General features: G+C 43.0%; 2 protein-coding genes and 1 long non-coding RNA gene across 5 annotated transcripts in view; 2 read left to right on the plus strand and 1 right to left on the minus strand.

The window, feature by feature from the left end:
* Positions 1-6,157: 6,157 nt before the first annotated feature.
* LOC111869468 lies at positions 6,158-22,930 on the plus strand. Its single transcript, XM_023861036.2, has 5 exons — positions 6,158-6,213; positions 8,066-8,325; positions 12,318-12,408; positions 17,899-18,114; positions 21,303-22,930. The coding sequence occupies exons 1-5, from the start codon at positions 6,174-6,176 to the stop codon at positions 21,413-21,415; spliced, it is 720 nt and encodes a 239-aa protein (XP_023716804.1). The 5' UTR covers positions 6,158-6,173; the 3' UTR covers positions 21,416-22,930.
* Positions 22,931-45,111: 22,181 nt separating this feature from the next.
* LOC111869471 overlaps positions 45,112-72,089 on the minus strand; it is a 72,093-nt gene continuing 45,115 nt past the window's right edge. For both annotated transcript variants that reach the window (XR_002843671.2, XR_004513556.1), the window contains exon 3: positions 45,112-45,150. This is a non-coding gene — a long non-coding RNA (uncharacterized LOC111869471). The remainder of the gene's footprint in view (positions 45,151-72,089) is intronic.
* LOC111869469 (solute carrier organic anion transporter family member 4A1) overlaps positions 62,064-72,089 on the plus strand; it is a 90,805-nt gene continuing 80,779 nt past the window's right edge. For both annotated transcript variants that reach the window (XM_023861037.2, XM_023861038.2), the window contains exon 1: positions 62,064-62,198. The gene's annotated coding sequence lies outside the window, so the exon portion shown is untranslated. The remainder of the gene's footprint in view (positions 62,199-72,089) is intronic.

Genomic DNA, 72,089 nt, shown 5'->3' on the forward strand with positions numbered 1-72,089 from the left:
GGACAGCAAGGTTACCACAGCAATGGATATTAGAGGTACTTTCCTAACTGAAAACGCTGACCTAACAGAATGCTCAAGGACTGTTTGTAAAGGTGTCCAAAAGGCAGCTGCAGCTGGAATTTTAAGTCTTTAAAAACTCAGAACCAGAGTCAAAGTTACTTTACGAGTGGCTGTTTACCGCCAATCAGCTCGTTTTGGCGACAAGACCCTTGAGACTCACGACCAGCAATTAGTTTTCAACTCAACACGTGTGGGTGTAGTCCTCATGTAACATCTGACGAGAAGATTGGTCAGTCGTTTACAATTGCTGCTAGCCCTCGCCAGCGCAGTCATTCTCAGGTCCGAGTCACGCGGGGCTCAGCCTCACATTTTACTGCCTCAAATTCGAGTTTCTCCCAACTTGGAGGGCAAGATCCCCGTATTCATATCCACCAGACTGACATTCATCCACATTTACATGTTCTCTTCCTACCTCATAGAAAACACATCGCGTCTGTGTTACGATGAATCAACCGGTTAAGCTGCTTAGGGAAAGAGTAAACCCTCGCTAATCCGGAGTAGCTGGGGAAGGTAATACGGATTAGTGAAGCAAAAGGTAGTCCTGAAACACAAAAAAAAACTTATAATACAAATAAATGGTAAATTTGATGATATAAGCAGTGCTGATGAAAATAAACTATATAACCGAATAACTTTTATTTAAATATTATAGAAAGACTCAGAAGCTGTACTTGTTTTTGATCCTAACGATGCAGGTTTGATAAAACTGTCAAATTTTGTCTGAACAGACAAGTGAGTCATATACCTTCCTAAATGCCACGCGTCTTTTAAAGTATGTACTCAACTGTGAGCAGCATTTTTCATTTTTCGATCCGGATTAACTGTAACCGGATTAGCTAGGCTTTAAAATTTAATCGCTTTTTACTGTGAGAACAGTAAGATTCACATAAATTAATTGTGTGAAAAGAGATTCTGTACGATAAGGCTGGTTGAATACTTATTATTAGTACAGTGGTACTACAATAAGACACAGCACACAAACACACACATCACACAAAATAACACACCACGCTCAAACAAAACACAGAACACAAAACTATACAAACAACAAAGGACACACTAGCACACAGTATATACAATGAAAATATATATATTAAAGACTCAATTTTCAAGCGAGAATGAACTTTACGGTTTGTGTTCTGGTTGCTCTTTGCTTATTCGAACAAAAAGTACTTTTTAAATTATAAATATATATCACACAAGTTTGTGGGGGAAAAACAGGAGTACTTTACTAGAACGGATAGTAAGTTCCACCCACACGGTCCTGAATCTCTGCGCATCGTTTTATAATATTATGTCATCCAACGAAAGAAGTACAGTATGTAACGAGATAGGGACGGCCTTATACCTTGAACTTCATAAGAAATTATTATAAAATTTGTGCTCAAGGTCACGCACAGATAGATGTGAGAGAAGAACAAGAAGAAGAAGAAAAATGAGCTCGTAAAGAGTAAAAGAGTCATCTCCAAATTCAGTTGCAGTGAAGTAATAGATGCCCATCCTTTCGTGCTTCAGACTAGTTCTTGGGCACGGGCAATTCGTTCTTCCGTCTGTCCACTTCTTATTGACCGTCTCTGGCCGCTCCATAGCTCAAGCGGTTAGTCGCTGGCTTCCCATCGCGGCGGCCCGGGTTAGATCCCGGGTCTGGTCAAGGGGAATTTGTGGTGGACAAAGTGGCGCTGGGGCAGGTTTTCTCCGAGTACTTCGGTTTCCCCTGTCAATCTTCATTCCACCAATTGCTCCACAATCACCCTCACCTATCATCTGGGGCTGGTACAATAAGCCAGAAGTGGCCGCAGTAAAAGGGACTTAGTCCCATTTGTGTTAAAATATTAAAATTCACGTTTTTATAAAAGATTATCAACTCCGTTAGTGTGACTGAGTCTTTTAACCATTTTAATCTTTCATCCTTATTATGTTTCGGCCTCAGAGATCATCTTCAGGACAGGACCAGGACGAATCAAATCAAATTCACGTTTATTTTTATTTAAAAATTATTTTCTCACGTTTCTGGCGCACTACATTTTTCGGCCGGTATGGTCATTATCAAGTACTTTCAAAATTACTGTTAAGAACTGCTGCAAACGACACGTTAAGATGAATCATCCAGCATCCCAGACGCACATATAAGGGCGAATAAACGAGGGTATACTTTGACATTATATGCGCTGACGAAGGTGCGGCAGCTTTGAACAACAATTTTGCAAGCACCTCATGATGACCATATTGATCGAAACACGTAGTGTGACAGTGACGTTAACAAAAACAACAATTTTAAAATTAAAAAAAAAATACACGAATTTGAAGATTTGAACACAAGTTTGCTGTAGCGTAGTTGGTCGAGGCATTATGCTACAAGCCGGAATGTTGAGGTTTCGAATCCCGATGTGGTCGTTTGATTTTTCAGCTGACCTAATATTTCCAGCCGTACTATGGTCCTGGGTTTGACTCAGCCTCTAACAGAAATAAGTACCAGGTTTCTTTCTGGGGGGTAAAGGGAGGCCGGCGCGTAAGGCTGACAACCTCACCACCATCTGTCGAGAAAAACGTGGGAGCTTCGACGTCTCACAACCCCCTGTGGGCCTCCAAAGTCTGCTACAGAGTGCAGCAAGATTGTGCAGCTCAGAATTATGGAAAATTCAACCTGTAATATTACTGGACTGAATACCTAATGGTGTCTGTTTGCACGGTTCCTATGTTTAGAAGTCGGGCTGCCTTGTAAACACTCCGGCCGACCACACACAAAGGAAATGAATGAAACTAACCACTAACTCCATGAAGTTCGGTCGTTGTTGAGAAACTGAAAATCTAAGAGTTACTCAAGAATTTCACATTTTTTGGAACCGAAAACTTCGTTACCGTGTCCACAAAAGCCTCCACTAAAGTGGTCGTGGTGTAATTTTAAGTACCATTGTGACATTTTGCCTGAAGAGGCTTAGGGAAGTCACGATAACAACTCAAGGTTGCCGGTATGTAGGCAGGATTTAAATTCGGTTCTTCCCGGACACGACGAAGAAAACCTGTCCAATGGAGCGTAACCTTCGGTGATTCCCCTTTCTTTTCGCTAATGAGGAAAAGGCGAAGCCAGATAATGAAGCGTTTATCGGCGAGTGTGTCGCAATTAATCGAGGGCTAATAGTCTTGTTTGCTGCTGCTACTTACCAAGACCATGAACCCCTATGTCGGGCAGCTGCGCGCGCGTATTTCCATTTACATTAGGCACAGCGCTTTTTCACATACACTGATTAGGTACGGATCCGACATAGCTCGGTCAATATAGTGACGGTTTACGGGATGTATGGCCCTGTTCTTATTTCCGACAAAGGGCAAGACATCCTTTTATCTACAACGTCTAGACCTGTTGTGGGGCCCACATAACCTCCTATCCAATGGGTACCGAGGACGATTTCCCCCGGGCGTAAAACGGCCGGAGCGTGAAGCTGATTACTAACCTCCAGCCAGTGCCGAGTTCAAGAATGGTGGAGCTCTGCTTCCACTTACCCATACGTCTTCATGGCACAGTGCTTGAATTATAAGCACAGGGAGAATTTCACCTTACGCCCCATATGATACCAGCTGCATAATGAGGAGCTTCATAACTTGCACTCGCCGAACATAATTAGAGTGATCAAGTCACGAAGGATGTGATGAGCAGGCCATTTAGCACAAATGGGGAGAAGAGGAATGCATATAGGGTATGGGTGGGAAAGCCAGAAGGAAAGAGACCATTGGGAAGATCAAGATGTAGGTAGGGGTAAAGGTAAAGCTATCCCTATAACGGGCTGTGGAGGCCCATAGGGTTGTGAGACGTCGAGGCCCACACATTTTCTAGACAATCGGCTCACAGATGGCGGTACGGTTGCCAGCGCCGGCAGCTCTTTGCCCCTCAGGAAGATTCCTAGTACTCATTTCTGTTAGAGGCTGAGTCGACCCCAGGGCCATAGTGCGGCTGGAAGGATTAGGTAATTTGAAAAAAAAATCCACCTCATCGGGAATCAAGCCCGTTACCTTCTGGCTTGTAGCATAGTGCCTCGATCAACTACGCTACCGCGGTGGATAATATTAAAATGGATCTTAGAGAGACAGGATGGGATGGTATGGACTGGATTGTTGTGGCTCAGGGTAGCGACCAGTGGAGGGCTGTTGTGAACACAGTAATGAACATTCGGCTTCCATAGAATGTTAGGAAACTTCTTGGATATCTTCACAAGTGGCGTCGTCTCAAGAAGGGCTCAGCTCCATGAAGTTAGTTTAGTCATGCGGTACCATCATCATAGAACGTTACTGCCGTAAGAATGGATATAGGAAGGGTCAGGATGCAAAAGAATCAGTATGCAGAATCGACCATATTAACAGTGCAATGGTGTCCATAATTAGTGATTACTTAATGGAATCGTATATTCCTCAAGGATGAACCGAGCCAGGAACTAAAATTACGTAACGCGAAGAGAGCCGTGAGCTTTAGGAAATGTAGCCTTAACATCTGGGACTGCGAAACGTAAATAATTCCATAAACCTACACATTTTGTGCAAATACAGGCAACCGGTCTATACTTGCGTTCAAGGTCAGCCATGCTGTTAGCTGATATTAGGCTCAGCGGCGTATGCAAAGAATAACTCACAATGAAACCGAGCCCAAGTACCAGTCCTTTTTAAGTTCTACATCTAAACCCATGGATATATTGGGGTCGTGGTTTCGAATTCTGATCACACATGGGTCTTATTATTATTATTATTATTATTAGAGGGGGTGGCTTTCCCCCATGAACTTAGACCAGTTATTGGTCCATTGTGCGTCCCCCTTTAATTTCTACTGTCGCCATACCCGTTCAGCCAACGAGGTCGGCCGTCGGTACCTGATATTTCCCCCATCTACCAGAGGCATTGGAAACTACTGGGGCGGGAAACTTCCCCTAATTTTGCTCAGAGGTCTCCTAGAGACATGAGGATCTTTTACGTGCCGTAAATCTACGACACGGGACTCACGGAGGCCGCTTAGAAGCTTAGTAGATACTAAAGGGTTCTGACGATGGTGTATAACACACATATATACTGGGTTTTGGGGCTTTGTCTATCGTCCGGATTCTAAATAACCAAAATAAAGCACCTTTCGGAAACTGGATCTGTTTCCGTCCTCAGGTGTAGGAAGACACTACCAAATATTAAGTCTATAAACACCTGAGACCAGGCTAAGTCCATGAGAGCTAACAGGAAAAATTTACACTAAAAATTGTTCCAAGCACTCACATGCGTGGAACCAGGATAGATACGGAGGTAGAAATTTATGCCACTAAACCAAACTAATAATGAAGTCCCTGAACCATGAACACATGGGTGTTTATCATGATTCTATCCGGCTCCTAACTAACAATTATCTGTTTTTCTATTGGAATTTGGGGCTGAGTGATGCACCAATCACATATACTGAGACCCTGAAACAAAGTAAAGGCGGAAAGTGGAAGCAAGGAAACATATAATGCACATTGCTGTGAACTGTAACGTTATGAAACCTTGGCTTTTAGTGAATTTGAACTGGGTTGTTATATGTATTTGCACTCAACTCAGCCACGAGATTATGGATTAATAATAATCATATATATATACATACACAAACACTTTCCAACGTTCAACAATGGAAGATGTGTCTTGGTGGACGAATATTATAGCGCGTTGCTAGGCAACAGACAGCGTGCCAATGAACTCGCAGGCTAGGAATCGCGTGACTTGTATTTTCTGTGTTGTCCGTGCGTAGCCTATATAACGAAGAAATCTAGCTTAGATTACTGTAGAGTGCAGTGTAGTGCCGTGCCGTGTAGTTAAGCGTCAGTTGCAAGAGTCCTGTTGTGAAGAGAAGACATTCCATATAATATCTGAAGTGTGTAATTCAGTGAGACTGTTACAGTTCCCGTGTTTTATTTGCGTTACCAGGAGACTTCTAGTGTGAGTGTAACAGTGAATTATAAAGTGTAGAATAGCGATTGCGCTATAATTACGTGTAATTGCTGGTGGTATGTATAAGGAGTGTATAAACTCGTTCATTCAATTGAGAACCCGCATTATTAAACAGCTGAAAGCTTCACTGCATAAATCAGATTAATAAATATTGACAGTAAATGAAAGGAAGGAAAAAAGGAAATTTGATAACTTGTGAAGGTGAGTGTACAGGTTTATAGGGTTATATAGTATGAATTTATAACTTGTAATGTAGGTCATAAAAATAAATAAGGACTTTATGTAATGTATGCTCTTTTTATATTGAAATTAAGTACATGTGTTAAGCCATAAACTTTCTGAAACGAAAAAATTGTCCAAGTCACTCAGAATTCCATTATAAATTATTTTTACTCTATAACCATTTCTTGGTAAAGACGAATCGACAATGACACATTGATCTTATAATAAGTTATCTCAAGTCTTCACTTTTAGAACTTGGAACAAAGATTTTAAATCCAGTCTACCTATTGACCACTCACGGATGCTGTGATTTAACTCTTTCAATGAGAAGACTTAAATGGACCACCCTGAAGCCGTACAGTCTAATTTAAAGAGGAATGTATTGAAGCCTTCAATAGGTGTTCCGTGAAGTTGCAAACAAATATCACTTGAAAAGTAACCGGTTTCTTTAAAACAGATTTACCAGAATGCAGCTCTATCGGAGGATAGCCCCATCTCCTATTTTTTTTCTGAAAGGGCGATGTACCCAGAAACCTTGAAATGAGGTTGATTTTTTCTCAATTTGTATTTAATCGAATTGTGCTTAGCAGGATCTCCACTCATTTTTAATTAAAATAATTTGTCTTAAAGATGACTCCGCCGGTCACGGTAGCCGAGCGGTCTAAGGCATGAACTGTCTTCGCTCGCTCGGAAGCCGGGATCGTGGGTTCGGATCTGTTTCCTGTGAGGTACGGACTGAATTCTTATATATTATTCTTATACACTGCCGGTCACAGTAGCCGAGCGGTCTAAGGCATGAATTGTCTTCGGTCGCTCGGAAGCCGGGATCGTGGGTTCGGATCTGTTTCCTGTGAGGTACGGACTGAATTCTTATATATTATTCTTATACACTGCCTGTCACAGTAGCCGCGCGGTCTAAGACATGTACTGTCTTTGCTCGCTCGGAAGCCGGGATCGTGGGTTCGAATCCCACTCAGGGCATAGATGTTTAGTTTGTGTGTGTGCGGTTTTCTGTGTTTGTGTACAGGTAGAGGCCATGCGACGAGCTGATCACCCGCCCAAGGAGTCCTACCGAATGTGTAAGATCTAGAAAAACCAAAGTGAACGGAGAAGTTCATGGAGGTAGGCCTAGGCCCACTGGGGCTGTAGTGGCAAGGAAACAAAAAAAAAAAGATGACTCCATGTGTATTTCGATCAGTGAAGGTGAAGATATTTCCAAGGCCTTTCCCACGCATATTACATTCCATTTGGAATGCGTTAAGTATTTTTATATTTGTGTTTCTTTGTTCCGGAAATCCATCTTGTTTTCGACACAAATTTAACTGTCTTGTCCTGCGTAATAAACAAGAACAAACTCTGTGGCCTGTAGTCTGCAAGCGAACTATACCGATCGAGCGACCGCCGCTTGTCGGCGAAGTTGGTGCCAAATTTTGCGGATAGAGGGTGTCGCATGGTCAGCGCAACGGATCCCAACGGCCGTTAATTTCGGTTTTCTATACTGGAGCCGCTATTTCCTTGAAACAGCTCCTAAATTACCATCACAAGGCTGAGTGAACCCCATTCCAGAGCCACTACTTCTCAGAAAATCTGGTAGCGCTGGGAATCGAACCCGGGACCTCTGAATCTGTAGCCAGAAACTCTGACCACTAGACCACAGAGGTGGTCCTTGTCCTGTAATAGAGAATGTTATTCCCGCTCGACAGTTTGGCTTAATTAGCGTACAATTTACACTTCCGTCAACAAGAACTTCAAGAAAACAAGAATCTCAAGGACGTGTACTTTTCTTCTGTCAATGAAAGATTCCAACAGTGTTATTTTTCTTCTGTTGCAGTCAAGCGCGCCGTCGATATTCGCAACAGACCTCGTATTCCTATACCAGACGAAGATCCTTACAGTGTCGCCGGTAGCGGAGGGTCATCGGGAAGTTCTGGAGTTGGAACTGGTACCACTGGCACAGGAAACGGAACTGGTATGGTTGCCGCGGCCAGGGAACAACTACTGCAGCAACAGCAACAACTACTGCAGCGCCGCAGTGACAAACCACCAAAACTACCACCACGAGACAACACTTACCCACACGATATTCCAAAGGTCAGTGAAAGTAGAAGACTGAAACAAAATGTTTAACTACTCTCACCGCAGTGGTAATTATGTGTACCACTTATGTTACTGGTCAGTAACCTGATATGAAGTATGTTTTGGCTTACAAAACAAGGATCTGTTATTTCGTGGCGTCTATCTTCAAACAAATCAATGCCAGTAATGTGACAGGAGTGGCTGAATATAAACATGAGGTTCTCATGATACTGTCTTAAGTGATGTGACACCATGTATAGGGATGGATAGCGGTCTGGACAGCCCGGGATTGATTCCCGGCATGGTAAGAATGTTCTCTTTTTCACAGAGTACAGACCCATTCTGGGGCCCATTCAGCCTCCTATACAATGGGTACCGGAAGTGAAGTGGCCGGAAGGTGAAGCTGACCACTCACATGTATAATGCCGAGATCAAGTATGGTGGAGCTAAACTCCACTCACCCATGTCTTCATGACATAGTTCTCAATTAATTAAGCACAGGGAAAGCTTTTATTTTTTTTTAACTAGAACTTCCGGGGAGAACTAATCACCTACTTTCCTTTGATGTGACTCAGACCGCATAGCACACAAAAATAAATTAAGGCGGTACACAGCCAGACAGCAAGATGATCTCATAAACCCACTCATGTTTCATTAATAAGGAAAGTAGGCTAAAAATGAATGCAAATTTACCTCCATTCCCCCTAGTAGTAGTAGTAGTAGTAGGTGGAGGGGGAGGTAGCGTCTTTATTACCGAGTGTCACTGTAGAATTCCTGGTTCGCGTTAGTGGAATCACGTGTTCAAATATCAGTTTGTAGACTAGCCGATTTGATTAAGATTTTCATGGTTTTCCTTAGTTCCTCGAGGTATATGCCGCAACAGGACCTCAAATTAAACCAATGTCGTTTACTTTCATATTTTTCCAATTCATTTAAGCCTAATCATCCTACTATTCGACACTGCATTGACCGACCTACATACACCGCTGTTAACTGAAAAACAGAAACATTAGAAAAGGTAAAAGGTATTCCTGTAACAGGCCGTGGAGGCCCGTAGGGTTGTGAGACGTCGAGGTTCCCACATTTTCTCTAGACAATCTGCTCACAGATAGCGATGAATTTGTCAGCCTTACACGCCGGTCATCCTTTACCTCCAGGAAGATTCGTGGTACTCATTTCTGTTAGGTCATTAGGTCAACTGAAAAATGCAATGACCTCATTGAACCCGCGATCTTCCGGCTTGTAGCACAGTGACTCAATAAACTACGCTAACGCGTGATAAAAGGATAAATATTTGTGTTAATATAAATAGTGATATATTCCATAAGACAATTTGAAGATCTGTGCCGTAAATTCGTGCAGACAAGAATTCTTCATGAGGGATACGAAATATAAGATGAACAGCACAGCGGTCTCTCGAATCATATTACGACTGACCTTTACCCTCCTTCCTTTCCCTGTAGTCATGGGTTCGTGTTTTACTTGCGGCGCTACGGAAACAACGTCAATTATGTCAACCAGATCAAACAATCACTGTGACCTCTAGACTTAATCCAGTTACTGAACACAACCGCGCCCGGCTTTTCTTTCTCTTGTGCAACACACGAAGACCTGGCCATGCAATTGTCACAAGCCACGCAGTAATCATACCACCGTACGTTCCCTTTCACCAGGCAAGGAACAGCAAGTCACCTGCATCGGCTTTTCAGTCATGCCTTCAGGAAATAAACCCCTGGATGCTAATAGAATTTCTGCGTAAGATGAAAAGCAAAAGATGAAAGCCCCGTTGCGGAAATAATAATTATAATACTTACTTACCCATGGAGCTGAGCCCTTCTTGAGGAGCCGCTAATTCTGAAACTACTCAGGAATTTCCCAATATTTTATGGAACCCAAAGGTTCATTACCGTGTTCACAAGAGCCTTCCACTGATCCCTATCCTGAGCCAGACCAATCCAATCCATACCATCCCATCCTATGTCTCTAAGATCCATTTTAACATTGTCCATCCACTTACGTCTTGGTCTTCCTGATGGTCTCTTTCGTTCTGGCTTTCCCACCAATACCCTATATACATTCGTCGTCTCCCCTATTCGTGCTACACGCCCTGCCCACCTCATCCTCCTTGACTTGATCATTCTAATTATACCTAATAATAATAATAATAATAATAATAATAATAATAATAATAATAGATTAAAATCTGAGCTTGGAGACCAAGTATCGTGGCTGCGGATTTATGCGGTTTTCCTCAGTTCGTCCAAAGGAATACAGGAATTGAACATTAAATTCTGATAGGATTACATCCTTCCACGTCCCTTTCAATTCATTATGCGCTTATCGTCTCATCTTACTATGCTCATGGAGGTAGGCCTAGGCCCACTGGGGCTGTAGTGCCAAGGGGGAAAAATAAAAGCGAAATAACAGCCCGGAGGCCAATTACAAAGTAAGAATGAATATGTAGAAAGAACAAAAAGACTTACAAATAAAATAAAAATAAGGCAGTTTATATAATAACAATAACATCCTTACTGATTTTTTTTAATTCGTTTAGTGGGGGGTGGAGTCCAACTGGGTCCACTCGGCACGGCGGCCACTGATTGGCCTATTGTAGCCTGCCTCGGGTGATTATTATGATGATGGAGAATTTGGTGGAATGAAGATTGGCAGGGGAAACCGAAGTACTTGGAGAAAACCCGCCCCAGCGCCGCTTTGTCCACTACAAATCCCACTTGACCGTACCTAGAATCGAACCCGGGCCGCCGCGGTGGGAAGTTAGCGACTAACCGCTTGAGCTATGGCGCGGCCCTCACGTTCACTATAACTGTGCAATGTTGCTATCATTCTCAGTAAATTTCCAGCGGAACTTTAGCAATGTTGCTGGCACACTCGTTGGTACGGACTGCCCTAACAGTCTCGAGCGGTCTCGAGGCTGGGAACCAGCCGGTGCGGGTTACGCAGGCTGCAGGCATGAGTCTGTTGCAAAACCGAGGTCTTTCTGGCGCTGTAAACTGTAAACTGTCCGTCTGAAGGTTTTCAAGAAAATGTTTGTAGTTTTGGAGCAATGCATTTAAACCTTCATGTAAAAGGTAAAGATAAAGTTGTCCCATGCTACAAGCCGGAAGGTCGCGGGTTCAAGTCCCGATGAGGTCATTGGATTTTTTTTTGTCAATGTACCTAATCCTTCCAGCCGCACTATGGTCCTGGGGTCGACTCAGTCTCTAACAAAAATGAGCACCAGGAATTAATTAAATAATTTTCCTGGGGAGCAAAGCGCGGCCGCTGCATAAGGCTGACAACCTCACCGCCATCTTTGAGCTGATTTTCTAGATAATGTGGGAGCCTCAACGTCTCACAACCCTATGGGCCTTCACGGCCTGTTACAGGGATAGCTTTACTTTTTTTTTTTACTATTCGTAATTAAGCACTAGTATATGAAGGCGTACGGGAGAGTGGCACTAGCTGGAGATGAGTGGGCAGCTCCAAGCCCCGGCCGCTTTACCCCAGGGAAAAGAGGGCCCCGATGCCAATTTGATAGGAGTCTGAGTGGACCCCAGAGCCGATGGGGCTCAGGAGATGAATCATGCGAATGATGAAGCTCGACGTCACAATAACCACTTCATGTATGAAATTAGAATAACCGAAGGTCACAGCGTTTTGAATACACCGGTTGTTCTACGATCAAGGAAGTAAAGCAACATTGGGCGTGGTCAGTAATTGGATGGGTGACCGCGGGTGAACACTGCGTCATGTTGGCATTCATTTTGGCCGCGCCGTGTAAGGCGTGAACTGTCTTCGCCCGCTCAAACACTGGGATCTTTGGTTTGAACCCCACTGGAAACATGGATGTTTGTGTGTGTTTATTTATTGTTTGTGCTGTACTGTGTGCAGGTAGCGCGGCCTTCCTATGGGCCGATCCCCCACCCAAGGAGTCCTACCGACTATACAAAAATTAAGAAACTGACCCATTTAGTTATGCCTTTCTAATGTTTCTCCTCTATTTTCAGCCGGACTACGATGACATAGAGGAAGAAAACAGACTGAAACCTTTCCCGTCTTCAAGGGGAAGAGATAAAGCGAAAGATAATAAGAAATATGGTGAGTGAAATATCTGTCCATATAATTAATATTATTAATATTAATAATTAATTTTTTTACATCATAAAGTCTTACAGCTCTATCAAAGAATAATATTCACCCTTGTTCCAGAAACGTATCTGTGAGTAATGTGAAAATAAACCTTTAATGTATACAACTACAAGACCCGGAAAATGAGAGCCAGTTTCCCCATCAATAATTTGATTTGGATACGAGAAATATTAATAATTTATAAAGAGTTCTGAGAGTGGTGTGTACTGCTGCGATTCTTTGCTTTAGCCATCTTATGATATTTGAAAAATACGACGTTTCGGAAACTGGATCTGTTTCCGCCTTCAGGTAATGGGATTGGAAACACCTAATCCTTTGGTTCCGTCAGGGATAACATCAAATTCAGTGAATGAGGCTAGCTTTTTCTAACGGACCCAACAGAGTAGGTGTCTGTCCCCTGCATTTTATGGAACCCCAAGGTTCATTACCGTGTTCACAAGAGCCCTCCACTGGTCCCTATCTAGAGCCAGATCAATCCAATCCATACCATCACGTCCTGTCTCTCTAAGATCCATTTTAATGTTGTCCACCCGCCTACGTCTTGGTCTTCTTGATGGTCTCTTTCCTTCTGGCTTTTATATGCATTCTTCTTCCCCATTCGTGCTACATGCCCTGCCCACCTCATCCTCGACTTGATTATTCTAATTATACTTGGAGAAGAGTAAAAATTACGAAGGTCCTCATTTTAGGCGCCTCTGGTAGTTCCGGTTCCGACACACAGAGAGCAGTTAAAGCCGCTCTCTTCAAACTACGTCATAAGAGGAAAATGTTTTTGTGTACTTATACTTCATTCGTAATGTCTAGGGAGTGCGCGTAAACAAAGTCGAAGCACGTAGCGGGACAGATGAAAAGCGCACTTGAGAGCGCGCCTACCATTCCGCAATGTTCAGTGTGTCATAACGCATTACGGTTGCATCACGTGAACCTCTCGAACGGTACTTCCCCGGTCCCTTATCCAGCAAGACACGAACACGCCTGTCGTCCATGTTTTGTTTACGTGCATTCCCCAGACATTTCCAATGGAGTATACTCATAGTGGCCGGTCACGGTAGCTGAGCGGTGTGAGACATGCACTGTATTCGCTCGCTCAGAAGCCGGGATCGTGGGTTCGAAATCCACTGAGGGCATGGATATTTCGTGTTTGTGTGTGTGAGTACGTATTTCTGTATTTGTGTACAAGTAGCGGCCTTGCGACGAGCTGATCACCCGCCCAAGGAGTCCTACCGAATGTCTAAGATCTAGTAAACTGAAGTGAAACGGAGAGTTTCATGGGGGTAATCCAACGCCCAAATTGGGGCTATAGCGCCAAAGAAAAAATACTCATAGTGACGTGAATAATGAGAAGCATCATAACTTGTACCCTTCGCCAAGAATAATTATAGTCAAAGAAGATGAGATGGGGAGGGTATGTAGCACGAAGGGTGATAAGTGGAATGCATATAGAATTTTGGTGGGAAAGACAGAAGGAAAGAGATCAGTCGGAAGAATACCGCGTAGATGTGTTGATAATATTAAAATGGTTCTTAGAAAGATAGTTTTGGGTGATATGGATTGAATTGATCTGGCTCAGGATAGGAACAAATGGTAGGCTCTTGTGAACACGGTAATGAACGTTCGGGTTCCATAAAGTGTTGGGAAATTCTTGAGTCGCTGCGCAAGTGGCAGCTTCTCAAGAAGGTTTCAGCTCCATGTAATTATCATACTCATGGTTATTTGCAACTGATCACTGCTAACCTTAATGACCATATAAATTCCATGCTCTCTGATGCTGTGTATTACATGCTTCAGTATTTGTGTAGTAGTTTCGTAATAAACAATTAGAACATCTATATCAAGAAGGAATTTATGGCGAGACATGTAGAAAGCTCCTGGGAAACAGCTAATTAAAATATGATTTAGTGTAGGCTCTGAACTAGAAATTTAACCGAAATGCAATTTATAGTTTCGTAGATAAAATATGCTGCGAGACCGACATGTTCTACACGTTATGCTTTTATATTATGATCTTTCTGAAAATAACGTATAAAAATCACGATCTAGTTAAGTCTACGAATAACATATTGTTACGTGTTAGAGTAATTATAGACAGGGTTTTGATTGGATATTGGATTTATTGACCGCTTACAGGTCGTGACTACAAATAACTATAACACAACCGCTATAAAATCACGCTAAACCTTTTCGAACTCGCAGTGTCTTCATTAGTAGTTGCCTGGTAACGGCTTCTAACAATGGCTAGTCCTCTGCTTCCGGTCTCATGTCTTGTCTGAATGGCGGCTCCCTTCTCTCAGACTCCCGCACAGAACTGACTCGTTTGCCCAAATTGTCTTCCTTATGATCCATTTGCACGGACCGATCAGAAAACACCGTTTACAACATTACCTCTATTATTGCATGCGTATCCGTTGCCGAGAGACCGTGCAACGGCTCTACACGCTACAATATTGTTCTGTGAGAGAGAGATGCCCAGAAACAATTTCTGACTATGTAGGATTTCAATTTTTCATGGCTGTGACTGTGATAACAACCATCTTATAAGAAGCGATGCCATTATCTGGTACGTATTCACCGACGTTCCTCCGAAACGTCTTTTGAAATCTATCAAACTACAAGACGGGACTGTGGTTACGTTAATACGAACTAGCAAACGTATTAGAACCGAGAACAATGGAACAGCGATAATGCTCTAGACTTATACTCGAGAGGTGCTGGGTTCGAATCTTGGCCGAAACGCTGCCATCCTCACTGTAATTTATGGTGGATTTTCTCCACGGGAATTTCGAAATATCTCAACGAGACAACGACCACTTCGTTCATTATTCTTTCCAACATTCTGAAAAAATTTAAAGGAGTCCAATAGGGTCACTGTGTCTGTGTCCCCACCAAATCAACTTTTGAATGCCTGAACGAAAATTTATGAAACTTGGTATGTATAACATGGCACCGGAGCCCATCTCAAAGTCGTACTTCATAAATCTTTTCAATCAATCTGTGTCTGTATCGGTATGCTTTATCATTGCTAGGCAACGGCTCGGTAAAAATCATTATGTCCTTGAGAGTTAACGGTTAAATAAAAACGTTAGCAACGAATGCACTAGCAACAATAAAAGGATTGTTCGACGCGTTTTCTTCTATGAGGTCCGTGTCGTATCAAGGAATTCAGGCGTTTAGTTCTTCCCAGAACTTCTTGTTCGCTCATCATTTTTCCATTCTACTTTACATAGCTTGAAGTACTGACTGCATCATGAAATAAACCAGAGATCCTTAAGTAATTTTCACGAACTCTTATACCCCTCTCAGGCCACGGTCTGTAAAGTGACCTTGTTTTTTGTACTCTGGTCGCTGTAGGGAATCAGTGCCAAAGTGAAACTGGTTTCTTTATGAAAATATTTACTGCTCTTACTTTGAAGTCCCTGCCACGTACAAGCATTCCTTTCACTTCTGCTAGTGAGAATGTGTTTTGTTTTAATTATATTCCTCTGGCAAATTTCATAAAACTTAACTGTTCTCCTTCTTGGGCGTCCCAGTAACCAACTCTCTCGTCGCTATATAATAAGGACAACTTTAATACAATGAAGCAAGCAGTCTTCTGGGATGTGGCATCGTGTAGATGTGGTGTTAACCGACGTTTCGGAGGAGCGTATCGCAAACTTGTACCGGTTCTCACGGTCTCTTCGCTTGGGGATTTATTTTTCCTTCTACCCTGAAGATGGAGGCGATACGTTCCTCCGAAACGTCTGTTAACACCACATCTACACGGTGCCACATCCCAGAAGACTGCTTTCTTCATAGTCACCGCCGTGAAAACCTCAAGTCTTACAACTTTAATACAGTCTGCTGAGTACGGATAGCTCAGTCAGTATAGTGACGAGCTATAGGCCGGATAACCCGTGTTCAATTCCCAAAACGGATATGGGGCCCACCCCGCCTCTCATCTAATGGTTACAGTGGGACGATCTTCCCGGATGACAGCGGTCGAGGTCAAGAATAATGGAGCTATATCTCCACTCCCTCATACGTCTTCATGACGTAGTACTTAATTAATAAAACACAGGAAAATCTATCTATAGCTCTACAGCCCTTTTGTTGGACCTCGGCCGAATTTTTAGAGGTAGGAGTCCTTGGACGGGGGATCAGCCCGTCGCAAGGCCGTTATCTACACACAGAACAATACAAATACAGAATAAACGCACACAGACAAATATGTCTTGAGTGGGATTCGAACCAACTATCCCAGCATTCGAGAGAGCGAAGACAGTTCATGTCTCAGACCGCGCGGCCACTGTGATCAACAAAAGCAGGAACATATTTAAATTTGTTACCTTTATGCAGTACGATATATATAGTACATCTCTTTATAATTAACTGTAAGCATGTAATTTATATGGGTATCTCGTAATTCTCGAAAGGAAAGAAAGGTGGGTGGAAGAATTACGAACAAAGAAACAAACAGAGTAACAAAAGGAGAACGGATAAATGAAGAATAAATTTTCTTCATTTTTACTCTACGTGAATGGCATAAATCATATTTTATGAATATTATGTCGAAATAAGACTTTGTTATACAAATCAGTTTATGTCGAGAGTTGAGTCAAGCCTTATGTGTGTGACGATGCTATAGAATTTTATGGCCCTTTCTCTGTGCGTGTCTCAGTAACTCACAATGAACATTTACTGTGAGCTAAGACCTCTCTTGGCCGCGCCATAGTTCAAGCGGTTAGTCGCTAGCTTCCCACCGCAGCGGCCTGGGTTCGATCCCGGGTTTGGTCAAGTGGGATTTATGATGGACAAAGTGGCGCTGGGGCAGGTTTTCTCCTAGTACTTTGGTTTCCCCTGCCAATTTTCATTCCACCAATTGCTCCACAATCACCCTCACCTATCATCTGGAGCTGGCACAATAGGCCAGAAGTGGCCGCAGTACAAGGGACTTAGTCCCACCCCACTAGCAATAAAAAAAATAATAAGACCCCTCTTCGTTCGATTCTGATTCCGTTAACAATTCCATGGAGCAGACTCATTTTTTTAAATATTTTACTGCCTACAATGACTCAGCAGTCAGAGTGGAAAGTAAAATAAAACATATCGGATGTTTCAGATTTGTGCTGGTAAAAAAAGTTTAAAGCTATCCCTGTAACAGGCCGTGAAGGCCCATAGGGTTGTGAGACGTCGAGGCTCCCACATTCTCTAGACAGTCGGCTCATAGATGGCGGTGAGGTTGTCAGCCTTACGCACGGGCCGCGCTTTACTCCCCTGGAAGATTCGTTGTACTCATTTCTGTTAGAGGCTGAGTCGACTCCAGGGCCATAGTGCCGCTAGAAGGATTAGGTCCATTAAAAACAAATCCAATGACTTCATGGGGAATCGAACCCGTGACCTTCCGGGTTGTATCACAGTGACAGAAACTGAACAGATTTATGATGAATGCACAAATGTTTACAGATGACCCGTACTACTGCGGTCTGCGGGCAAGAGTTCCCAACTTCGTCAAGACTGGCAAGTCAAAGGACACCGCGGGTCGGTACCCTGCCAGCACTCTCAGCGGTGGGGCGCCCCAGCCTTCCAGCATGGTGCACCAGTTCCATCAGTACCAGGCTATCCACCATCCGCAACAACATCCGGTCATGTGGCATGCGAGGAGTTTCGACAGCGGCATGGGTGTGTATGGTCACTTGACCACGCTCTTATACCCACGTTGAGCACGGAGCACACGTCTGAATGGGGTACTTGGCAGTCACTATAACAACTAACAATTCTCTCTTCATTTAACAACAAACTCCGTGGTTTTAGTCCACAAGCGAACTATATCGACCGAGCGACCGCCGCTTGTCGGCGAATTTAGTGCCAACTTTAGCGGATAAATGGTGTCACGTGGTCACGGCCGTTAATCTCGGTTTTCTAGACCAGAGCCGCTATTTTTTTAAATGGCTCCTCAGTTATCCTCAAGTGGCTGAGTGGACCCCGTTCCAGCCTCACTACATCTCAGAAAATCTGGTAGCGCCGGGAATCGAACCCGGACCTCTGGATATGTAGCCACGAACTCTGAACACTAGTCCACAGACAGAATTTAATATGTTGGGAGTTATAACATGTAAAATGTAAAGTTGGCCCTGTGCTTAACTACGTAATTAAGAACTGAGCCATGAAGGTGTATGGGGGAGTGGATGTATAGATCCCCATTTTTCTTGACCTCGGCACTAGCTGGAGGGGAGCGGTCAGCTTCACGCCCCGGCCGCTTTACCCCCGGGGAAAGACCCTCCGGTACCCATTGGATAGAAGACTGGGTGGACCGCAGAGCCGGTCTGGACGACATGAAGAAAAAATTCTTGCACCTACCGGGACTCGAAAATGTACGAAATCGGGTACACCACTCCCCAAAATGGGGGTCAGAATCGTTTAGTGCGTTCAGGTTTCGTTATTACCCCTAATTTTAATGCAAGAGACATGGACGTACAAAACCAATTATTACTTAATTGAAATTAATAACATATTTTCAATGCAAATATTTTGTTTTTTCACTAAGACATCAATTTGAGTCGGGATACGTCATTTGACAGCGGCAGGTTATGGCCTGCACGGCCGAGGTTCGATTCCAGGCAGGGAGAAGATTGTTCTCTTCTCCACAGAGTCCAGAATTGTTCTGGGGCCCACCCAGGGGACAGGGACAACTGTACAATAAGATATCTCTTTTAAGATCTGAGGTTTCCAAGGCGGTGACTAAGGATTCCGTCTTCTGCGATGTGGCGCCGGCGTTTCGAAGCCGATTTTCATTTTTCTTTAACAGAACTTTGTATGAATCTCATTTGCCCCTGCATGCTATATGTCTCGCGAGTTCAATCCTTTATTTTATTATCTTTATAATTAATCACTTCTTGCACAAATTAAACAAATGAACACGCAACGGGATTTTAGGGTGTTTTTTTTTTGTATTTCTCACGTTGTTATGTAAGGTAAAATTCAACTGCATGGATATTGAGCCTCGAATGTTCAACTCTCTAATTCTAAATACTACTAAGGCGCGTCCGCATTACTCGTGCTCGTGTGACTCGCTATGATCGCGAGTAATGTGGACGATATGACAAGTCACGAGACAAGCAAATTTTAAATTCTTAAATTAAGAACTATAGCCAATAAATTAAAATACGACTACAGCCTATACACACTACGAGTAAATATACGGATCCTCACGCGCCGAAGCCCGGCGAGCAACTGAAGTAGTGTGGACGAAGATTTACGGGCACAAGTAAAAGCCAGACGGGTCTCCAGACGAGCAAGAGCACGAATAATGTGGACGCGCCGTTAGATTTATTGAAATGCATGCCTGTAGTACTTTGTTCTCAAAATGGCCTACACAGGGTTTTGTTGTAAACAATTTCTTCTCTGTCTTTTGTTACAATCATGAGCAAGAATATTTATTTATATTCTTTCGTCTTACTCTTTTTTTTTTTGGCTGAGTTATGTATTTTCTTTCGCTTTCTTAAATGTCTTGTAACTTTCTAGCACCATGTCTGCGTGTGTGTCTGATGTACAAATCTTCGCATGACAACTTATCATTGCTAGAAAACAGTAATTATTTTAAATGTTTAATTGCGCCATGTACATGCAAAACGTGAAGACATAAATTATATGATAAAAGCCCATTATATTTTGGGGCCGATCACAGTGGCTGCACGGTCTAAGGCATGAACCGTCTTCACCCGCTTCAACACTGGGATCGTGTGTTCGAATCCTACTTGAGGCATGGATGTCTGTGTGCGTTTTTTCTGTGTTTATGTTGTTCTGTGCAGTAAAGATGGCAGTAGAAACAGTAGCAGTAGCAGAAGAAGTAGTAGTAGTCGTTAGTAACAGTTTTAGTAGTATTGTAAGCAGTAGCAGTGACGGAAGTGGTATATATCAGTAGAAAGGTCACGATCACAACTCTCAAATCCTTATGAACGCATTTTTCGTTGTAATTTCCCCTTACTATTTGACGCTAGCTAACCTTAGCACTCGAAAGAGCATTAATATTTCAAGAATCAATCCCAGTAAGTTAAGTAGATTCTAAAGTGTTCCGGTGACAGAGTCTAACCCTAGGGATTAATCGGTTCTTGGTTTCTCCATCATCCGTTATTCTAAAAGTTCGAAAACTGGATCAGTTTCCTTCCTCAGGTAATATGGTGGGAGACACCTACTCTGTTGGGACCGTCAGAGCTAACGTCAAGTCCAGTGATTGAGGTTCGCTCTTTCTAAGGGACCCAACAGAGTAGATGTCTCCCTCTCACATGAAGACCTGGCCCTGTGATTGAGGTTAGCTCTTTGTAAGGGACCCAACAGAGTAGGTGTCTCCCTCTCACATGAGGACCTGGCCCAGTGATTGAGGTTAGCTCTTTCTAAGGGACCCAACAGAGTAGGTGTCTTTTCCCCTCTCACATGAGGACCTGGCCCTGTGATTAAGGTTAGCTCTTTCTAAGGGACCCAACAGAGTAGGTGTCTTTTCCCCTCTCACATGAGGACCTGGCCCTGTGATTAAGGTTAGCTCTTTCTAAGGGACCCAATAGAGCGGGTGTCTCCCTCTCACATGAGGACCTGACCCTGTGATTGAGGTTAGCTCTTTCTAAGGGACCCAACAGAGTAGGTGTCTCCCTCTCACCTGAAGAGTGAAACAGATTCAGTTTCCGAAGTTTTGTGCTCTCTAGGCCACTGGACGATGGACAATGTTAAAAATTCCAGAAAACCCGAGACTGAAAATATAAGATTTCCTGAGAGCTTGAGTGTGAAACGGAACCTAATTATCAGAATACTTTTTCTGACTCTGTAACCCAATAAATTGAGACATTTATTTAAGTACCTTTTTTTTCTGCTTGCAGATTCTGAAGCACTGGAGTCCCCTTACAATCACATATATGGCCGCTTACCCATTCCTACCAGAGGCTACATACCACCTACACCGAGGACAATGTTCGTCGGCGAATGGGACTGAAGAAACACGCAACCTCGAAGTAGAGGATGCATTCAATTAGCAACATTTCATGAAGCAAAGAATTGTGATTACTGTACAGCCTATAGTTAGATTCAAATTGTAAGGCAGAAGCCTTTGTTTCTTATTTGAAATATTTGGAACTTATCTGCGTATAAAAAATAGAAAAAACGTACCACGAGCTTGAGAGCAAAATCAATTTAAGCTAAAGGTACTTATTATAATATTCTATAAGAAGAACATATCCATTAGCACCATCAATTTTATATTATGGATACTAAATTATGTGTAAATTTTTATGTTACGGATTCCAGTTTAGAATTTTATTACAGTACCATGTAAGATATTACTTATGTTAATATTTCATATTTTAGTATAGTAACAATTTATTAAATAATAGTTAAGTTTAGCGAATATTTTGTTTTTCAGTTACACACGTGATTAAGTTCTGATGTTTAGTCTGTATTTATAATATAAATGTTTTTAAACGAAATGAATAGATCTTTGATATCTCAAGTTGTACACAAAGTAAGTGCGCTTAAGTGACGTGAGGTTGGAAGGCGGTGATTTCGTCATGTCACAATGAAATTATATTACGTCTTCCTTCTTTCAGATACTCCAAAAATATTTCTAAAAAAGTAGAAATATTGTAATATAATAACTCCATTTCACTCAGCATTGAAATCCGTTTGTTATAATAAACAAATTGAACTATTTCCTTGCTATAAAGAAAGAATATTTCACTTCGAAACAATTAGAACACATTAAAATTGATTATTATCTTTAACAATGTGCATCTGCCACCTCTCTGAAGCTGCGTATTTCACACTAAGTGACATCTAGCTTCGCGAACATTATACATAAATAAATGCAGGGATTTTATTAAATAAAGCTAAACACTGAAGAGTTAAAGAATAACACAATACTTGAACATCAGCATAATATGTGCTGAGAGACAATATTAACTTGTGTTGACCCAAATTTTCAATAACATTCCTTCTTTTAACTCTTATTCATTACAACAGTTTGATACAACGCAATTCTTGTGAACGAAATAGAATATAGAATGTAATATCGCGAGTGAAAGACATGAACTTTATGTTATCAGTGAGTGAATAGATTCTAGAATAAAATTTTAAATGAAGTGTAATTGAGAGCTAACAGTGCTTGCATAAATATATGGAGTGGTTATCAATAATTACACGCAGATACCAAAATATATTGAAATCTGTCCGACACTTAAAAGACATTTTATTAGCGTAGTCTTGGACATATTTCAGTTAGTGTCTCATTAACATTAAAAAATCTGTGTTAAAATTGATGGGTGCGTTCAGAAATTTTGTCATCATATTCCTGGACTGTGTCTAGATACATTTCTTAAAGGTAAAAAATGTAAATCTATCCGTAAAACAGGCTGTAGAGGCTCATGGGTCTGTGAGACGACGAGGATCCCACATTTTCTAGACAATCAGCTCACAGATGGCAGTGCGGTCGTCAGCCTTAGGCTCCGGCCGCCTTTACCCCCAGGAATATTCCTGGTACTCATTTCTGTTAGAGGCTGAGTCGACCACATGGCCATAGTACGGCTGGAAGGATTAAACCAATTGAAAGAATCCAATGACTTCATCGGGAATCGAACCCGCGACCTTCCTGCTTGCAGCATAGTGCCTCAATCAACTACGCTACCTCGTACCCTGTAGATACATTTCTTAATGTATTCATCACCATGTTTTAAAAATGTCTTCCATATTAGAACAGCCTAAATACTGTTACAGTCAAAATCTTAAGTAATTACGAGTCCATTTTGTTTTTTATAATTATGATCCAGAACTTGCTCTGATGGTTTGAAATTACAACGCCAAGTGCAATATGTTATAACCCTTTTACTTCAATCAAAGTATGTAACAAGTAGGGAAGACTGCTACATCTTCATATCACATGACCAACATCTCGAATCGGTACCCCGTTAAAATTAATTCATGTACACGTTATGAGATGGCGCAACAATCGTCTTTCTCCATCCAAAAACTAGATCACGGCCCTTACTGTCCAACTATCACACTTTATGAAGACCCACTGATGTAATTGTTACATATTTCATCTATCAACATAAATTTTAAGGCAGTATTGCGGAAATATTCGTGTTTCCTTTCTCCAAGTCCATATTATATACTTTCGACATTCAATATCTCATTTATAAACGAAACAAATTATGTTTATTTAAAATGTAATTTTCTTGCTTCAGGGATAGTGTTCTGGGACCATTTCCTGTAGTCAAATAATTGATTCAGTGTTCAAATATATATCACAGATGTTTATTAGCTGACACTATATCAGCACACAATGATGCTTCATGTTATACGAAATAGGACAGCAATATGGTTACTAAAACGAACAGCATAATTTATGTAAATTATTTATAATAATTGCATTACGAACCAGTAATATTTTGATGACATGCTCACTGAATTTTTGAACGCACACTGGAAGGAGTTATAAACGATATAATTCTGTTTATTGATGAGACTTAGGAGTTAGATTAATCAGCAGAGTTTCAGGAGTGAAAGCATATCAAATACCAAGAGGTCGTGTTGCTTGGTGCTACGTGTCTGTGTGAGTGAGACAGCGCTTCTAACGTCTACTGAAGTGGTGTGACGTATTCTAATGATAAACTGTACAATGTAAGTCCCGCAGTACATGTATTTTTTTCTACTTTATAGAAACAAGCAATAAATTGGTGATGGAAATAAATCCATGGCTTATCTTATACATGTTCTCCCATTTATTAATTGACAAAGACATTAAAATGACGTAATTATGATTATGTATCAGGCATAAGGAAAAGGGAACATGAAGAAATAATTCGTAATTTCTACCCTTTATCTAACACATACATAGTAATGAAAATGACTGGACATGTAGCATGCATGGCGGGGATTGTTTAGTCGGTTTAGCGACGGACCACAGGCTGGGTGGTCGAGATTCGATACCCGGCAGGACCATGATTTTTTTCTTCGCTATTAAATCCAGACGGGCTCTGGAACCCATTCAGCCTCCTATCCAACGGTTCCAGAGACGAAGTCCTCAGCGTAAAGCGGGAGGAGCGTGAAACTGACCACTCACCTACCTGCAGTGCTTAATTAAGCACAGGGATAATTTTAGGAGCCAGGATAGTGTAGTCGGTATAGCGACTGCCTACGGGCTGTACGACCGAGGGGTCGGAGTTCGAGTCCCAATAGGGTCAAGACTATTCTCTTCTCCACGTCGTCCACACCGGCTCTGGAATTCACTTAACCTCCCATCCAATGGGTACCGGGGGATCTTTCGCCGTGGGTAAAGCGGCAGGGGCGTGAAGCTGACCAATCACCTCCAGGTAGTGCCGAGGTTAAGAAAATATGGATCTATACATCCACTCCCCATACGCCTTCATGGCGTAGTGCTTACTCAGGGATAACTTCACCTCTTTTTCTCAAAACATTTTTCCTCCAAAACTTGCAAGGAAAACGGCAAGTCGCTAGATATAAACATGTCCTTTTTCCGGGTGTGATATGTCCCAGTCACCGATATTGACTAGTTACTAGTGACTGTGCTTGATGATCGGTGAATCTGGGTTCTATCATCCAGACTGGGGCCCACCCAGCCTCCTATCCAACGGGTTCTGAGAGCCCTTTACCTGGGGGTTCAGCGGCCGACACGTGCTCACCTCTATCTATTGACAAGGTTAAGTATGCGTGGAGTTATACATCCACTCCCCCATACGTCTTCGTGGTGTGTACTTAATTAAGTTCAAGGATGACCTCATCTTCTTTACCTTATATTGCGCTCATCGTTAAAAGTGGCTTTAGCCTGAGGCTTGTCTGAGCACGAGAAAGATTAACGAATTCTGTAAACCTCAACCAAAACTTATCTGAGCGAGAATTGTTGCTGCTGATATTGTTGGTGGAGGTGAATATCCAATCAGAGGCAGCGATTTAATAGCTAATGATGTCTGGGTGATGATTCACTCTATAGACCATTGCCACGAGCAAAAATTCTCCCCTGGGAAGAGCTGTGATTCACATGAAGAAAAGAAGAAAAAAAACCGGAGTGGCCATCTAGAATAACACTATATGGACGCGTAAGTAGGAAGAAATTCAAGAGAGTATAAATAAAAGCAGTAAATAAAGAATGAAAACTTTGTAATAGTACAAAATGTGATCTAATCGAAATTCCATCATGTAGCCATGGTTTTCGTTCGTGGAACAGATCTATTGTCGATTGTAATGGGTTATTCAGCCAGTCAATGATCGAGCAAGGTCGCCAGAAGGCTATTGGATGCAGATACATAAAACCACGTGACTAGAAAATTATCTTCAATAGAAGAAAATCATGATGCGCGGAAGCATAACAAATTCAAAAATTTAAAATATTGCATAAAAAACAATCTCCAAGTTTTATTACCGTGGTCACAAGCGCTGGCTACTTGTCCCTATCCTGAGCCGGATGAACATAATCCATACCACAGTATCCTGTTTCTCTAAGATACATTTTAATATTATCCTCCCATATTTCCTTCTTAATTTTTTCACGAAAATTCTATATACATTCCTCTTCTCTTCATGCATGCTATATGCCCTACCCTTCTCATCATCCTTGACTTAATAATTCTCGTTTTATTTGGCGAAGAGCAGAAGTTATGCAGTATTCTCTGAGGAGAGGATCACCTGCACCGCAGTGTGACATGACTCAATCCAGCGCTCCCACACTCTGCGAAGTGAGTCAGTGCAGTCGCCCGAAACACCGTCCTCGCAAGGTCGAACCGAGGGAGTGAGTACCCGATGGGAAGATGCGGTCAGCCAAATAAATAAAACGAAAGGAATTCACATTCATTTGCCTGCGAACCTTACAACGTGTCCTCACGTCACTGCAGGTAGAACAGAGGATGCAAACAAGGACAGTCTCATTTTCTGGTAAATTGCTCTTGGTCTTCGCCAGCACAGTCATTCTTGATTTTGGGCCCCGCTGGACCCACGATCATGTTTTCCATTACTTTCAGTCTACTATCCTGTCGGTAGGTTTTTTCTTTTCATACGACATGGCCCATATGGAAAACACCACGTCCAACATTGTATTCTTTACTGCGGTAACGTGTGTACCAAGACGTTACTTGGGGCATACATAGACAGAGAGAGAGAAATGTGAACTCACAAATCTCCTTTTATTTTTTAAAAATAAAAAATAGGCTAAAAACGAAATTTCTTAAATTACTACTGGGTTCCTTTGTGTTTATGAGGATATTTAAGAAGCATTATCTGCTTCTTTATTTCAAAATTAGGAATACAGTCCGGATAGCTCAGTGAGTATAGTGACTAACTGGACAACCAGCTTATCAGGGTTCGTTTCCAGATGGGAATATTTTCAGCACAGTATCGAGACCCGCTCTGGAACTGATACAGCCTTCTGTTTGATGAGTACCGGATTTTCTCCAGGGTGTAAGCAGCCGGAGCGAGAGGCTGACCATTCCACTTCATCAAGTGCCGATTGTTAAGAGAGAATGGATATATACCCCCTCCCATGAGTTACAGGTCAGGGTGCGTAATTAATTAAACACGCGTCAACCACAATGGGCTGTGTCCCATATAAATTAATTCGTGAGAGTTGAAGATTGGGTGTTCCGGCATATGACGCCGTGTACTCTGCATGCTTTTAGACATGGACGTTCTCAGCAGAACACGCTATAGATCAGGTCGATTCCTCTTAGAATAGGACAATACGGCGTTTATGGATTATAACGGAGCCGTACCCATAGTGCGTCACAATTCCTTTCTCTCACAATGTATCTGAAACCACTGTCCCTCTACGCCTTTCGATATTTCCCCTCACTTCTCACGTATAACCCAGACACCAGGACAAAAACACGGCCTGTGAACAGACACAGGAACTCACTGTCTCCACATTGTGTCCAATCTTGTAGACAGAGGCAATAAATATCCCCGAAACGTCACTATATCTACCAAATTTAACATTGTCACATCCAAGGTTATCGCAATTTACATTAAATAACTCGAAGAATGCTGTCATCTGGGATGTGGCTCCGTATAGATCCTGTGAACCGACGTTTCAGAGGAACATATCGCCTCCACTTTCACTGCAGGAACCAGCTTGAGCAGGTGGCTGCAGACTGAGTCACCGCCGTGAAAACCTCAAATCTTACATTAAATAACTCGCTCAATACCTGAATTGTTGAATATCATTAGAAGGGGATTTCCCTCTTATCATATTTCAAATGACAGCGGAACGTAAAGGCCAGTGTTTCTTTCCGATATATTCGTGTGTAGCTAGGAAGCGGGTTCATATTCCTCACATTTCCAAAAGATTCTCCGTCAAAATTACAGTGTATCACACACACTGTAGGTTTGAACACTGATCCGCCATATTGAAATAGCAATTTTATTTTTTCAAAAGCAACTAATAATAATGATGAGCGAAACACTGACCCCCTCACCCTCCCCATTGGGTTACAGGTAAATTCCCTGAAGAAGTGCACGGCCCTCCCCCTAACAATTTTACGTCTTTCATTTCTGTAGCGATATCCAATCACACCGGAATCCTTTAATTAGGTCGACAGGTTATTTAAACATGGAAACAGCTCATTAGGACTGCAAAATTTTCCTTTCAAGTCGTGACAAACTGCTTCGAGAAAAAGAAGAACCAGAATATAATAAACAGGAGCGTTATTATTGCACACAAAATATTGTGTTTTGTCGAACTCGTCTTTCTGAACGACCTTGAAACGATGCGATGACACCATTTTAACTATACAGCATTTAACTCGGAAAAATATGGTAAAATTAGAACATTTCGAAACAACTCCATCTAGCGGAGTCCTTCTTTAGAAGCTAGTCAGTAAGTTTCTCCAGCTCAGTCGGTATATCGAGAAGTTGGAGTTTCCTTACCGGCAGAGGCAAAATATTTTTCGGATCTCAAAACTTTCCAGACCGTCTCTGGGGCCCACACTATCTCCTCTCCCAAGGGTACTCGTGGGCTGACTACTCACCTCCACCTAATGACGAAGTTAATCATTGTGGGGATACACCTCCACTCCCCCACGCATCTTCACGGTATGGCGCGTAATTAATTAAAGTAGGGTTAACTTTACTGGACCGCCTCTGTGGTCTAGTGGTCAGAGTTCCTGGCTACAGATCCAGAGGTCCGGGTTCGATTCCCGGCGCTACCAGATTTTCTGAGAAGTAGTGGGTCTAGAACGGGGTCCACTCAGCCTCGTGAGGATAACTGAGGAGATATTTCAAGGAAATAGCGGCTCCGGTCTAGAAAAACGATATTAACGGCCGTGGGGATTCCGGCTTGTAGCATAGTGTCTCAGCCAACTATGCTACCGCGTGCCCCCCCTTACAACGCTTGTACTATATATATCTTCCCTTACTTGGATGTGGAACTTGCCAAATTCTGAAGCAGGGAACTGATTTCTTGTGCTCTTAATGCACTGGTTACACCTTCTCCAACATTCGGTTTTCTGGAATTGTATAGTGACATTTCCTCCACACTAGACGTCATGTTTATATCGCCACATTTTGGTGCATAATAGCCTCATTTGTGAAAGGACAGAAGTTGACCGTGTGAAAGTAGACACGGCAATGAATTCGGAGATGTATCATATGGTCCCTTACGTCTCTTTCTATATCAGCTAAATTTCATACATTTTTTTTTTGTGGCATGCAATTTTAATTGAAACTGATGTAGGTACCCACTTTTTGTGGGCTAAGTCTTTAACCTCTTATCCTGTTTCTTTCCTTTTGCTGAATTTCACTTAGTACAAGATCCTAATGTCCTTGAGATAAATCGTGGTTCTCTTTTCAGTTTACTGCTCTCTCCGCTCCATTGCATCTCCTGTTACTTAACATTCCCATGCTGTAGCACCCAGCTATTACACATACATGTAACAAGCATTTAAATACTGTTAATAACAGACACGATAATTACCAATTATTAGACTTACGTATATTCTGAATGCATTTTCACTGCCAAATTAGTAACTTCATTTCTTTTATTCCTGTCTCGATTTTGGGGACTTTCATTTCCCAACGCAATTTATATCAAATTTTGTTCAGTGTATGTTTTTTTCTACTGTCATAAAAAGGAAACCGCGCTTCAAATTTAAACACTTTAAAGCCCAGTGGTTAATATATGTACCACCCGCTTTAACACACTAAAACTTTGCATTCTGCCCACGCAGTGTATTTATGTGTTCCGTATGGTTCCCACAGTAAACAGCGATTATTTCTCTAAACAGCATTAACCGGTTGGGTGTTGCTATGGAGACGGAGTGTGTTTCCTGTGAGGTACGGACTACAAGATACTAAAACTCTGCATTATGCCCACACAGTGTGTTTGTGTGTTCCGTATGGTTCTCACAAAAAACAGCGGTTATCTCCCTAAACAGCATTAACCGGTTGGGCTTTGTAGCGATGACGTAATGTATTTCCTGTGAGGTACGAATTGAGTCTTTATAATGTCACGTGTAGGATGGTACGCGCTATAAGAATGACGGGTACTAGTTTGGATGACTGGATTTATTAACACCTTCGTTAAAACCTTTCTTAATCACGCTGAAGTTCCAGCGCTATCGCTGATTTAAACACACACTTCATAATTCACTGTTGCACAAACACTAGTCCTTTCCTGGTAATGCAATTAGAACACAGGAACAACGTTTCAAATCACTCCAGATATAACATATCAAAAATCACACGCCAAGTCTTCACACGACGAATTTTCTGTGGCTATCTTACACCGAGAACTCTCTCACTGTTACTTAAACACTGAAATCTGTTCTGTCTCTAACTGTCGTTAGACAGTTAGACAGACCACACGGAAAACAGCCTCTATTGCCGGAGAGGAGTGCTTACCGCGACGTTGCATAGCAGTGGTTGCGGCGCCGACAGCATAGAAAACGCCGTACTTCTACATTCGTTAGCAAGGTGTTTAATGACCAGTTTCCGAAAAAGGCTTTGGACATCCACGTTAAAATACATTATTTATAAAAAAGCCAGTCTTTATAGGGTTAAAGTTCCCTATAATTATCAGGCCATAAGGCCACCTAAGACCAGCGGTTCCTATGTCATTCGATACCCGTTATCTGCTTACATTTCCTATTACAAACCCTGCTAACGACTTACAATGGATTAGCTCCATTAGCGCGTTTTATTATAGTTTGTTTCTCGGTTTATTTAAAGACGCTGTATCAATTCAGACGAATAAGAAACAAAAAAAAAATGATTATGAACAATGAGAAAGATCAAGAAAAAATCGATTAAATTTGCCGGACTCCGTGGAGTGATTTGAACTCAGAACCATCTGAAAGCGAAGTAGAACTGCTGATCACAAAGCGGTGACATCGAGTCAACTAACTAATTAACTGAATAAATAAACCTCTGGCTGCAGAAATCTTTATTCAACAACATCAATACCTAAGTCCCCAAATGCATGCTTCCGAGTCAGTTCTCAAACTTCCCCCCCCCCTTTCCTTCCTCACAACCTATTTCCTTAATAAGATTTATCCTAATGTTATCCTCCGGTCATTGTTTTCCAATTGGCTGCTTTTCAAAAGGGTTTCTTAATAAAATTCAGTACGACTTTACCCCACCTGCGCTGCCTGTCCAACTCAATCCAACCTCCCAACATCTCTTCTCTATTCTCACGAGTTTACGTGAGTTGTATCACGAAACTCATGATCAGAAAACGAAAAGCAGAATTTGGCTCTAGCTGGTAACGCTTCTGGCTTATATTTTGGCAGATGCCAGGTTCGAACTTCGGTTTAGACAGCACCTGCGGATTCTCCATGGCTTTCCTAAATCCCTACAGACCACAGACGAGATTATACCTTGAGATAGGTTTTATTGTTTGCTTCCACATTATTTCCGGTTCATCACTCCTTTATCGTCTTCAGATTCGATGTTATGAACGTCGCTAAATGAATCATCATTAGCAAACACCGAAGCTCAAACCGTGGTGTTTTGCTGAAGAAATGCTCGAATAACACGTGCATGCTGAACTGCGCAAACCGATCAGTACACCAATGGGTTACTATCTCAGCCCCTGGGGACGTACAACATCCCCGCATTTAGTTTCAAGAAACAAGTTCGACCGGAGTCGCCTTGCCGTGCAAAGTGTTACCTCATGTTCTGTCATGAACCTCAATGTCTGAGGTTTATATAACGAGGCTTTCATTACCTCACACAAACAGCCGCAGTTTTCTGGGATATAACGCCGTGATCAAGCCAAGGCAGGGGATGTAGCACGAATGGGGAGAGGAGGAATGCATATAGGATATTGGTGGGAAAGCCAGAAGGAAAGAGACCACAGGGCAGACTAAGACGTAGGTGGGTGGAAAATATTAAAATGGATCTTAGAGAAATAGAATGGGATGGTATGGATTGGATTCATCTGGTTCAGGATACGGACCAGTGGAGGGCTCTTGTGAACACGGTAATGAACCTTCGGGTTCCATAAAATGTTGGGAAGTTCTTGAGTAGCTGTACGATCGGCAGCTCAAGAAGGGCTCAACTCCATGAGTGGGTGAGTGAGTGAGTGAGTGGGTAGTCCGTTGAAAGTCAACAGGCGTTTCTCTGTCATCAGGTTCGAATAGTCCAAGAAAGAAAACAGCATGAAGCATGTAACAAACAGGAAAAGCTGTCTGTCTAAACAACAAGTCCTTTTTGAGGGCCATGATTATCCTTTTCTCATCTCCTATTGGTTCGCTGGGTTTCTGTGAGAGAACCAATGGCTACTGTCGGTTCATTCGGTCCTATGGGCGATCCAATGGGAAGTGACTAGCTGCTTTTTATTTCTATCCTGTCTCTTATATAGCCCCAAAATTTCGGCAAACCGGTCGCACTGTTTGCCACCTGCTTTCACGCTGGATTCTCGCCTTGCTTATTTATTGACCGTGAAGACGAAGGCGATATGTACCTCAGAAACGTCGGCTGATTTTCAACGGCCTATGAGATGTTATATCCCAGTAGATACAGATCTTCATAACCAGAGCTTTGAGAGCCTCGATCCCTACACCCTCCTTTCCTTAAATTTAGATTCCACGACCCACTTCAATGCCGAATCATCAAGATCACACTCATTTCCATACAGGTTCGAAGTTAAGAATGCTTGTATTTTTACCTCCACTGCCATACAATATCATAGTGTGATGTTTAATTAAGAAAGGTGGAAAAACATTGCTTAATAAAGTAAAGCATAAGTCATTAAGTACCCACACAACCATATCTCTTTTTCTGCTCCCTTAGATTGGACTCAGTGCTGAATGCGCACGCACCCGTAAGCACGGAACCCCCCTTCTGTTGCTGTGACCTTCACCATCTTCACCATTCTGTTGTCTTTCACAACTAGAGACTTCAAAATGGCAGCTGCTCTTACCACATGCGAGGAAGAGCAGCGAGGAAAGATCGATTTTTGTTGGCTGAAGGCTTTGCCCTTCGATGTGCACGGGCGCCCTTGTCGTTTTTCGTCAGTAACACTTGTTCTGCCATTTTTGAACATGTCAATCTATTCGTACACGCTTCGCTGCTGCAGAACACTCTCGGTTCATCGGTCACTTACTCGGAACGCTGGCTAGTTTCACCGCTCGTGGGTCTGTACATAGCTTATATTATGAACCTTGCCACAAACTGATCCCAACACAGGCAGTCCTATGGCAGGTAAAGTTGTTCTTGTGCTTAACTAATTAAACACTACTCCAAGAAGACGTATGGGGAGTGGATAAATAGATCCACACTTTCTTGACCTAGGCACTAGTTGGAGGTGAATGGTCAGCTTCACGTCCCGGCCGCTTTACTCCCGGAAAGAGCCTCCTGTACCCATTGTATAGCAGGTTGGGTGCGCCCAGAGTCGGTCTGGACGATTGGAGAAGTGAAAATTCTTGATCCTACCGGGACTCGAACTCCGACTCCTCGGTCGTCCAGCCCATAGCCAGTCGCTATACCGGGTCCTATGGCAGGTCTCCATTTATTTTATACGGAAGGCAAAACTGAAACTAGCAATAAAAGGAAAATGCGATGAAGACCTTTATAAAACCCAACCTCGCATATAAAGATTGATATCTTCTATATGATGGTGTTTACTTCGGTAGATATGTAGCAAAGCTTGAGAGAAACATGCTTCAAACTTCAAATCGTACGATTCTTTACTACTTTGAAGATAGTGGCAGAAGATTCCTCCGAAACACTAGTAAATACGTAAGTCCAGAAGGCAGCAAGCTTGACAGTCACCAACCTCAAATCCCTCAAAGTTTTCTAATTTTGCAGAAACCATATCCAATTCATGAGGTCTGTACAAGCCTGACTGTGGTGTACGAATAGTGGTCAGTTATGGGGTCAGATCTGTTGCAGAAGGCGTAGAATTACCAGCTCTACACCCCACCCCGCCTCTTACCGAATGTATACCGGGACCACTTACCACTGTGGTAAAGCCATCGGAGTGAGAAACTGGCTGCTCACCTACGGGTAGTGTAAGGCAGTGGTTTTCAACTGTTGTGAGACCGCGGCCTGGTAAAAGTAAAAAGAAAGAAAAAAGGGAAAGCTATCCCTGTAACAGGCCGTGAAGGCCCATAAGGGTTTGAGACGTCGAGGATCCCACATTATCTAGAGAATCGGCTCAAAGATGGCGGTAAAGTTGTCAGCCTTACGCGCCGGCCGCGCTTTACTCTACAGGAAGATTCCTGGTACTCATTTCTGTTAGAGGCTGAGTCGACCCCAGGGCCATAGTGCGGCTGGAAGGATTAGATCGATTGGAAAAGAATCCAACGACCTCATCGGGACTTGAACCCGCGACCTTCCGGTTTCTAGCATAGCCCCTCAACCAACTACGCTACTGCGCCCGCCCGTCTGCGGCCCGGTACATTCTTTTATCTATGAGGGCCCGGTATAATTGATGTTAGGGCCACGGACCCTGAGCTAAGTGAGGGAACCAGACATCTGCCCCTCCACCTGTAAAAGGTAAAGCTTTCTCTGTAACAGTCCGTGGAAACAAATAGTTTATGAGATGTACAGGCTCCAGAATTTTTTTAACAATTGGCTCATAGATTGCGGTGAGGCCAGCCTTACGCCCCAGCCGCCTTTTACCCCCCAGGAAGAGTCTTGGTGCTCATTTCTGTTAGAGACTGAGTCGACCCCAGGGCCATATTGCGGCTGGAATAATTATGTCAATTGAAAATGCAATAATCTCATCGGGAATCGAACCCGGATCTTCCGGTTTGTAGCATAGTGCCTCAACCAACTACGCTGCCGCGTGGCCCGCCCCTCCACCCGTATTTTATAAAAAAGAATTGAATTGAAAAGAGAAAGATATATACTAGAAATTAAAGTTTTTAACAAACGTATTCTCTATTCCGAATAATTTATGGCGACCAGTAAAAAATGGCCTTAAAACGCCTAAACGTAAATATGTAAATGCATTTTCTGACTCGTTGTTTTAGAATATTGACAACCCCCCTCCCACAGAGGAGAATATCCTGTCAGGGTCCACTCTGTAAGTTAGGAATGCGTGGAAATTTTCCTTGAGTCCTTGCAAACGCCGTTACGTGAGGTATATTTAGGCAGAGGTTGATTCTCCCTTTTCTTGGTGTCGTTCTGATGAGGTACACAAATCTCAGCGTGAATAACGCGCAAACGCAATGGTCAAACACCCACGTAGGTCATCAACCGTACAAGTCTCAAACGCCTCAAGTCACTTAGACCACTTATGCATGCACAATTAAAGGTCAGTTGACCCTGGCATGCCTGATAACCTTGGATGCTGTCGCCGAACCCCATCTTAGGCACACCCAATCCCACCTATCTCATCCCCCCTCCCGCTACTTGCATCTGGTCCAATCAGAGCAAAATGACAGAGATGTTTTTGCGTTCACAATTCGGTTGCCTTAGCCAGTAACATTATTCAGATAGTAATCCTCGCAGTGTCTAATTTTTAAAAATATTTTGCAATATAATAACTTCGGCAAGCGTCGTCAAAATAATAGGCCACTGAATCTCCTGTAACTAAAGTTATCTCAGATCTCCCAAAGCAATTTTCACGCCGCGCCATGTGCTTATAGCGGCCCTGTGTCTAGCTAAGATTCGATCGTTCAGGCAATGAACACACACAATGCGAGGACAACAAACAAGACGGAAAGAAACATAAGAAATAAGAAATGGAGCGAACAAGAGAAGGCGAAGGACGCCAATACGAAGATAAAAACAAGAGGAAGAGAACGGAAGAGGTTCCATGACCGATGAATTGGTTATACTGACCAGTCGAATTGGCCGCCTAAGCCACCGGACCTCATTCCGTTAATTCCATACGTGAGTTTCCATTAAAAGCAGGGCGAATGAGGTACAAAGCAGGAAGAAGAGAGGAAATGTTTTATTAAATTTTCGATGGTGCCAAAGGCGAGATTGGTTATTGTAGCTTATGTAAGGGATGATGTTACACGTTCCAACGAATCAGAATAATTAAGAGCTGAGGTTTCAACTGCGTTTAATATTAAGAATGCAGTCTTCTGGGATGTGGCGCCGTGTAGATCTTGTGTGAAATGACGTTTCGGAGGAACGTATCGCAGCCATTTTTACCCTGAGGATGGAGGGGATACATTCCTACGAAACGTCGGATCGCACAAGATCTACAAGCGCCACATCCCAGAGGACGGCATTCTTCGATTCAGAACAAATTTTCATACTGAAGGTCACCATTTTGAATATTTATTAAACAGAAAATTATACAAATATTTTTTTAATGAAGCTTAATTATATGATCAAATAATCGTAAAATTGAGATATCCATAGCTCTGTAACTATTGGGGATCTCATTTATATTCACAGCACGTATCAAATTGGGAAAGTCCTCAGGAATAAAATTATGAAATATTCAAACGGAGTCATCGGGCATTCCTTATTGTAGCGTGGACAGCCGTTGCTATGTAACACGCGAACAAAAAACAGTGTTACGCAACCAGCTTCTAGGCAACGGCACAACATGAGGATATGATTATGTATGTCTGTGATAAGCTTACGTCACGTTTATTTAAAAAAAAATATGGAGTACGTTCTTATACGCTTAGTAAACAGCATGACTTGAGAACATACATCAGAGGTTCTTAATAATGTAAATTTCTGTAACTTTACGCGTCTTAGCTTCACGATGACTTGTATTTCCTGCAACAATTTTGTTTACATAACTATATCATCAGCTGTGTATGACGGTGAACATGACGACTGCACCAAGCATGCATATTATTTGAAACATGAGACGATAACTATGAAAATATTTGCTGTCAAAATTGAAGATGGAGTATGAAACGCATACAGCACAAATTTCACAAAAATAAGCCCTGATTTTTCTTCTTTTTTCACTGATTATTAACTTTGAAGGGCAACATCTCCTGTGAACTTCAATAAAGCGACAATTTAACCTAGAACTAATTATAGGATATTGGTGGGAAAGCCAGAAGGAAAGAGACCACTGGGAAGACCAAGGCGTAGGTGGGTGGACAATACTGAAATGGACCTTAGAAAGATAGGATTGGATTGATCTGGCTCAGGATAGGGACCAGTGGAGGGCTCTTGTGAACACGGTAATGAACCTTCAGGTTCCATAAAAGTCGGGAAATTCTTGAGTACCTGCACAATTGGCAACTCTTCAAGAAGGGCTCAGTTCTATAAGTAAGTAAGTAAGACCTAATATTATCGCACCGGTCACGGTAGCCGAGCAGTCTGATGACTGTACTATCTTCGCTCACTCGGAAGCCGCGATCGTGGGTTCGAATCCCACACAAGGAATGGATGTTTGATGTGTGTATGCGTTTATTCTGTGTTTGTGTTGTCCTGTGTGTAGGTAGCAGCTTTGCGACGAGCTGATCACCCGTCCAAACAGTCCTACCGTCTGTAAAATGACCATGAAACTGAAAAAATCAGCCATAAGCTCCACAGTCGAGGCGAGAGGATAAAGCAGCACCAGCAATACTATCGCTAAAAAATGTAGTGCTAAAAATATTCATCTCTAGCCCCCCCGTGATTTTCTAAAGCAACCATGCCCCTTCTGTGGGTCGATCCAACTGCTGCTGGCCCTCGCCAGCATAATCATTCCTATCCTCAGATCTCTAGATCCATTACTAAGATTTTTGTTCTCTCATAGACACGTACGGGTCTAGAAGTGAGGGCTCCTCTCACAGACCTCTCTTCCATATATGAACAGGTTTCTCGATTTGATTATTTTTCGATCCTGAAGATAGAGGCAGTACGCTCCATGAAGCAACTTTCCAATATTGTTCATAATCACTACTGTGAGAACCTCAAACCAAACTCTTCTAATTCTTGTTTTCTTCTGTGCCTCATACTTCAGTCCTAACACTCAGTAACAGGGCCTGAATTAAAAGTGCCGAAACGTCTTATGCAGGTGTACTGCATTATAATAAGTCATTAAACTGGTAAAACCAAATTCGAACTCTCGCACGCTTTCTCTCGACTGGCGGCAGAAATGTACGTGGCCACATGCGCAGTGGAGCAATCGGACAGATTTGCTTTAGCTGACGTTGCGGGGGATACTGAAGGCTGCAGCAGACAATGGAGAGCCCACGTGGACTCACTGATGGTAATAAGACTGTCTAAGAGATCAATACAACACCCGTCCTGTCAGGAGTGAGACTGGGTGGAGGCCCTAGATGCTTGTACCTAGACAAAGAAGTACTTACTTACGGAGCTGAGCCCTTCTTGAGGAGAAGCCAAATCTGCAGCTACTCAAGAACTTCCCAGTATTTTATGGAACCCGAAGGTTCATTACCACGTTCACAAGAGCCCTCCAACGGTCCCTATCCTGAGCGAGATCAATCCAGGCCACACCATTCCATCCTGTTTCTGTAAGATCCATTTTAATACTGTCCACCCACCTACGCCTTGGTCTTCCCAGTGGTCTCTTTCCTTCTGGCTTTCCCACCAATATCCTATATGCATTCCTCTTCTCCCCCATTCGTGCTACATGCCAACATCTAGACCGGCTCTGGAGCCCACTCTGCCTCCTACCGGAGGGTATCGGAGGCAATTTCGCCAAAAGTAAAGCGGCCGAGACGTGAAGCTGGCCACTTACTTCCATCTAGTATTAAGCCTAGGAATGGTGCAGCTTTACCTCCACTCACCCACGTGTCTTCATGATGTAGTGCTTAATTAAGCACAGCGACAACTTAAACTTTAACTTATCGAGAATATACCCATTTATGCGTTAAAAAGCGTTCTCTTAGAATTCGGATATACAGCGAATTGATGTATACAGATGTTAACATTTCTGGGTGAGTTATTTGCCATTTTTAGCCGCTGACAGTCGTGCTCGGAATTTATTGCAGATAAAGATACATTACACACCAAGCCGTAAAACAGTATTACATTCCATAAAGCAATAAATGTGGCTGTTGAACTTCGACCTTCCAAGAATAAACTTTCATGCATGCTGTTCCCTTAGTCCAAAGTCTACGAGTCTAGCAATAGCTTTTTCTTCCTCGTGGGTGGTAATTTAAAATAGATATATTTGTAACTGCCCGTCTGTCTGCTGTACTCCTTTTCGACCTGATAATGGAAGCAACAGATTCTCCTGTCTTCGTCAGGCTAAATTAAGCAAAACGACAACTTAACATTTTGCCCTAACATTATAAATTTTGCTTCACGAAATAAAAATTAAGAGTATTAGCTTCTCATATGTGACGCCTTGGAGTGTGGTAGAAACTTATCGACGTTTCGGAGCAAGGTACAGTCTAAATAGACTTGAAAGGATTCTGATGATGGTGTATGCTGTACAGAACTATAAGGCTTATTTTGGACTCTATCTTGTCTTTTATTGTAATTTTATTCTTACCTCTCACTGATGGAACCTGTTATCAGGTGTTTATAGGCTGTTCTGTACTGACCGGGGTTTCCCCAGTGATTGAGACTAGCTCTTTCTAACGGGCCCAACTGAGCAGGTTTATTCTGCCCCATCCACCTGAGGACGGAGACAGATGCAGTCTCCGAAACGATGGATAGAGTCCAAAATAAGCTTAACAGTTCTGTACAAAGGTACTGCCTCCATCTTCAGGGTGTACACAGAGCTGTTTGATGTCTGCTTCTTGCCATTTTTTGCTTAGCTCATTCTTTGATCAAGATGATAATATATACCACCGAAACGTCGACTACCTTCTACCTGACGATACGGCGTCACATCCTGAAATTCATCGCCTTTAGTCTGGTAGAAGTATGCAGACGTTTCAGAGGAACGCACTGTCTCGAACTTCAGAGTCCATACAAGCTCTGCCTCTTCTTTGTTTCTAACCGTTTGCGTAATCTGCTTACTTTTCAGCCTTGAAGATAGAGGCAAAATTTACTCCGAAACGTTGTTCAACTTTACCAGACGACACGGCGTCACATCCTAGAAGACGTTATGCTTCAAAGTCATCTCCTTGTAGTCTGATGTAAGTTTACTGACGCTTCACAGTAAATTGCTGCCTCTTTCTTCAGGATCTAAGCTAAGCTCTGCTTGCTTCTTGCCGTTCGCTTACATGACTTACTCTATTATCATGAACATGGAGGCAGCACGTACATCCGAAACGATGGTAAACTTCTACAAGACTATAGAACGCCTCATGCCAGAGAACATTTCTTCGTTGTCACCGAAGTGAGATCCACGGATCTCACAAATGATGTCTGTAACCACGGTTCGTAATGAGATTAAAAAGGAAAATTGCCCGTTGCTTGTGTCTGCAGACGTGAATACCCCTCGAGAGGTGCAGTGGCTTTACACCCTGCAAGGACATCGAGTTCTGCTGGGGCCTCCGCTAACATCTCATGGCACGCAATTTAAAATTCAAAATGGTCACTATCATGCAAAGTATCTATTGGATTTGAATGTAGAAAGCAGTGCAGAATCACTACGTGTACTGTACGTAATGGATGCTGCTGTAGCAATATAAACAGACTGTCAAAACAAAATGTAGTGCAGACAATGGTGCGTCTCCCTATAAGGTGCTGCTATTCTGAAAATGTATCCGCTCTCTCTTGCAAAGTTTGTGTCGCTATCGACCCATGGACACAAAGGGATGAAATACAACATCTCCGCTTCCCAGAAGCTTACTGTTGTACACAGCAAGCGGCCATGTTCCTGTACCAGGGGTGAAAATTATTTTTCTTCGGGTCCAGATAGAGATGTTTGTAGTGGACGCCCTCTGAACAACATCGAAGTAGCATTAATGTAGACTACGGTATTCTGGGATGCAACGCCGTGTAATTGGGAGACATTCCGACGTTTCGGAGGAACATATCGTCACAATCTTCAAGGCGGAAGAGTAAGCCAAGCATGAAATCATCGTTTGATAAGTTTATCGGATGTTTCTGTTGGTTTCTTGTCCCCTTATTTTGAATCCTGAAAATTGGGGCGATATGTCCTTCCGTAACATGGGGCCCTCTGCGAACCACACGCCATCACATCTTCACAGTGACCGCCGTGAGGACCGCAGAACCAAAATATGACAGTAGTTATTTGGTCTTTTTAATAACTATCATTTATTCACGTTCAAGTAAAGAAGGATGATGGGCAGGGTATGTAGCACGAATGGGGGAGAAAAGGAATGCTTATAGGATAATGGTGGGAAAGCCAGAAGAAAAGAGACCACTGGGAAGACCAAGGAGTAGGTGGGTGAACAATATTAAAATGGATCTTAGAGAGATAGGATGGGGTGTTATAGATTGGATTGATCTGGCTCAGGATAGGGACCAGTGGAGGGCTCTTGTGAACACGGTAATGAACCTTCGGGTTCCATAAAATGCTGGAAAGTTCTTGAGTAGCTGCACAATTGGCGGCTTCTCAAGAAGGGCTCAGCTCCATGAGTGAGTGAATGAATGGATGATTTATTCTTGTTGACTGTAGATATAGTACCGAAAGGAAAGAGACCACGGGGAAGAACTAGACGTAGACGGGCAGAACGTGTTAAGATTGATCCTAAAGAAATAAGATGGCAGGTTTTGGACTGGAATCATCTGACTCAGGAGAGGCTAGTGTCGTTTTCTTGTGAACACGGTAATAATCCTTCAGGTTCTACAAGATCCTGTGAATTTCTTGAGTAGGTGAACAAATATTAACTACTCAAGAAGGACTCTGTTCCATGAAGTTATTCAGTCAGTACCGAAAAAAAACATAAGAATCCTTATATACATAAAAGGCTAAAGCTTGAAATTCTGTCATTACGCGTTAGTTAATAATTAAGGACAGGACTAGAAAATGGCAGCAATAAAAGATAGTAAATGGTACCAGTGCTTCAGTCGGCATTGCAGTCCCCGTTCTTTCCCGAAATTAAAGTAATCTCTTGATATTAGTACGGTTCATTCTGGCAAAGTCTCTATTCATATATTTTCAAGTTAGTTTCTTGTATATTCACTTAAATTGTGATTTCATAATTCTCCTTAAAAATTTAGAACCCAGTGGTAACTATAGGCACCGCCCGTTTTAATACACTAAAGCTCTGCATCCTGCACACAGTGTATATATGTGTTCCGTATGGTTCTCATAATAAACAGCGATTATTTCCCTAAACAGCGTTAACCGGTTGGGCTTTGTAGCGGTGACGTAATGTGTTTCCTGTGAGGTACAAACTGAATATGTTTATATCAGTCTGAAGATCTGCAGCTTTTAGTGTGTAAGCGGCTATGATGTAAAAGAGAGCACGAATTGGAGGGATATTCCTGGAAACCGCGGATTGAGATGCGGGCTGTCAAATCATGCCGCTGGAATCTCAACGGGTTTCATAACAGCAAATTTCATAATAATTGCATTGGGTTTGAGGTTCTCACAGTGGTGACCATGAAAAATACTGTCTTCTATGATGTGACGCCGTGCAGTCCCTTTTAATTTCATCGACTTTTCGTAGAAAGGCAATGTTTTCATCTTCAGTGTCGAAGTGAAAAATAAGAATAAAAGATAATTATTTCCATTAAATCGAACTGTAGTAGGAACTAAATTTTTATTTATATTAATTTCATGCTGAAAAAGAGTTAAGTGGTCCTATTTTAGACACCCCTGATTTATAGGGAAATGAATACGGTCACCTGACCTTTCTTCTTTTGTCTTTTCTCAGTGATGGTACATAAAGTTCGTTCAGTTAATGTTAAATGCGAAAGAATAAAAATATATTGTCCACTTGCAAGCAGGTCCCTCCTACTTGTGATGTTTATGTGCACGTAGGAACGTATACCCCCCTCTTCTGAGAATCAGTTTTCAAAACTCGTAGAATGGCCAGTCCCTTTACTTGGGTGAAGTCACTGTCATAAGGCTAAATCCGCATCGGGGTAAGGCACGCTCACTATCCCACTCACGGGGGCTATTAACTACGCCGCCGGTAGTTGGAACCATATAGCAGACTACTCAGAAATTGTACCTGGAATGTGATGACGCCGTGTCGGGAGGTCGTTCGCCGATGGCAATTAAATTTTATTTTATTCAAGCGGGTTATTGCAGAGGTAGCTGACCTGATTTGCATTCAAGAGACACTCAATTCGACTCCAAGATATGGACTGGAAACAAAGAATACTTAGCTCCTGGGGTAACGCACTAGATTTGAATTTGGGAGGTGCTCTGCTCGAACATCAACCGGGACACAGGTTATCCAGAGTCAGTGACTTGGTGGTTTTCCTCAGTCTCGGGAGACAAACGCCGATATGTCACGACCGTTTCCTTTCAGATTAATTTTAATTCAGCCTTCATCAGCCCTCCTGCCTTTAGATGATATTCAGCCTTGGCAGTGGAAGCGCCATTTCCTCAAGATTATCACATTCAGTGTCAGTCTTCACTGAAGGGACGTCTAATGGGATCAGACTATTGGCACAGGCCAATGAGATCAGACTGTTCAATGAGATGACTGCACGAGATCAGACTGTTGGCACAGACCAATGAGATGACTGAACGAAATCAGACTATTGGCACAGACCAATGAGATGAGTGAACGAGATCAGACTGAGATGACTAAACGAGATCAGACTGTTGGAACAGACCAATGAGATGCGTGAACGAGATCAGACTGTTGGCACAGAGCAATGAGATGAGTGAAAGAGATCAGACTGTTGGCACAGAGCAATGAGATGAGTGAACGAGATCAGACTGTTGGCACACATCAGTGAGATGAGTGAAGGAGATCAGACTGTTGGCACAGAGCAATGAGATGAGTGAACGAGATCAGACTGTTGGCACAGAAAATGAGATGGCTACACGAGATGAGGCTGTTGTCACATGCGGATGAGACAGATATCTAATTCCACAGTTTCTTCATTTGTTTCTGCAAGAAATGTTGCGAGCTGTCGTACAGGCCCATAAACCATTCATCCTACATTGCTCGCCTTGACTCACATACGAACCAACACCCCCACCTCCCTCCAACACATGAAGTGCATATCTTCCCTCCCGTACATTTACATACAAAGCTACACACGTGGACGGACAGAAGAATGCGTGCAACACACGTGGAGACAACTTGGCACTGTTAGTTATAGCAACAATACGCTCACGAAGAGTCAAGGCGATTCACTGCGTGGGCGTATAGTTCCACACAGAACACAATGGGGCGTCCATACAGCCAAATACAGGGTGTGGGAGGGCTTCCTTGGCGCCTTGCTGGCAGCTTCACAGTTTCTACGAAAACATTACGCGGATAACTGTAAGAGTACGTGAGGTCTGTGGTTCTCATGGCGGTCAATAAGATTACTGCTTCGTAAGATGTGACGCCGTGTAGTCTAATGGAAATTTACTGACGTTTCCGAGGAACGTGCTAATGCTTGCACCCTGAAGATGGAAGCAGGGTGCTCCTCAGAAATATCGGTGAATTTTACATCCCAGAAAACAATAACCAAGGCTATCACGATAAATCTTAAGAGAAATACGTTTCGTGAATAATACGAACAAAATTGGTCCAAGATCTTGTGTACATTCTAATGCGAACAATAGGACGGAATAATTAACTTCCTCTTCCTAAGAACCTGATAGTTGCTTAGCTACTCAGTTATTTCCCACGATTTTACGGATCCCGAAATTTCACACCACATTCTCGCAACCTCTATCTCTAAGATGCTTTTCAATATTACCCTCCCACCTACACCTACGTCTCGCTAGAGGTCTATTTTCCTGAAGATCTCCTTATCAATAATATTCATAAACTTCTAGTCTCTTCCATGCGTGCTACATGCCCTGAATATTTCATCCTCCCTTCATTTGATGATTCTAATACGTGGGGAGGAATTCAAAATTATAAAGATCTTCGTTAGTAAACCTTTTCCAGCATTATTGTTCCAAACATTCCCAGCCAATCACATTCTGCTACTGCCAGCGACCTAATTTTACTGACATAAAGCAACACGGACAAGATTATAATTCTGAGTAAATAATCTTTACGTCTATAGGCAATCATATGAGATTATAATCATTCAAATGAACGTGTTAAATGCTTAATCTTCCTTATACAATAACTCCGTGACCTGTAGTCAGCAAGCGAACTATACCGACCGAGCGACCGCCGTTTGGCGGCGAAGTTAGTGCCAACTTTAGAGGATAGAGGGTGTCGCGTGGTCAGCGCAACGAATCCCCACGGCCGTTAATCTCGGTTTTCTAGACCGGATTCCTTACACAATGCTTTGACAAAATTATAAGGTTTTATATTTACCATTGCTGCGGGGATCTCCAGAATTCTTAATCCAGACCTGAAATGAAAAGAAATTTCATTGGTCAGTGTGACCTTTTTTTTATGACTTGCACTGTACACCAAATATAATTACAATAATCAAGTCAAAGAGGATGTGATGGGAAAAACATGTAGCACGTATGGGGACTAAGAGGAATGCATAAAGAATTTTGGTGAGAAAGCCACAAGAAAAGAGACGACTAGGAGGCCCAAGACATAAATGGGAGGATATTGAGACTGATCTTAGAGAGGCGGGATAGAGCGATATGGACTGAATTAATCTGGCACAGGATAAGGACAAGTGGCTGGCTCTTGTAGAGACGGTAATGGACCTTCGGGCTCTAAAAGTTTGTGGCGATGTTACATTAGTACAAACATTATTTTTTGGATATTATCCACCGTCCTGTATTTATCTAAAAACATCGTCCTGTTTATTCTTCAAAACACGTTTCGGAGACTGGAGTCTGTCTCCGTTTTCAGGTAAAACCTACTCAGTTGGGCCCAATCGATAGAGATAGTCCCTATCTGCTGAAGGTAAAACCTATTAAGACCCAACAGATTGGGCTAGTCCCTATCTGCTGAAGGTAAAACCTATTCAGACCCAACAGATTGAGCTAGTCCCTATCTGCTGAAGGTAAAACCTATTCAGACCCAACAGATTGAGCTAGTCCCTATCTGCTGAAGATAAACCCTACTCAGTTGGGCCCAATCGACAGAGTTAGTCCCTATCTGCTGAAGGTAAAACCTACTCAGTTGGGTCCAATCGACAGAGTTAGTCCCTATCTGCCGAAGGTAAAACCTACTCAGTTGGGCCCAATCGATAGAGTTAGTCCCTATCTGCTGAAGGTAAAACCTACTCAGTTGGGTCCAATCGACAGAGTTAGTCCCTATCTGCTGAAGGTAAAACCTACTCAGTTGGGCCCAATCGATTGAGTTAGTCCCTATCTACGGAAGAATAAACAGGATGGTTTTTAGATAAAGGCAAAACGATGGTTAATGTCCAAAAATATAATATTTGTACCTTCTGGCTCCATAAAATTATGGGAAATTGCCAAGTACCTTAGCGACTGACCGCTTCTGGAGGAGGGCTCGGCACCATGAAGTTATTTATGTGGGCTTTGATAGACTGCGCCTTAGGCTATGTTACACTGTCGCAGAAGAAATAAAAATGAAAGGAAAGTGTGTTATATTTAGCAGTTACTGTGAATACCATTTGTGGCTCATAATGAAATAACCTTGAATTATAGAATACAGAAACAATTCAAAATCCACAGGTCAAATACCTCTCTATTTTAAAATGTGTATCATGTTTTGTGGCCTCCAGTGTGTGGGTCGGGCACAAAGATTACTTAGGCTACAATCCTACATCCGGCTGTGTTACTGACTCCATTGCCCGAAGACTGATGTGCCTCAAACTTGCAAGTAACCTGTAATTTCGCAACGTAATTGAATTCAAATATTCATGCTTTGCAATAATGCTGACCTGCAACATGTAATACAGCATATACGGCACACAGGGTGTTATCCGAAGTGCGAAAATGGGCTAACCTTGGAAGAAAATACAAGGGAGTACGACAGGGGATGGAAACGGGAATAGACGCTGGTAGACGCCGCCTTCTAGGCCTTCTAGACCGATCATTTCTAATTATATCGATCTGAACAAGGACACCTGTAGGAACGAATTCACGGGCCTACACTGTAATAATTTCCTTCATTGCGTGCTTCTGTCATTTCCTCAGGCTCGCCTACTGAACGAGTCTTCCTACTTCTCAACAGGTGCATCTACATATTCCTGAACTGGAAGGTCTGGCTAGTTCTGAACAGGAGCGTCCACCTAGTTCTGAATTAGATTCTATTTAATTCTCAAGTGGAAAATCTATCTAGTTCTGAACAGGAGAATCTATCTAGTTCTGAACAGGAGAATCTATCTAGTTCTGAACTTGATTCTATTTAATTCTGAAGTGGAAAGTCTATCTAGTTCTGAACAGGAGAATCTATCTAGTTCTGAACTTGATTCTATTTAATTCTGAAGTGGAAAATGTATCTCTTTCTGAACAGGAGAATCTGTCTAGTTCTGAACTAGAGTCTATTCAATTCTGAAGTGGAAAGTCTATCTAGTTCTGAACAGGAGTGTATATCTAGTCCTGAACAGGAGAACCTATCTAGTTCTGAACTTGATTCTTGTTAATTCTGAAGTGGAAAGTCTATCTAGTTCTGAACAGGAGAATCTATCTAGTTCTGAACTTGATTCTATTTAATTCTGAAGTGGAAAGTCTATCTAGTTCTGAACAGGAGAATCTATCTAGTTCTGAACTTGATTCTATTTAATTCTGAAGTGGAAAGTCTATCTAGTTCTGAACAGTCACGTACACACAAGAGCACGACAGTTCTTATATTCTGAGACTTTTCCTGCTTTCTAGTTCTGTAGATGGATACCGACATTTTGGAGGAAAATGCCACTGCCATCTTCAGGTGTGGGATGACAAACAGCATGCTGCAACGAAGGTGGCAACTCAGACCCACGAGTGGGGGACAGAAAATGGGGCCCCTGTCTGGGCCAATAAGAAAATGGTCCTTTCAGGAAAAGTGAACACTCACTGCATGGATAATTACGGCACGTGATTAATGCATACACGCTCTCTAGGTGTAACCCAACTTATCTGCAATACAAAATTTCATTGGTCGTTTTCAGAAGACCCTGTCACTGAATCTTATTCTCAGGTAACTGAATCCAATCCACCAGCATCCATCTCCTGTTACTTAAAAATCAATTTTAATATTATCATTCCATCCATGCCGAAGTCTTCCAATCGTCCTCATTTACGTACTATAAGAGTATATCAGAAATTTGAAAGGAACAGCTCAGTCACAGTAGGGATTCGGCAACTCACAGGACGACCGAAGAATCGGAGTTCAATTTATGACAGGCCAAGACATTCTTCTTACACGGGACCCACCCAACCTCCTACACAACGGATACTCGTATCTGCGGCTTTCTCGCAGAGTATTAAGTCGAGTGCGGAGGCTAAGAATGCATGGAGCTCTAACTCAATTCTTCATACGTGTCCGTGACATGCTGTTTTATTAAGCAGAGGAACAAATTTTAATGGGGCCAGGATAGTCCAGTCATTACAGCGACTGGCTACGGACTGGACGACCGAGGGGCAGGAGTTCGTGTCTCGGTAGGGTCAAGAATTTTCTCTTCTCCACGTCGTCCAGACCGGGTCTTCGGCCCAACCAGCCCCCTATCCGATACGGGGCGCTCTTCCCCTGGGGTTAAACTGTCAGGGCGTTAAGCTAACCAATCGCCTTCCCCATACATCTTCATGGCTTAGTGCTTAATTATACAAGCACAGGGACAACTTTACTTTTACAACTTTTAAATTTATGTTACAGATTCCGTTTCATGAGATAAAATAAAATGAAAGAGTATTACTTTTTGGTATGTGGCGCCGTTTAGTTGTGATAGATGATTAGTGACGTTTCGGAGGAACGTGCTTCTTCATCTTCAGGGACGAAGCAGGGTTTTCTCGCTGTTTACTTGAATTACTTATTCTTCGGTCTTGCAGATGGAGGCAGAGCTCACGAACGAAACGTCGGTGAATTTCTATGGAAATAGAGACTGTCACATCCCAGACGGCAGCACTGTTCACAGACACGGCTGCGAGATCCCCATACTCAGTAACGTTTGTCTCTTTCTATAAGGACATGACATTTGGTCTCCTGCGGCAAGGACATTGATTGTCGGTATGTGAACCCTCGAGAGGAGAGGCAACATAAGGCTGAAGAAACTGCGCATATGCAGTTAGAATATTTTTACGGGCAACCGTGATTAAGCTGAGCAAATGAAAAAGTATTACATGGGTGGAGCATAGATCACATACGAAAGCGATGAAATATCCGTGAAAAACTTTTTCCTTGAAAGCCGGAAAAGAGGAGACAACTTTGAATAACTGGTATCACATGAAAGTTGTCTTTGTGCTTAAATAATTAAGCACTACGCCATGAAGCATTACCCGAGTTCAACCTTCTCTTAATTTCCTCCCGAATCAGGTTTTGATGTGTTATCGTTGTTCCCAAATATCTGAACTGTGTCACATTTTCAAAACATCTGTTAGCTATCTTTATGTCATGATTTTGCCTTGCATTCTGGTGACGAGATAGCAACATATACTTAGTTTTCTCTGCTTTCACTTCTAGACAAAACTCCTTATTAACGTCAATTATGAGACCGCGCCATAGCTCAAGCAGTTAGTCGCTGGCTTCCCACCGCGGCGGCCCTGGTTCGATCCCGGGTCTGGTCAAGTGGGATTTGTGGTGGACAAAGTGGCGCTGGGGGGGGTTTCTCCGGGTACTTCGGTTTCCCCTGCCAATTTTCATTCAACCAAATTCTGCATCATAACCACCCGGGGCAGGCTACAATAGACCAATCAGTGATCGACGTGCAGAGTGGACCCAGTTGTACTCCACCCCTCACTAAGCGAAAAGTCAGTTATAATTTCTGTGTTACCTTTATATTAACTATGTTATATCCAGCAGATCCTCATCATAGTTTGAGATATTAGATAAAACTGGTTCAGGATATAATACAGTGATTGGATCTCGTAATGAACCTTGAATTTCCATAAAAGGCTGGAAATATCTTAGCTATTTTAGTGACTAAGCTGTTGTGTGATGTTACTTAAGACAAAATTCAGCTCCACTGTATCGGCGCGTGGCAGACGGTTGCAAAACCGACCCTATTGACGGATCTTCATACATCCCTTCTTTACTAAACGAGAAGCTGGATTTATTTGAGGTGTGGGATGTCAAACTTGTTTGGCTTGTAGCAGCACGTGTCAACGACATCACAACGAGCGAACTACTTAGTGGTTCGCGCTATCCCTGGGAACAGTGCCAGAGCACGCTACCACACCCATCTGGAACTGGATTGATGAGAAGCAGAACTGGCGAAGTCGAAAATGCAGATCTGAGTATGAACTTCTAAACCTTCAAATCTTAGTGGTTACTATATGTACCACCTACTGTAACATACTAAAATTCTGCATTCTGCCCACACAGTGTGTTCGTGTGTTCCGTATCCCATCCCACCGAATTGGGGGCTGGGTGAGTCCCAGAGCCGGTCTGGACGAAGTGGAGAAGTGAAAATTCTTGACTCTGCCCGCAATCGGGGAGCCGGGATAGCTCAGGCGGTATAGGGACTGGCTACGGGCTGGACGACAGAGGGGTCAGGGGTTCGAGTACCGATGGGGGCAAGAATTTTCACTTCTACATGTCGTCCAGACCGGCTCTGTGGCCCACACAGTCTCCTATCTAATGAGTACCGGGGGCTCTATCCCCGGGGGTAAAGCGGCCGGGGGCGTGAATCTGACCACTCACCTTCAACTAGCGCCGAGGTCAAGAAAATGTGGGTCTATACATCCACTCCCCCATACGTCTTGATGGCATAGTGCTTAATTAGTTAAGCACAGGGACACCTTTACCTTTACCTGCACTCGGACTCTGACACCTCGGTCGTCGAGATAGTAGCCAGTCACCATACCGACTGAGCTATCCCGGCTCCCAGCAGAAGGCAGGAGAGCATAAAATTCCGTCACGGTGTAACAACCTTTGCTTTCGCCCGTATATGAGGCAGAGGAAGACACTCCCCTCTCCTCCGTGTCGGCGCTGCGTTACCAGGCAACAGTAAATCACGGCGCTACATGTGAGATACACTTACTGTAGACGTATATGCGTTCCTACTTGTGCTAAGTGTTCGCGTAATGCGAATTATTTCATGCAAAAAGGGAGTAACTCCACTCCAGTACCTGCGGACACGTGTACTTAAGGCCGTATGGTGCACCCAAAGTTCAGAACGCGCTTTTTGCGGATCTGTGTAGCTCAGTGAGCCCCGGGAAAGGAAATGTCTCTGCAGAATCAGGTAGATGCTCCACATCGGCAGACGAGCCCAGGGAATGCTCCACAGTTATTAAAAGAAAATAATTGCAATAAAAAAGGTAAAGTTATGCTTGTGTTTAATTGATTAAGCAGCACGAAATAAAGACGTATGGGGACGTGGAAGTATAGCTCCATCATTCTTGACCTCGGCACTGGATTAGACAGTAATGATCAGCTTCAGTTTGTGACCGCTTTAACAATCGGCTCATAGATGGCGATAAGGTTGTCAGCCTTAGTTAGTTAGTTATTAGCGAGGGTGGGGTTCCCCATGCACTTAGACCTGTAGTGGTCCATTCTGCTTCCCTCTATGATTTCTACCAGCCTCTATATCCTACCGGTACTGGTGCTTACCATCAGTCCCGCCCAGCCAGCGAGACCGGCTCTACTAGCTGAGAGCTATCTATAATGCTTCCCCCATCTACCGGAGGTATTAGAGACTGCTGTTGGGCGGGAAACGTCCGTAATTTGGCTCAGTGACCTCCTTTGGAGATATGAGGTTCTTTTAGGTTCCGTAAAGCTACGACACGGGACCCACGGCTTAAAGTCCCTCCCGGAGGACTTGTTCCCTGAATTTTTCCGCCCTTAAAAATTCGACGACCTCCGCCGGGTTTGAACCCGCGTACCACGAGTTATGAGGTTCGAACGTTACCTCTAGACTACGGAGGCCGCTAGGTTGTCAGCCTTATGCATCGGCCGCCCTTTACCCCCAGGAAGATTCCTGCTACCCATTTCTGTTAGAGGCTGAGTCGGCCCCAGGGACATAGTGCGGCTGGAAGGATTAGGTCAATTGAAAAAGAAAACACCTCATCGGGACTCGAACCCGAACCTTCCGGCTTGTAGCATTGTCCCTCAACCGACTACAATACGGCGCGCCCCCCACATAGTAATTACTGTGCTTTAAATAACTAAAATGGTTTGATCTCAAGAAAATTGATTTAGAGATTTCAGTGTTGACCGCCAGTACCAAATTTCACTGAATTCTATCCAGAATTTCCTAATATAACACATTATGTCTTGGAGACAGACACGACTTCCCAATTATGCGTAAATTCTATGCATTTTTTATACAGAACGAGGGATTAAACCTTTTTTCTTTATTATAAACAATTACATATTTCCTTAAAACTTCTGGCTTGGTACAATTGAATCGGAGGACGACAAAAGGAACTGCATTATTTTGGGAAGTGCACCATTTATGCACTAAACACTTCCATTGTAGGTGTGCTTCGAACTGACTCGAACAGCGAAGGCTATTTATGAGTAACGCCAACAAAAGATAAAGCAGAATTTAGGCTGTGTTCACCTCTGCTCAGCCATCAGCTTTTCAAATGCATTATTCTCTGACAGAACACATGTCTTCTGTGGGTAAAGGTAAACGCCTTGGACTCCTGCCAGCCGAGCGCAGAGCAATACTGGTCTGTCAGTACACACAGATCACTGGATAAGAATGTAAAATGAAGACATCAATTTGTAATATCCCATCTCTTTTCTTTCATTCAATTGCACCCATTTTGTTCCTCTCCACTTCCTACAATTATGGCCTTCCCTTTCGGTTCCACTTCTTTACTGCTTTGTTGTATTTTGTATTTTATTTGTATCTCCTAATTCTATTTCATCTACTAAACACCTCCCTCTGCCATTTTCACTCTTTATTTTCTCTTTAATTTCCTCACCATCTATATTTGATCTCTCTCCTATTTATAGGCCCTACTTAGGGCCACATGTGGGCCCTAGCTCAGGTGGCTAGTCCCCGGATTCCCACCGCGGCGGCCCAGGTTCGAGCGCAGGTCAGGTCATGTGAGATTTGTGGTGGACAAAATGGAATAGGGACAGGTTTTCTCCCAGTACTTCCGTTTCCCCTGGAAATTCTCATTCCTCCGTCTACTCCACATTCATCATCATCCGGGATTGGTAGAAATAGGACAATTAGTGGCCGACGTACCAAGTGAACTCTGTCTCACCCCAAGAAACTAGAAAAAAAAATTAACTAATTAGGGCCACATGTTCCCATTGGTTCGCCATTAGCCCTAGTCTCCGCAACATCACTGCCCTTTTCCGCATGGAATATATTTTTGCCCTGAAGATGGAGGCAGTGTATAATTCCGAAACGTTGATACATATCTACTAAACTAAACGGGATCACATGCCATGCGATAATAATGTTCAGAGACGTCAGTGGTCAAGCATCTCTAAAGAAATGGTCTGCAATTGGAAAAATATGAATTCTTCCGAATATCAGAACCACATCCAGCATCGACTGGGGGGGGGGGAGCTGCAGTGCACTGTCTTCGGAGCTAAATTTGTAATTCTCATTGCTACAATCCTAAGAACCCCCATGGAGCTGAGTCCTGCTTGAGAATCTGCCAGTTGCTTAACTACTTAAGAATTTGCAAACATTTTATGGAACCCGATGGTTCATTACCGTGTTCACAAGAGCCCTCCACTGGTCCCTATCCTGAGCCACATCAATCCAGTCCATACCAAACCAATTTATCTTTATAAGATAAATTTTATTATCATCCACCCACCTACGTCATGGACTTCCTGGTGGTCTTTTCCTTCTGGCTTTCCCACCAAACTCCCACATGCATTTCTCTTCACTCCTATTCATGCTACATGCCCTTCCCACCTCATCCTCCTTGCTTTGATCATTCTAATTATACTTGGAGAAGAGTACAAGTTATGAAGCTCCTCATTGTGCAGTTTTCTCCAACCTCCTGTCACTTCATCTCTCTTCGGTCCAAATATTCTCCTCAACACCCTGTTCTTAAACACCTTCAGTCTTATAAAAAGATAAAACAGTTCCGTCCAGTGTGACTGTTGAAGTTTTTACTACTTCAATTCTTAACACCCTTACATGTTTCGGTCCCTATAGACCATCATCAGAGGGACATCAATACTGTTTGGAAACCGCTATTACGGTGGGTGTTCTGAGTGTTAAAATATATACACATACAATGCTGACAATACAAAAATGGGTAAAAAAATCCGAAGTTTTCAAAACTACAGAGGCTGTCTTGATATATTAACTTCTTTAATAATTTTGTTAATTAAGTTTGGCCCCCGTGAGGAGGTCATAAGGGAGAGGATACGAACCTACTTGGTTTATAAATTCTAACTTAACTAACAAAAACTCTGTAAAAAAAAACTTTTAATATATCAAGACAGCCGCTGTAGTTGTGAAAACTTCGGATTGTCAGCATTGCATATATATATATATATATACCTTAACACTCAGAACACCTATTGTAATAGCGGTTTCCAAACAGTATCGATGTCCCTCTGATGATGGTCTATAGGGACCGAAACATGTAAGGGCAGGAAGAATTGAAACAAGAAAAACTTCACCAGTCACACTGCACGGAACTGTTTTATCTTTTTATAACATTGAGGGTCTGACGGACCAGAATGAACCAAATCAAACCCTCAGTCTAGTTCCTCCCTTAATGTCAGAAACTTTTCTATAATCCATTAACTCAGAAAGAGAGGGATCCAACCTGGACAGATAAAATTTAAAGGCACATCTACAACTGTACCACACTGCAAGAAGGCGTATAAGGGACGTGAACATACGTCTCCTGCAATTCACAATTTCGATAGTAGAGAGAGAACAATGGCCACAACACTCCCACTGTGGCCAAAAGAAAAAGCAAAAATTTCCCGATGGATATTTGTTAAAGATATTACACCTTTCTGATATCACGGACAATCAACTCTTCATGAATTCTGGCAAGTTACTAAGATATAAAAGTTTGTGACGATGGTACATTGCTACAAATGTTATGTTTCTGCACATTATCCAACGTCTTGGCTATATCTAAAAACCGTCCTGTTTATTTTTCAAAACACAGCGTTTCGGACACCGGATTCTGTCTCTGTCTTCAGGTAAAATCTACTCCTTTTGGTCGGGAGATAGGGACTAGATCTATTTTTGGGGCCCAACTGAGTAGGTTTTGCCTTCAGCAGATAGGGACTAGCTCGATCGATTGGACCCAACTGAGTAGGTTTACCTTCAGCAGATACGGACTAGCTGATCGATTGGGTCCAACTAAGTAGGTTTTACTTTCAGCAGAAAGGGACTAGCTCAGTCTACTGGGTCCAACTGAGTACGCTTTACCTTCTGCAGATAGGGACTAGCTCTATCGATTGGGCCCAACTGAGTAGGTTTTACTTTCAGCAGATAGGGACTAGCTCTTTCGACTGGGCCCAACTGAGTAGATTTTACCTTCAGCAGATAGGGACTAGCTCAGCCTATTGGGCCCAACTGAGTACGTTTTACCTTCTGCAGATAGGGACTAGCTCTATCTATTGGGCCCAACTGAGTAGGTTTTATCTTCTGCAGATAAGGGACTAGCTCTATCTATTGGGCCCAACTGAGTAGGTTTTACCTGAAGACGGAGATAGAATCCAGTCTCCGAAACGCTGTCTTTTGAAAAATAAACAGGACAGTTTTTAGATATAGACAAACGATGGATAATGTCCAAAAAATATAATACTTGTACTAGCAAGTTTTTGCTTGAAGGTGTCTTATCATCTGGGAAGTGACGCCGTGTGGAGTAGCAGAAATTTGCTGACGTTTTAAAGGAGCGTGCTTCATTCGTTTTCAAGGCCGAAGAATTAGTCAAGCAAGTAAAGAAGCAAGAAGCCAGCAGAGAATGACGAAAACACCACGTCACCTCATCTGCCCACATCAAGTGTTAATAACGAAGTAAGTTTGTTACTTTCCAAAGTGACTTCACGGCCGACAATGTTCACCTCTTTGTGTAATATAAATTTAAATAATGCAAATCCTGCGAATGGACGGTACCTTACATCTGTATTCTGCGTTGGTGCTCTGGATCACCTCCAAGACAAGAACATATAGTCGCCTCTTCCATATCAACTACCCACATGACGACTGAGCTCAACATAATACAAGAAGGTCTCTGAACCCTATGAAACGGGATTTTTACTTCCTTTTCGTCCTCATTATTTCAAGTTAAGTTCAATATGATTTATTCAAAATAATTAATAATAAAAAAGTAAAGGTATCCCTGTAAGAGGCCGTGGAGGCCCATAGGGTTGTGGGATGTTGAGATTCCCACATTTTCTCTAGACAGTCTGACATATGGCGATGAGGTTGTCAGCCCTACGCGCCGGCCGCCCTTTACACCCAGGAAGATTCCTGTTACTCATTTCTGTTAGAGGCTGAGTTGACCCTAGGGCCAAAGTGCGGCTGGAAAGATTGGGTCAATTGAAAAATTCACCTCATCGGGATTCGATCCCGCGACCTTCCGGCTTGTAGCATAGTGCCTCACCCAACTACAAAATAATGAATATTTCAATTACATCTCAAGAATATTTCTCACCGAAGGTGATCTGATCATTCTAACTATACTTGAAGAAGAGCACAAGGTGAAGCTCCTCATTACGCAGTTTTCTCCAACCTCCTGTCACTTCATCTCTCTTCGGTCCCAATATTCTCCTCAACACTCGGTTCTCAAACACAGTCTATGTTCCTCCCTTAATATCAGAGACCAGGTTTCACACCCATACAGAACCACAGGCAAAATTATAGGGTTGTATATTCTAATTTTTATGTTTTTGGACAGCAGACGAGAAGACAAAAGGTTCTGGACTGAATGGTAGCAAGCATCACTCGTGTTCAATCGCCTCTTAATTTCCTACTGCTTGAGGTTTTGATTTGTTATAGTCGTTCCCAGATATCTGAACTGTGCCACATTTTCAAAACTTCTGTCTGCTTCCAATGAAATACAAACACAAATAATTTCCAACGCCGAGCAGTGCGATTGGCTTACAACAATAATTTATTTATACAATAATTAAATGCGCATGTAGCCAGAATAAAACAACAAGAATCGCATTTGCATAATATGTACGACACCAGAGAGAAACAAACAAACTCCGTTGTTTTAGTCCGAAAGCAAACTATACCGACCGAGCGACCGCCGCTTATCGGCGAACTTAGTGCCAACTTTTGCCGATAGAGGGTGTCGCGTGGTCAGCGCAACTTATTCCCAAGGCGGTTAATTTCGGTTTTCTAGACCGGAGCCGCTATTTCCTTGGAATAGCTCCTCAATCATCATGACGAGGCTGAGTGGACCTTAAAAAAAGAAAATTCCCGCTTGCCGAAACGATTTATAGTTATCAGCGGCTTATACTTCGCCTTTCTTGTTATCTCAGTATAGTCACTGGAACATTCTGCTCCTTACATGCCAAAAATCCACGTAACTACACTCGGATTCAGATGGGCAAATAAGCGTTGCTTTCTGCCATCTATACTCTACTACGAGAACTATTATGGAATCATGTTCTTTTAATTTCAGATATCTCATTAGATGGCGCAGAAGTACATTATTCAAATCAGGAGGACGTACTCCTGCACATAAGTCGACGTTTTGAACCAGTTTTAAAATTACTATAAATAGTTTGATAAACTCGTTTCGTGTCTCCCCTTTTCTATCTTTCGCTATTTGTCTATTCTTCTTTCATTCCTTTCTTTTTATTGCTAGTGGTGTGGGACTAAGTCCCTTGTACTGTGGCCACTTCTGGCCTATTGTACCAGCCCCAGATGATAGGTGAGGGTGATTGTGGAGCAATTGGTGGAATGAAGTTTGGCAGGGGAAACCGAAGTACTCGGAGAAAACCTGCCCCAGCGCCACTTTGTCCACCACAAATTCCACTTGACCAGACCCGGGATCGAACCCGGGCCGCCGCGGTGGGAAGCCAGCGACTAACCGCTTGAACTATGGGGCAGCCAATTCTTTCATTCCTTCATTGTTACTTTAATTAAACCCATCTTCTCGATTTCTTTTATTCCTTTTGACTGGATCCAGAACAACAAAATTCAGGCTCCATCCTTCTTTATCCCAGTACCGTGTGGACAATGTTCTGAGAGAGCCCCAACAGTCATTCTGTTCGTGATGTGCTGCTATACATTTTGGAGGAACGTACTGACCCTATGTTCAGAGTAGGAGGTGGGGCAGTATGTCCTTTCGAAACGTCGATGAACTATCTTATTACGAAATTACATCCTAGTACTCTGCATAGTCACCGCTGTGAGAACCTCAAATGCGGCCTGTCCAGAATGGCGAAGCAGCCAGCTGCCTCCACAAACCGAACTTGTTCTACCGCTTAGTACGCTATCTCTTGGTCAGAATCGAAACTATTCATGAGCTTAACGAACGAGTGCTGCTACTCTGTGTGCGTTCGTGACACTTCGAACTTTCTTTCGTCCCAATTCCGAGGGTAAAGTCTCTCTCTCAGTACACAATTTTTCTACTTGCAATGTCAAGAGTATGAGATGGACAGGCCATGTAGCACGAATTGGTGGAGAAGAGGAATGAATGTAGGATATTGGTGGGAAAGCCGGAAGGAAAGAGACCACTGGTAAGATCAAGACATAGGTGGGCCGACAATATTAAAATGGAGCTTAAAGAATTAAGATGGGATTGATCTGGCTCAGGATAGGGACCAGTGGAGGGCTCTTGTGAACACGGTAATCAACCTTCGGGTTCCATAAAATGCTGGGAAGTTCTTGAGTAGCTGCACAATTGGCGGCTTCTCAAGAAGGGCTCGCCTCCGTGAGTGAGTGGGTGAGTGAGTGGATGTTTCAGAGGTTTTATAGACTGAGCAATTTAGGAGTAGCTGTAAAATACTGTAGGATTTGAGGTTCTAACAGCCGTGGTTATGAATTCTTCCATCTTCTCGCCCGTGTAGTCTGCTGAAAGTAAACGGAAGTTTCGGAGAAACATGTCGGCTCCATCATCAGGGTCGAAGGATAAGCCAAAGAAGAAACAAGCTTACTGCTTTGCTACCTGCTTCATGAACATCAAATCCGGTGACGTAAGCAACATCTGAGAAATCCACTCAGTGAAGGGTACTTCAACCTGCTTGACTAGTCTTTACGTTCACATTGAACTTCGCTTTCCTTCCTGTGGCCGCTCTACGGTGGACATACGAGAAAATAATTGGAAAGTAATTGCCGAAGTAAGAGATTTTAAGATAATTAGAATAATCAGAGGATGAGATGGGCAGGGCACGTAGCTTGAATGACGGTGGAGAAGAAGATTGCATATAGAATATTGGTGGGAAAGCCAGAAGGAAAGAGACCACTCGGAAGACGAAAACGTAAGTGGGTGAACAATATTAAAAATGATCTTAGAAAGACAGAATGAATTCTATGGACTTGATTGATCTGGCTCAGGATATGGACCATTGGAGGGCTCTTTTGAACACAGTAATGAACCTTCGGGTTCCATAAAATACTGGAAAATTCTTGAATAGCTGTGCAACTGGCGGCTTCTCAAGAGGCGTTCAGCTCCGTGAGTGAGTGAGTGATGAGATTCTAAGCTCTTAACGGCAGTGACGCAATAGCGTAGTTGGTTGAGGCACTATGCTGCAAGCCGGAAGGTCGCGGGTTCGATTCCCGACGAGGTCATTGGATTTTTTTCAATTGACTTAGTCCTTGCAGCCGCACTATGACCCTGGGGTCGACTCAGCCTCTAACAGAAATGAGTACCAGGAATAGCTTGGGCCAGCTTATCATCAGGCATCAAGAGCCGTCATCAGTGGCATTCTTTAATGTTTTACGTGCTTTCCATGAGGCCGGTATAGAGCCTTAATCAGGCCAGGAGGGTTGGTTTCCTGCCGAATTCTGCTGTGTGTAGTCGTCATGTTGGTTTCCGGCATACAGTACGGGCCGTGAGAATAGATTAACTGATGTCTTCTGTGGTTTTATGACATTGTCTCCACGTAGATTTCACTATAATATCATAAAGTAGGTCACGACCACTTCCTCCACCATTAGAAGGTCCATCCTGCCACATTTCATTGGACGAGACACCGTTAAACAATTCGTTATAGTAGATGACTGTGAACATATCTGAAAACAAAGCCTTAAAGTTGGACTAAGGCGAAGAATGGAGAAAATTACATAAGTTACTTCATCATTAAGTTAAGAAGATTGCTGTCAAAGACTTCTATCATCTGAGACAAAACGTCGGTGAGTCGGGTGAAAATTAACCGACGTTTAGGAAGAACATTTTGCCTCCACCTTCAGGATCGAAGACTAAGCCGATTGAGAAACCAGCATGGTCACTGTCCTTCGGGGTATTGCATCGTGTTTGATCGGAATCATGTGCTGCCTCCTTCTTCAGGGCAGAAACTCAGAATACAGAAGGTACCAGACTATACAGCGTCACATGCAGAAGACAGTAACCTCCATATTCATGGCCGTCAGAACCTCATACATTGCACTGATGTTATTTTTAACACGCAGCTTGGTGTAGCGGTAGATTTGTATTTGGGAGGGTCACAGTTCGAGCTTCCTGTCTAATGGCCGTGGGGATTCGTTGCGCTCACCACACGACACCCTCTATCCGCTAAAGTTGGCACTAAACTTCGCCGACAAGCGGCGGTCGCTCGGTCGGTATAGTTCGCTTGCGGACTAAAATCACAGAGTAAAAAAAAAATTGCTATTACTACCATCAGTGATACTACCAGTACTACTACCACAGTTCGAACTAGGCCGGGTTGCAGAATATTCTCAAGTTCCGTGGCTTTATTCCGTCTTTGCGAAAGAATCGCCTTATGCAGGATGTCTCATGAGGAAAGGTCAATATTCCGGGAGCTCACAGTATAGGTCATGTATAAGTACATGTGTCCTATTCTGAACGGTTTCCGAGATAGAGCTATTTCACTGTAGGGTTCCAAAACTGTTGGTAAGAAAGAGATATTACGTACTGCTTCTAACACCGGCATTTATTGTTGAAGTGGCAAAGTTGGTACAATTTACCTAGTATAATACAAACGAAACAAACTCCGTGGCCTGTAGTCCGCAAGCGAACTATACCGACCGAGCGACCGCGGCTTGTCGGCGAAGTTAATGTCAACTTTAGCGGATAGAGGGCGCCGCGTGGTCAGCGCAACGAATCCCCAAGGCCTTTAATCTCGGTTTTGTAGACCGGAACCGCTATTTCCTTGAAATAGCTCACCAATTATTCTCACGAGGCTGAGTGGACCCCGTTTCAGACACACTACTTCACAGAAAATATGGTAGCGCCGGGGAATCGAACCCGGAACTTTGACCACTAGACAAAAGAGGCGGTCCTAATCAATCCCACCTACATCTAGAAAATTCAGATCATGCAAATTGCGCCCGTGACACTTCTGTTCTGCAATAAAACGTCTTTCACTTCTCCCACGACTTTTCTACATTTCATTTTCACCTACTTTTCTGCTATACTTTCTACCGCTCTCTCTCTCTCTCTCTTCGGATGGACTGCAGGGTTTGAATGGTTCAATCATTTCCATTGAAATTGAATTAACTGAATTTCGTTACTCTGAAACCAGCCAAGTGACAGCTCAGAGATCAACCCCGTAACTTCATGGCCGAATGTGTGATAATGTGCTGCCTGTCATGGCTATTGCCTACTTCGGACCGGAGGAATGACTTATATTGTTAGAGCAATGGTGCAACTATTGTTATTAGTACAGGAAAACTGAAGAAATCCGGAGAAAAACTTGCTCCAGTGCAACTTCCTCCACCACGAAATTCAAATTAATTCACCGGACATTGAACCTGGGTCTCCGTGATGACAAGCCGGAGCCTGACCGCCAGGGTTATGGTAAGGCCTTGCAAAATAAGTCGTCCAGACTGGCTTCACTTCCTGTCCAATTGGCACCGCGTGTTCCTTCGCTTGGGTTAAAACGGCGTGGACGTGAAGCTGACCACTCAATTCCAACTAGTGCTGAGGTCACGAATACGTGGATCTATACATCCACCCCCCATACTTCTTCATGATTTATTGCTTAATTAGTTAAGCACAGGGAAAACTTAACAATTTTTACCTTACGTAAATATGTAAGTCGTGATATACAGAATGAGGTAAATTAATGTTTGTACCTGGTGCCTACGTTGCAGATTGTGGCAACACTGCGAAGGCATGTTCCGCTTCGGGGCATTGTTACTATGCTTTCAGTATGTAGAGACACTAAGCTGGCAGTTCTGGTCTGGTCATAGAAGAGTGAGGTGGTTTGTTAAGTAGGTTGGCATGGCAGTCGCGTGGCATCTAGCTGTCGGTAAAAACACTACACATCCTTAGCGACTGAACAGCCGTTTGAATAAAGGTAAGCTGTAAAATAATTCTGGATTTAAAACCCTAATGGAATGTGATGCGTGTAGTCTGGTATGGGTTCAAAGACCTTTCAGAGGAACACAATACCTGCGTCTTCAGAGTTGAAGATGTGCTTAGCAAGCATCGACTGTGAAAACTGAGGCAGAGTTTTCCTCCGAAACGTCGCCGAATTTCTACCTGGCTATATAGTGTCACATAGCAGAAGGTAGTAACCTTCATGAGTGTAATTTGTTTCTGAAGAACAGTTACATGTGGAATTTGGGACAACTATGACTGAGCTATTGACTGATTGATTGATTGATTGATTGATTGAATCTTGGGCCGCATGACAATATTATATGTTAATTTAGAGTTCGAAATGACTGCAAGGAGGAGGTCGTAGTCCTTGACAGTAGCTACTTTCCGATTTCGAAATGGGAGCCCCTAAAAACGAACCAAGATTACTATAGATTTAAGGCCTTCGGCTCAAGTTGTTACAGGACGCTATTTCAGCTGTATGGGTTTTATGGGACGAAAGGTGAGTATAGGTGTTAAAACATTTAAAGTAACATGATTACCACGTTCAGTACCGTCTTCTAACTAACTCCTTCTCCGGAAGCCACCAGTAGCTCAGCTACTCAATAATTTTCCAGCATTTTATGGAATCAGAAGATTCATTTGTCTCCCATTCTGCGTCAGATGAGTCCAGTCCCTAATATCTCATTCTCTTTCTCTAAGATCCATTTTAATATTATCCTCCGACCTATTTATAATTCTGCATTGTGATCTCTTTTCTTTTTGCTTTTTCACCAAAACCCTTTATGTACTCCTTTTCCTTCCCGTGTGAGCTACATGCCCTGCCAATCTCATATAGCTTTCTTTAGATTCCATTAACTTTGCATTATTCCCTCATAATGTATTTATGCGCCTCGCATTATTGGCTCTCACATCAAACAGCTGTTATTTCACTAACTAACTAACTAACTAATTGGGGCTGAGCCCTTCTCGAGAAGCTGCCAGTTGCGCAGCCACTCAAGAACTTCCCAGCATTTTACGGAACCCGAACGTTCGTTACCGTGTTCACAAAACCCCTCCACAGGTCCCTATCCTTAGCCAGATCAATCCAGTCCATACCAACCCATCCTATCTCTCTAAGATCCAATTTAATACTACCCACCCACATATGTCTTGCTCTTCCTAGTGGTCTCGTTCCTTCTGGCTATCCCACCAATATCCTATATGCATTCCTCTTCTCCGTCATTCATGCCACATGCCCTGCCAATCTCATTCTGCAACCACCTGCTCAAGCTGGTTGCTCGCTCGTGGATTTTTCTACCATGAATATGGAAGCGATACGTTCCTCCGAAACGTCGGTTTAAACAAGAGCCACAGCGCGCCACATTCCAGAAGACAGCGTTCTTCATAGCCACCGCTGTGAAAATCTCACTTCTTACAGAAATGGTCTCAACCGTTTTGGGCAGAAAACACAGAGTTCTTTTAATGTTGTGACATGATTGGATGGTCCACTGAAATGAAGTGGTACATTTAGCTACCATTGTGCTTCAAAATATTGAAACATGCTTCAACAAATTCATGTGCTAGATTTGAATCTGGAGGCGACAGTCCTTCGGAACCCTAAACACTGATAATACGTATTCGAGTCGAGCGTTCAGTTCCTCGTCCTTGTATGCGTCATGGAGGGAAGTTGGACTGTGGATACAAGCAGGAATGCTCAGTTTCCTGGCAGCGTTACGTAGCAAGACTTGTGTCACCATCAGAACTTGACTCATGAACGGCTTGCAACCTTTATTACACGAATAATCCAGCATACTATTAAAATAGACCAATAAAAGTTAAATTGTCCCTTTGCTCAATTAATGAAACACTATAAAGTAAAAGTAAATCTCTGTAACAGGCCTTGGACGCCCATAGGGTTGTGAGACGTCGAGGCTCCCACATTTTATAGAAAATCCGCTCACAGATGGCGTTAAGATTGTCAGCCTTACGCGCCAACAGGCCGCCCTTTGCCCTCCAGGAAGATATCTGTTAGAGGCTGAGTCGACCCCAGAGCCATGCTGCGGCTGGATTAGGTAAATTGGAAAAAATTGACCTCATCGAGATTCGATCCCGCTATATTCCGGCTTGTAGTATAGTGCCTCAACCAACTATGCTACCGCATACCCCCAGTGAGGCACTATGCCATGAAGAAATATGGGGAAGTGGAGGTATAGCTTCATCATTCTTCACCTCGGCACTAGATGGAGGTGAGTGTTTAGCTTCACGCCCCGGCCGCTTCATTCTTGGGGAAATTAACCCTGGTATCCATTGGATTAGAGGCAGGTCGGGCCCCAGGGCCGGTCTTGACGTTATGGAGAAGAAAAGAACCTTTCTTCTGTCGGGAATCAAACTCCAGCCATCCAACCCGTAGCCCGTCGCTGTATCGACTGAGGTATCCAGACTCATAAACATACCAATAGCTATATATAGTAATGTTTTCTATTCTTTTTCTGCATAAATACGAGGCATGGTCTTTTATTTCGAGGGACGTGTATGAATCGCAAGTGTCTAAGAAAAAAAAGCTCTATTATAACACATGACGTATTACAGATAAGGCAAACACCTGCACCTCATGGACACTAAATAAAAGAGTTGTTTAACTCACATAACCAGAAGTAAACCGGGGTATCTATCTATCTATCTATCTATCTATCTATCTATCTATCTATCTATCTATCTATTCCTGTTGCTCCCACTTGAATCATAGGTCTTCTATGAAACGCTTCGTTTCACTTCAGTTTCTTAATTTTAGACAGACGGTAGGACTCCTTGGACGGGGGATCAGCCCATCGCAAAGCTTCTGCTTACACAGGACAACACAAAGAAATAATAAACGCAGGCAGACATCCGTGCTTTGAGTGGGATTTGAAACCATGATCCCTGCGTTGGAGAGGGTGAAGACATTTCATGCCTTTGACCGCGTGGTCACCGTGGTTGTAAGAAAGAGCTAATCCCAAACACCGGGCTATGGATAAAGTCTAAAAACCCAGTAATCCCGAGTGTTTTACACCGTCGTCAGAACCCTTTAGAATTTACTTCTATATGAGAAAGTATGTGCATAGTCTTTTCGCCGGATTACATGGCGTTATATACCTGAAGAAAGAACTCATAATTACCGCTGTAACAACCTCAAGTCCAGTAACCGTTATGGAATATATCTGTCAGCTTTCCACTGTCGTTGATTTATTTTCCAACCCCCTCCCCGAATAGAAACTACATACGGAACTCTTAAGGAAGTCCATAAATAGTTGCAAGTTGATTTTGTATGAAAGGAAATCACCTTCTATACAAACACCGCTTATGTGGTCTAGTGGTCAGAGTTCCTGGCTACAGATCCAGAGGTCCCGGGTTCAATTCCCGGCACTACCAGAATTTCTGAGAAGCAGTGGGTCTGGAACGGGGTCCACTCAGCCTCGTGAGGATAAACGAGAGATATTTCAAGGAAATAGCGGCTCCGGTCTAGAAAACCGAGATTAACGACAGTGGAGATCCGTTGCGCTGACCACGAGACACCCTCTAACCGCAGAAATTGGCACTAACTTCGCCGACAAGTTCTATATAAATATTATGTTTCTGGACATTATTCATCGTCCAGAAACATAATATTTATATTAATTTACCACCGTCACAAAATGTTATAAGTCACATTCCGCTGTGACATTTCCACAGCAACATGCTCTTCATACTCTTGGAAAGACATGAAGCGCTTATTTAAATGATTGTGCCAAAGATAAAATTAATTCAGATTAACAGAACTCACGCTTTTAAGTCTTATATATCGTGAATAACATGGAAAGGGTTAACATTTCTTACATCAGATTCCTATGTGCTTGAAAGTTTCGCTACAATGTTCAAGACAGAATTGTTCTATGTAATCTTGGTACAACCTTCAAGTATATTACCATCAGTCGAACACAAACTCACGAGGAATGCGTTAGTCACTCTGTTGGGCAGTAATACATAACTCATAAAGCCCACGCTAAGAGCCACTTGGTTGCACTTTCTCCATTTAATGTTATCATACTCTCGCAACCACTTCTTACATTGTGTCTGGTTCATAAAACTGCCTTCATTATAAAGAAACAGGCGAAAATTGCTATCGAATTTTTAAAAGCCGACCTACACCTCTTTCACCATTTCGTTGTACGAAGAAACAAAATGGTGACGATGAAAATTATGGTAAAGTAAGGTAAAAAAAGTAGTGTTATCCCTGTAACTGGCAGTGGAGGTCCATAGGGTTGTGAGACGTCGAGGCTCCCACATTTTCTCGAGACAATCAGCTCACAGATGGCGGTGAGGTTGTCACCCTTACGCGCCGGCCGCCCTTTACCCCGAGAAAGATTCCTGATACTCATTTCTGTTAGAGGCCGAGTCGACTCCAGGGTCATAGTGCGGTTGGAAGGACTAGGTGAACTGAAAAATCCAGTGGTCTCATCGAGACTCAAACCAGCGACTTTCCGGCTTGTAGCATAGTGCCTCAACCAAGTACCCGGGCTTAGTTAAGCATTACTGTATATATGATACTCAAAGTAACGGAATATAATCTTCAAGGAGTGCATCCTGTTCTGTAAACCTAATATTGTTTTTTAAATTCGCATAGTGGGCAGTGGAGTCCAGTTGGGTCCATTTGGCACGGCGGCCACTGATTGGCCTATTGTACCAGCCCCAGATGATAGGTGAGGGTGATTGTGGAGCAATTGGTGGAATGAAGATTGGTAGGGGAAACCGAAGTACTCGGAGAAAACCTGCCCCAGCGCCACTTTGTCCACCACAAATCCCACTTGACCAGACCCGGGCTCGAATCCGGGCCGCCGCGTTGGGAAGCCAGCGACTAACCGCTTGAGCTATGGCGCGGCCTTTGTGTTAACATATATTTCTTTACTGTTTTCCCGGCTCAACACATCAACTACAAAAATCTCATTCATATGTCACATTGTATGAGCTTATTGGTGTTAATGGCTGTTGTGTTGAGATGGAAAAAAATAATAAAGAAATAACTGAATATGCATACGTACCTCAAAATAAGAGTAAAGCAGTATGACACAACATATTACAGATAAGGCAAAACACGTGCAGCTCGGGCACCTAAATAAAACACATGGTTAGCCCATATAACCAGAAGTAAACTGTGGGCACCTATCTATCTATGTATCCATGGTTCTACGGTCATATGTTGGACCTTGGCTGCTTTTTCAGTTTCTTAATCCTATACACAGTCGGTAGGACTCCTTGGACGGGGGATAAGGACGTCCCAAGGCCTCTACCTACACACAGTACAACATAAAGAAAAAAGGCACACAGACATCCATACCTTGAGTGGAATTCGAATCCACGATCCCAGCGTCCGAGCGAACGAAGACAGTACATGGCTTAAGGTTCGGCCACACAGAGCGCTACGCTATGTTCTCTACACACGCTACGTACGCTGTGTACACTCTGCGACGCAGCTAACGTAGGGAACATAGCGTACGTAGCGTACGGAAGTCTGTATGGCCAGTCACATTGGCAATAAAGGAAGATATTTTTATGTTCGTATAGCGAACATAGCGTGCGTCGCATACGTAGCGCTCTGTGTGGCCGAACCTTTAGACCGCGCGGCTACTGTGACTGGCAATGTATAAGAATAATATATAAGAATTCAGTCCGTACCTCAGAGGAAACAGATCCGAACCCACGATCCCCGCTTCCGAGCGAGCGAAGACAGTTCATGCCTTAGACCGCTCGGCTACTGTGACCGGCAGTGTATAAGAATAATATATAAGAATTCAGTGCGTACCTCACAGGAAACAGATCCGAACCCACGATCCCCGCTTCCGAGCGAGCGAAGACAGTTCATGCCTTAGATCGCGCGGCTACCGTGACAGGCAGCGTATAAGAATAATATATAAGAATTCAGTTCGTACCTCACAGGAAACAGATCCGAACCCACGATCCCGGTTTCCAAGCGAGCGAAGACAGTTCAGGCCTTAGACCGCTCGGCTACCGTGACCGGCATGTCCGAGTCAGCTTCGCAGTGAGCCGCAACAACCTGTACACCTGATGATGGCCGGTCAGGCCGAAACATGTTATGCCAATAACGAAAAACGACAAGTGATCAGTAACTGAAGTTGCACACAGACAAAAAAAAAAAAAAAAAAAAACNAACGCAAAACCAGATCTATGCGGTGAAACAGGATGCTACAATGTAAGTTTATTCAAAATGTTAATACGTATAATCCTTGCTACCTGTGCCTTCCCAGCTTGGTACCGGTTGCGTTGCCCTTGGAAAGAATCCAGGTATAAGTCAAGGCAACCTTGCACGTGACGACGTGGAATCTTACGTGTACTTATGACGTCACAGTGATTCACTTCTTTTTTTCTACGCAAAGAGCGACAAAACAAAACTCCGCGAAAAGCAGTTTTCGGACAGAAAACAAGGATATTAGTGAAATACTGGTAATTTCGATTTGCAAACCGGAATAGACAGGATCAGGATACGGGCCCACAGCGGGAATTTCTGATAAAAGTTTATGGAAAACATATTCCGTAACAACAAATGACTTCTTTATCACTTGAATATCAAGTGTGTGACCTAATTTAAGACATAGCTCAAGGCCGCCCCTATGGTCTAGTGGTCAGAGTTCCTGGCTACAGATCAAGAGGTCCCGGGTTCGATTCCCTGTGCTAAAAGATTTTCTGAGAAGTAGTGGTTCTGAAACGGGGTCCACTCAGCCTCGTGAGAATAACTGAGGAGCTATTTCAAGGAAATAGCGGTTCCGGTCTAGAAAACCGAGATTAACGGCTGTGGGGATTCGTTACGCTGACCACGCGACATCCTCTATCCACTAAAGTTGGCACTAACTTCGCCGATAAGCGGCGTTCGCTCGGTCGATATAGTTTGCTTGAGGACTAAAACCACGGAGTTTGTTCGGATAGTGTAGTAACTGGGCTACGATCGGACTTCGATTTCAGGCAGAAAAGGAAATGTATTTCTTCTCCACAGCATGGCTCTGCGATCCACCCAGCCTCCTGTCCAATGGATCCTCTCTGCCTGGGTGTAAAGCGGCTGGAGCAAGACGCTAACCATTCATAATTATCTAGTAACAAATTGAAAATGCGTGGACCCGTTGTTTATTGAACGACGCTGTTGTTATCTAGACTACAAACGTCGAATGGTAAGACACGTGATTAATTATGAAAGAGATGGGATTTTGGAGGGAGCGACTGTGGCACGATCCAGACATTTGTCTGGAGAGACTGAGAAAAGTCATGAAAATTCCCAATCAGAATGACCGGTGTCGTAGTTGAGATTTGAACCGAATACCTTCTGATTACAAGTGTATAGCGCTACCGGTATACTGATATGTTTGGTAAGATTGTATGGAGCTATAACTCTACTTCCCCATACCTCTTCATGATGTGATGCTTAATTAAGCATAAGGACAAATTTATTTTCGCGGGAAGGCCCTATATCACGGAGTCTTAATACCTTATCGGCAACATTCAAGGCAGATGACTGCAACTGAGGGCTCTATTTGCAATAGGTTAATTCTAGTTCGTCTCCAGTGATCAATCAATGTCTTTCTGTGCCCCATTAACATTCGCTGTGGACGTGCATCCGTATAAACCACTTCACGTGCGTTTCTCTGAATATGTGTTCATGTAGCACAGTTGTGATGATGACAATTGCATACGTAAGCTTCAAAAGTTATGAATATCACAGGTTACAAGCCTGTAGGTCGCGGGTTCGTGTCCCGATGAGGTGGATTTTTTTTTTCCAATTTACCTAATCCTTCCAGCCACACTATCCCCCTGGAGTCGACTCAACGTCTAACACAAATGAGTACCAGGAATCTTCTAGGGGGTAAAAGGCGGCCGGCTGACAGCTGACAGCTTCACCGCCATCTGTGAGCCGACTGTCTAGAAAATGTGGGAGCCTCAACGTCTCACGACTATATGGGCCTCCACGGCCTGTTGCAGGGGCAGCTTTACTTTTTTAATATGAACAATGGGTATCTGGTTGCAATTGCATTTTCTCTTCATGACCAAGAAACAAAGGGGAGACAGGACTTGTCGGCGTAGCTGTAACACTATAGACTTGTATCCTGAAAGTGCCAGGTGCGAATCTCGACCTAATACTTTGGTTACCCTGCTGGTGTTTTTCACGGTTTCACTCTATACCTTCCAGAAAATGCCCAGAGAGTGTCCCAATTAAACCACGACAGCTCTTTTAAAAAAAGTTAAATTTGTCCCCGTACTTAATCTCTACGCCATGAATACGTAAGTGGATGTGTAGCTCCACTCTGTCTTCGGCACTAGCTGAATATGAGTGGCCAGCTTCACGCTCTGGCCGCTTTAACTCTTGGGAAAGAAGTCCCGGTGCCCGTGGCAAAGGAAACTGTGTGAGCTCCAGAGCCGATCTGGACGCTGTACAACAGAGAAAACTCTTGCAAGCCGGGAATCGAACCGTGGTCACCCAGCCCGCAGCCCGTCGCTATGACTGATATATATCGGGGCCACTTTACTCTTTCCAAACCCTGTCCAGTTTATAAATAATCCAGAAAATATGAAGCAAAAACGAAGAACTAAGGAAAGGAAGGAAGAACATGTATTTCGGAATCCGTGGTAATTATTTTACCATTCATTTCGTTAAACACTGATCATAACGAGTAGCGTATCCAGTGATAATAGCTCTGCACCCTGATTTAGCAGAAAGTGTTTCATGCGTTGACAACTTCTCTCTCAGTAACAAGCGTCACAGCATTATATTTTTGTTACAGATAATCTCCGTGATATCCTACGGCCACCGGCCACTTACAAATATCTCCCATCTAATTCTAAATACATTTTCTTCCTTTGGCGCTATAGCCCCAGTTTGAGCCTTGGCACACCTCCACGAAATTCTCCGTTTCACTTTGGTTTACTAGATCATAAGACACTCGGCAGGACCCCTTCGATGGGTGATCAGCTAGTCGCAAGGCCTCTAACCTGTACACAAATACAGAAAAACGCACACACACGTACAAACACCAAACATTCATGTCCTGAGTGGGATTCGAACCCACGATCCTGGCCTCTGAGCGAGCGTAGACAGTTCATGCCTTGGACCGCGCAGGTACCGTAACCTTAGGTACAACTAATTGTTCAACCCCTGATTGAATGAGGGTTGTTCCACGTAGGGAAATAATTCACAGCAACAAGATACACAGCGTGATATTAAATCAGAATTTCTCATAATTTATTTCCCTTTGATTGGTGATGTGGGCATCTAGTATGCATAAAACCATCTAAGAGTTCAATCTATGTGAACAAACGTTTGATATCTCTGATGGTGGAAGCAGGATTTGCAGTCTTTGTTAAGGCTTTAATTTGTCACTGAAATTTGGTAAAGAGACTTGATAAAGTTCACCATGGGGGGAGACCTCTTTACAAGGTTGCTTTAATGTCTTCTGTTCCTGCCAGTAGTTAATGAATGCCTTTGATCTGACTGTCCAATACAGTTCTGAATCTTTTCGGAAAGTCCACAAAAGTGAATACGTCATGTTAACTCTTTAAATTATAGTGGTTACTATACATGCCACCTCCTGCAACGTCAGTAACTCGCCTCTTGGATCACATATTGTAGCTATGAGTTCAGACTAATTGTCACAACAAAGAGCAATTACACAGACTGACTTCTTTAATGCATAACTGGGTATGTCTCCTTGGAAACAGGAAGCAACATACACGAGGGAGCGTCATTAAATAGGACACAAATGGAAATAAAACAGTTGAAATGGATGTAATAGGTTTTCTCTATGTATCACTAGGTAGCAGCACAGTCCAGCTTCGTGCCAGTCTAGGTAGCAGATACGCATGCGCAGTTCAG

The sequence above is a fragment of the Cryptotermes secundus genome, unplaced genomic scaffold (assembly GCF_002891405.2).
Source record: "Cryptotermes secundus unplaced genomic scaffold, Csec_1.0 scaffold1771, whole genome shotgun sequence".
NCBI lineage: Eukaryota > Metazoa > Arthropoda > Insecta > Blattodea > Kalotermitidae > Cryptotermes > Cryptotermes secundus.

What these genes read in the sequence shown, in the direction of transcription:
- LOC111869468 (XM_023861036.2), top strand. Translation starts at nt 6,174, where the DNA reads ATGAAAGGAAGGAAAAAAGGAAATTTGATAACTTGTGAAG. An exon ending in AAATTTGATAACTTGTGAAG is followed by an intron (nt 6,214 to 8,065) that starts GTGAGTGTACAG and finishes CTTCTGTTGCAG; the next exon opens with TCAAGCGCGCCGTCGATATT. An exon ending in GAAAGATAATAAGAAATATG is followed by an intron (nt 12,409 to 17,898) that starts GTGAGTGAAATA and finishes AAATGTTTACAG; the next exon opens with ATGACCCGTACTACTGCGGT.